The sequence below is a fragment of the Dipteris shenzhenensis genome, chromosome 27 (assembly GCF_047967505.1).
Source record: "Dipteris shenzhenensis isolate YYH24624 ecotype China chromosome 27, Dip_SZ_1.0, whole genome shotgun sequence".
Lineage (NCBI taxonomy): Eukaryota > Viridiplantae > Streptophyta > Polypodiopsida > Gleicheniales > Dipteridaceae > Dipteris > Dipteris shenzhenensis.
Window position 1 is genome coordinate 28665915 of NC_141622.1, and position 72089 is coordinate 28738003.

The following is a 72089-nucleotide window of genomic DNA, read 5'->3' on the forward strand; positions in this document are numbered from 1 at the left end:
AAGCATATCTAGAAATGAACTCAAGTGTCAACTCCCTATACTAGTCCAACTTGCCAAGATGCCTATTGTGACATGAAGTTGGGGGTAATAAACTTCACGCACCTCTTCACTTCCTACTGCTTTCAAACTGAGTGATAGAGATATTTATCACTGGGAAAGGGACATTAAAAAGAAGCTTTTATACCAAGAGACCACACCATACTTTCCTCCCTTAGATGAGAATGAATATGGTAACATCCCAAGTGATGTTGTACTCAAGCATAGGGAGAAGGAAAGGATCAGCGGAGGCCATAATCTCAGCAAGCTGGTCTACACCAAAGAGAAGAGCGATACGCTATTGAAAGAAGATCTTGCAGCTCAACATGACATGAACTGATATATATCGAAGAGTTTGAAGGGGCCGATTGGGTCGGATGGGTAGGTTTTGAGGAAACATTACACCTCCTTCATAGAAACCTTTACACTTAGCTCAAAACAATCTCCAAAAAAGGGAGCGGAAGCTCCAAGACTACTCATAGAGAGAGAATAAACTAGAGAGAGATGGACTCAAGAGTCTACATAAGATTATGTACAAGAGGGAGAGAAGGCTCATGGAAGAGGCTTAAGGAGACTAGAGCTACAACAACATGAGGCCTAATGGTGGAAGAGATGATGAACAAGGGAGAGGAGGCCTCCTTTTATAGAGAATTTGTCACCCTCCTTCACCCATTTACAATTGCTGCCTGTAGATTCTTTTCCCCATCAATCACATAAGCCTGTATGTCACCATCCATGTCCTTTTTGGCTACTCTTGCCATGTGTCCCATCAAAAGATGCTCAAGACTCTTAAAATATTGAGAAAGTCAAGAGTCTCCCCACATGGAGCCCATAGGGACCCTCTCTTTGCCATATGTCCACATCCTCCTTATTCCACATGGGAATTTTAGAAGGATTCCTCTTGACTCCACACTCCTCCACATGCCTTCCACATGCTTGGCATGTGGAATCTCTTATATTATTGGAACACATGGACATGAGCCCACCTCTTTATATGACTCACTCTTCCTATTTTCTAAAAACCCCATAATATCCCATACACAAATAACTCTCACCCCATACCAAGGTATTTATAATTCATACCTATGGTATTTACAATGATCCATTCCACTCATCCTCTCAATCCCATACAATATCTTAAAAAATAGAAATAAGTGAGAGCCGCTAGGCTATCACTTGATACTCAAACTTTTATCAAACATAGAAGAAAACAATACCAATGCCAACTAAAAAATATCAATTTTTGGCATCACACCTTTCCCCCCTTAGCAGATCTTCTCTAGTGACAGAGAGGGTCTACTAGCCCTCAAGGTGGTCGAGCATAGAAGAATTTAAGGCGATACTCATTGGTGCGTCCGAGTATCACCATGCCATCAACATCCTCAAGCTGATAGGTTCCATTGGTGACATTCATATACACCCTTATGGAGGCGTGGCCAAAAGTAACCAATCTCTCTACTTCTGTTGTGGAGTTAACACTCGAGGAAACATGCCTTCTTTCACATATTTCTAAACATCTTGTAGTTCTGGCCATCTAGTGTCTACCAAAGAAACTATCTCCTGGTCTTGTACTATAATGCCTTGAGTAGCCAACTCATCTACCCTTTGATTGTCTTTTTTGTTTATATGAACAAACTTGCAAAAATCAAATTGACTACATAGTGCCATAGCCTTTTGATTAAGCTCCTTCAAATGAGGACTTCTTGTCTTGTAATGCCCTTGCATTTGCTTTATAATAAGCTGAGAATCTCCTCTTATTTCCAATTCTTTAACTTGACTTTGAAGACAACCCTCCAAACCAAGAATCAAAGCATTATACTCAGCTGCATTGTTAGTTGTGATACCTGGAAGCTCTTCTCCTCTTGCCCACAACTTTTGACCTTCAGAATTCATCAAGACTATCCCCTCGCTCCTTGTTGGAATGAAGGACTAAAAGCCCCATCAAAATACAAGACAAAAGCTGTTGGTGTGTCTCCCTTTCATCATTAATGTCCTCCTTATATTTCTTTTCTTCTCTTAGATCCTGCCGTCCTGTGAGCAAATCTGCCATAGTGGACCTAGTGGTATTTTTAGTGACAAAAGAGAAAGAGAATTCTTGAAGCTCTGACAACCATTTTGCAAATCTCCCCTGAGGATTAGGCTTACGAACTAGATATGCTAATATAGACTGAGAGGTAAGGAAGAAAAATGACTGAGGTAATAAATAGGAGAGAAACTTTCTGACTGAAAACACTAAAGAGAGGGCTTGCTGCTCCATTTCTTCATACCTTGTTTCCACCTCTATAAGCTATCGACTGGCATAATAGATGGGTTGCATTCTTCTTGCCTCTCCTTTTTGTAGCAATACAGTACCAATTGAATGCAAAGATACACTTGGATTTACATAAAAGCCTTGAGACCAATCAGGGGGCTTCAATATTGGGCCCTTACTCATGGCCTCCTTAAGTTGCTAAAAAGACTCTTGTTGCTCCACACCCCATTGGAAAGAAACTCCTTTTCTTGTCAACAAGTTCATGGGATGCACTATCTCTTTGAAGTCATCACAAAAGCATTGATAATACTTGCTTTTTCCTAGAATTCTGTGAACACCAGTGACACTCGCAGGACTTGGCAATGGCATGATTGGTTAAACCTTGTCAGGATCCATTTGCAGGCCTTCTGCAGACACAATATGCCCCAACAAGACTACTTTTGTTTGAGCCAAATGACACTTGCTAGGATTTAGACACCCTCTTGCTTCATCAATGCTAGCTAAGGCCATATTTAACTTCTCCATGTGATCCATGCATCGAGAATAAATGCAAAAATCATCCAAAAACACCCTTATGAACTTTCCCAAGTAAGGCTTGAGCACTTGACTCATGAACCTTTGAAATGTAGCTGGTGCATTGGTCAACCCAAAACGCATCACTTTGTAAGCAAAAACTCCCCAAGGTGTGACAAATGATGTTTTCTTTTGATCTTCCTCCCGAATACGAATTTGAAAGTACCCAGAATACCCATCACATACAGAATACATCTCATGCCTTGCTACTTGGTCTAGTATTTCATCTTGGAATGGCAAAGGAAAATGATCCCTTTTAGTGCATGCATTCAAAGGATGAAAGTCCACACAAATCCGCCACTTATTTCCTTTCTTTGGTGATATCCATTCTGAATCATCAATAGGAAAGATGAATCCTGCCTCAAGTAGTTGCGTTACCTCTTTCTTTAGTGCTTCAGCTTGGATCACCCCCAATCACCTTAAGCGTTGCACAATTGGCTTGCTTTCTGGCTTCAACTCGACCTTGTGCTCCACAAGAGAGATTGGTCAAACCTGTGAATAGCTTGTTGCAAAGAGACATGGAAAATCAGCTAACATATCCAAGTACTGGAGCTTATCACTACCTTTGATAGAGAATCACCAAAGAAGCTCTTCATTGCATTGGCATCATTTAGTGTGCTCCACATCCTCCACATGAAGTGTCTCTACAGGATCTTCTTGTACCACCACCTTGTTCCCTCTTGACTCATCCTAATCAGCACCAAGACAAAGACCAAAGGCCACTCCTTCCACCTGACCCTCTGAGCTGGACTCCTTGGAGCTACACCCTATCTCTTCTTCTTCATCGGTTAAGTCAGAGCTCGAACTCTCTAATGTTGAAGACTCCTCCTTGACAACTTCCTTTTTGCGACTTTTGATGTTGTAGCGCACCTTCTTATCATTTCCCTACAAAATTAATTCTCCAATATCCCACTTTTGAACAACCTTCACCTTGCGTAGCTAGGGCCTTCCCAAAATCAATGGATAGGCATGTGCATCTAGCTTGGTAGGGATCACCTAAAAAGTAGTCGGCACAGAAATTCCACCTGCATCCACTTCTAGATTCTTCACAACTCCCAAGGTCTTTACCCTAGTATTGTCAGCCAATTTGATGCGATAAGGAGAGGTAGTACTAGAGTATTTTAAATCAGCATCTATCATGATCGTCTCACTCATGACGTTAATCGATGAACCTCCATCAATGTAAACATTAGAAATCACTTGACCATCAATGATCACATCAACCATAGGTACATCATCACCAACATCTATATCTACCTTTTTAACACAGGAATGGCACTTTTCTTCTTTTTCTTCTTTGACACTCCTTTGCTTGCTAGCTTTCCCCATTCTTTCTGTAGTTTTGGAGACAAAGCAAGTAATTGACCAAAGGTGATATGAGCTTCTTTTTCTCATAGCTTCCAATACCTTGTCCTAAAGGAAAGTTTGACTGGCTAATTCTCCTTCTAGATGCCTTCTTTTTCTTACTACGGTGTTTCTCTTCCTAATGTTCCTCATCTACTTCTTCCTTGCTTTCTTCTTCTTCTTTTGCTTTACCACGCCCCCGTTTAGCCATCATTACCTCTCTTTCCTCATCCCTTGAAGAAGCTTCTAACAAGGATACTTGTTTTTCTTCTTTCTTTCTCAATCTAGGACACTTGGGGCCATAGTGACCTTTTTCATTACATTCATAGCAAGTGACCCCACTCTTATCTTGAGGCCTATCTTCACTCTTTGGTGCTCTAGGTTATCATGCATTTACCAAATGCAATTTCAAATCAGCAAACTCTGCCATCAATTGGGAGATATTATGATCTAACTCAGAGGACTTTGGTACTTGAGGAGTGCCCATTACCTCCACCTTAGAAGTTAAAGCTATTGAAGACATAAAAGAGGATTCGATCTTTAGAGAAGCTTCTTTCTTGGTCGCAATGCGAAGTGCCTCCACGTATGTTGTTGGATCTTTACTCATTACTTTTGAGCGAAGACAAGGCTCCAAAGCCATAACAAATTTGCTCATCTTTAAGTGCTCCATCCCTATGAGACTTTGAGGGGCCGATGATGCAGATGCCATAGCTCACAAACCTGCCCTTTCATACTTTGTCCATATTGGATTGCCAATGCAGAGAGCATCTCACCCTCTTCTTGATAGAACCGGTCCAACTACAACATCAAAGCATTTGGCGACTCCACTGCCCCGAATCTCTGCTTCATTGCAGCCACGTGGTCCCAGTTCTCCTTGGTAGATTCCGGCAAGGCCTCATGCCAACTCAAGGCTACACCTTCAAGAAAATCATGCAAAATCTCCGCCCAATCCTTCATGGACCATCCAAAAAGCCGACATCCTCAAACAAAATCCCAAAGATAAGACTCTGGGTCTTTCCCTTGGGTCCCTTGATGAAACACAAAAGGGAAACACCAAGATCCAAATAATATCCCAAACAAGATCCCACAGAGCCTTAGTATACCAAGACCAACTTATTATGCATAACCATTTGTTGAAAACCCTCAATAATTTTATTTTAGATGCAAAGAACGTTTTTTTGAGTTTGTTTAATAACAAAAAAGTCATATATACGAGAAATTCACAATATAATGTGAAAATGGATAATTTAAAGACCTTTTTACCCTTTTCATATTCAGTCAAGTTATTTAGTTAAACAACAAAACACTCTTTGTCCTATTTTTCAAAAACAATTAAAGAATAGAAAATATAATAATTTGTTCTCAAAATGATGAGAAAGAATACTAAAAAATCATATGCTTTGTGTTTACAACTTAACACATTCAAAATGCATTGCATAAGTGAACTAGGATTCTTTTTACCCTTTTCATATTTATTCACATTCCTTATGTGAAAGAATAAATCCCAAATATATTTTTCACAAGGGGAGAATCATTTAGAAGAAATGAAAAAGAATAAAAAATAACAGTTCTCAAAATAATGAGAGTATTAAAAACAATGCCTTAATTCATGCATATTCATAATGAAAGAATGTTTCAACTCATTATTTCATCAATTTATGTGAAAAGTCATTTATATATGTTTCATCACAATTGTTCACTTCTCTCAAAGAAATAAACTTAAAACGGTTCATCCCATTTACAATGTAAAGAATTAAATCTAAAACCCCAATTTTTTACGTACTTTAACTTGTAGATTATTGTTTCATAATGTGAAAGAATATTTACATTCCTACTTTAATTTTTACATGCTTTACCTACTAATCTTAAGATCAGTACAAATTTGATATAAAAATCCAAAGGAGAATTAGACACGGAGTCCACAACATCCACACAAAAAAGAAGGATCACACAAAGATGGCTCTCTTTTTTCGAGCCTCACAAAAAAAAGAAAGGATCACGAAGCTGATCTTTTGAGGCTTAAAGAAAGAGAGCCATCTCTATGTGATCCTTCCTTTCTTGTCTTGTGTTCTTTCCAAGCCAAAGCCAAGCAACTTAAGAAGATGGTCACATACCCATCCTATGTAAAGAAAAGTTACTAATAATTAGAATAGTACAAATATACTTATTTCTAGGATTATATATTCGTACACTACATTTTATTTGTATGATTAGTTGTTTATGTGGCGATTTCTTTTAAAACATGACGTGGCAAGGGTCCACATGACTAGTTTTTAAGGCCTTCCATATCATTCGACCATTTTCCTAATTTTCTTCCTCTAGGTTAGGATTCATTAATGCAAAAAGAATTTCCCACATTAATGGGGAAGTGGAACTTGAAACCATCTCGAAGGGAGCCAATATTTCCTCATCCTCAAAAGGCTTAATCTTACTAGGTCAAAGTGATTTGAAGCCATGGAAAGCTTATGGAGAAACCTATGCCATATGCTACCCTAAACCTTGCTCAACCAAGGGTTTAATTATTCAAGTCCATGTGGAAAAGCCTTGAAGTCAATGGCAAGGATTCATTGAGAATTATTGATATGACTCTCTTCTTTCAATCGTGTGGCCCGATGGCAAGCTAAAAGATCATAAGCTTAAATTTGGCTTGAGACTAAATCAGACTATGGGAAGATCTTTCTAAGCACATGTCAAAGAGAAACTAGACATGTGGAGAGGCCATTTCTAGACAAATTGGGGGCAACGATCACTCTTTCATTAAAGAACTTTGGATAACTCAAGCAAAATTATTACCTATCCCTGAACCTAGGGCCAAATTCAAAATATAGCAACTATTCTTTACAAAAAAAGCAAGGTTAAGAAGTGATGCAATTTTGCATCCCCCGAGGATTGATTTGGCTTCCTAAGGATATCTTATCTCCTATGGCTCATAGTTCACAAATGGATGTGGACGAGAGATAAGAGTATGATAAACAGGGTGTATGTAAAAGATGCCTTTGAAAGGAACATGTGGATTATCTCTTTATGAATTGTCCAACCTCTAGAAGCCTTGGGATCTTGCCAAGCAACATATTGGGATGGTCCCTTTTAATTACATCAATATTTTACTAGGCAATAAAGCCAATAGATTTGGGGGAAATTGGGGTTTCTTTCAAGGCCATCTATTGTGGACCCTGCAGTTGGAAAGGAATGCTTGTGTCTACAATTCTGACAAGGTCAATGCACGGCAACAAACGATTTGTTGGTGGAATGCATCAAGTACGAAGACATAATCTAGCCAAGTCGAATGAGACCTTGCAGCAGTTCACTGTCTGTCAAGATAGACATTGAATCAGCAAATGAACACCCTAATGCAACAAAAAATTTGTGGTGCCTACTGTTTTACATTACAAGCAGCCAACATCAGATACAACCCCAATTGAGGTGGGTTGATGATAAGATCAGGACAGTAATTGGATAAGTTTCAGCGACCTTCCCTTGTGGCAGCCTCTTTTTATCTGGATCTCTTTGAATGTTAAATATTAAGGTCAAACTTCAAGATGTACCCTGGTAAGGGGCTGCATGTAATAACATGCTTTCTTTGTAAGTAATAAGACCCGTCTATTCCCCCAAACCGATATCCCCATCCCTTCCCCCCCCCCTTTCCTCTTCCCCGCCCTACTCCTGCCAAAAAAAAAAAAGGAAAAGGGAAAGGATCAACAAAAGCAACACATGGGCCAATCAAGGGAGTTGGGGAAGATGAAAGAAGCAGACTAGCAAGGTACCAAAAGCACAGCAAGAAAGAAGCAGACCAGCAAGGTGACCAAAAGCACAGCAAGGAACAGCGACATAGACAAAAAGGGAAGCGTTCCAAGAAAAGCGAGGAAGAGCAATAACACTAACTTCCCCAATCTCATGCTATAGTTGTCCCAACTTTGGAGAGCACAATTCGTGGAACTGCCAAACTTTTAAGAATGAATGGTGTCAAAATTGTGGTCCTCAAAGACTATACAAGTGAGTTTCCTTTTGGGGGTCTAGATATTTAATATTTATGACCTCCAGGTACTAAGTGACAACATGTACGCAGCAGGCGAGCTTGAGTGCTCTAAGAGATTCCAAATTTTACATCAGTTTTGTGTAGACAGTTGATGAAGCTGAATTTCATTTCCTGCACAAAACTAGAGGCGATGGTTTCAAGGATTTCATTCTTCAGTATATTGTTTCCTGCATTTTGCACTCACGATAGAATTCCTTCTGATAATGCGATTGTGCTAGAAATGTGATGCTAGGGCTTTTCTGTCACATCTGCAAAGAGAACGTTCTTTATCCCCATGTCTCATTGAGGGACCAATATATCCAAATAAGGCATATACCCTCCTCCTCTCATTCGTACACCTATGTTCTGGAGCTTTGCAAAGATGTCATCAATTTGAGGATGGTGTTTGCCTCGCACAATGAAATAATGAACCTTATTGCCAATTTCAATAAAAGCCTTCCCTGGCTTCCGCCATGCATTTGCCATGTTCCTAACTTCTTCTACTTTCCCTGCATATTCTCTCATGCCACCATCAGCATAGATATTTGACATATGCACAAATCCAGCAGCAATTTTGTTATCAGTCGCAATAACAAAATCAAAGCATCGTCTTCCTAGGTCTGCATCACCATGTGTTCTGCAGTGGCTAAGCAAAGAAATCCAGCCCAGAATATTAGGTGGAAAGGGCATGGTGTTGAGTAAGTCTTCAGCCTCAACTAAGGATCCTACACGGCCAAGGTGATCGACCATGCAGCTATAATGCTCAAATGTTGGTGCAATTCCATGCTTTTCTCTCATCGACTTGAAGAGATGAAGGCCGTCATGGACTAGCCCCAAATGACTGCACAATGACAGAAGACAAACAAATGTCACATCATTTGGCTGTACACCTCTATGTAGCATGTCTTCAAAACACTGCAGGGATAGTTTATAATTACAATGCTGTGCACAACCTGCAATTATTGCATTCCATGTCGCAACACCTGGCTTTGGCAATTGGTCTAAAACTCTGCATGCATCATAAAAACTCCCACAATTTGCATACATGTTAATCAACGAGTTGCAAATCAGTACCTCCAACTCAAAACCACTTTCAATGACATAAGCATGAAGCAATCTACCCTGATCTAGGGCCGCTATTTCAGAACATACATTCAGTATGCCAACAAATGTCACTTGGTTTGGCTCCATGCCCTCTTTTTCCATGCAATTCAGAAGTTTGAGAGCCTCCATATTCTGCCCATACTGGGCATGCCCTGTAATCATTGAGCTCCATGCCACCACATTTTCTTCTGGCAATCTGTTAAAAACTGTGCAGGCATCCTCAATACTGCCACATTTACTGTACATGTCAACAAGGGTGCTTGCTAGAAATACATCGGACTCAAAACCACTTTCAATTATTTGAATATGTATTAGTTTGCCCAAATCTATTGCAGCTATGCTGGAACATGCTTTCAAAGTGCTAACAAGTGTGAGCTGGTTAGGTTCCAGGCCCTCCTCTTGCATTTGCTGAAACAGTTGCACAGCATCCTGTCCATGTGCATTTTGGGCATAGCCTGCAATCATTGCACTCCATGTTACTAGGTTTTGCTTTGGCAATCTATCAAACACAATGCGACCATCTTCCACACTTCCACTGTTTGTGTACATCTTGATGAGGGTGCTAGCAACAAATACGTCAGATTCAAAACCACTTTTAATGATGAGGTCATGAATCAGCTTGCCCTGGTCTAGATCTGACATGCTGGAACAAGCCTTCACTACGTTAGCAAGTGTGACCTCATTTGCCTCCATGCCCTCCTGTCGCATATGCTGGAAAACTTGAAGAGCCTCGTCATTCTGTCCCTGTTGCACATAGCCTGCGATCATTGCATTCCATGTCACCCCATTCGGTCTCATCAGAGTGTTGAACACCCTACGTGCATCCTTGAGACTAGCACATTTTGCATACATGTCAATAAGGGTGTTGCTGACAATTATATTAGGCTCGCAACCGCTTTTAATTATGCGGGTATGAAGTAGTTTGCCCTGAGTTATGGCAGCAACGCTGGAGCATACTTTTAGGATGCTCACAAACGTCACTTCGTTTGGCTGCATTCCTTTAATCTGCATTTCCTTAAAGAGTTCGAAAGCATTATCATTCAGACCATGCTGGGTATATCCTGTAATCAATGAATTCCATGCAACAATATTCTTGTTTGGCGAGTTGTTAAAAACTTTGCAGGCATCCTCAAAGTTCCCACATTTGGTGTACATGTCTATCAGAGCACAACTAACATGTATATCCAAGTCAAAACCATTTTCAAAAAGGTAGGAGTGAATTAAATTGCCCTGTGCCAGAGCTAAAATGCTTGTACATGCTTTCAGCACTGCAACAAAAATGTGTGCATCAGGCTTCAAACCTGAAGCTACCATCTGGTGATACAGTTCAATAGCCTGTTCACCATGTCCAAACTTTGTATGTGCGGAAATGATCGCATTCCATGTGAATATGTTTGGTTTAGGCACATTGTAGAAAACCTGCTCTGCTTCCACCAGACTCCCACACAAAGCAAACAGGCGAATCAAATGGCTCCCCAAAAAGCCATTTGACCCGAATCCACTTCTCACAATAAGACTATGTATTTTCCTACCTATAGCCATGTCTTCCTTGTCAATGCAACCCTGCAGAAGACTATAGAAGGCACTGGTGGAAACATGCACTCCTTGCTGCACCATTAAGTCCACAGTCTGAACAGCCTCATCAAGGCCCACCTTCCCAAACATTTTTGGAAAATCTCCAACCTCTTCAAAATATCTTTTGTTCCCTGCCACCCTGAAAATTTAAGCAAATGTTAACTCGTCTGCAAACCCATATTGCAAAGGAAAAACACTATCAGGAAGCTTGAGCATTACGAAGCGAACTGGGCCATTTCAAACAGACTGAACAGTCTACTGGACTGAATCAATGAATCCCTATTCTAAATACACCTTAGCCCCCATGTTATCTGATGCGAACACAGCTGGCACACCAGTTCCTTGCACTTTCTATGAAAAAGAGTGGTTCAGCTATTAACATGAGGATGTAACAAACCCTCAATTTAGATGGCTTATGCACAGCGTTTTGCATAAACTGTTTACCTTAAAACAAACAAATATACAACTCATACAAGCAATTCTGGTGGATTAGACTCTCGATCGTGTAAAGACCACTGCAAACATGATCATGGGAGCCGATCAGCCAAGAAAGAGGCCCAAAACAAGATGGCTTCACATTTGGCTGAATACACAGCAGCAAGGGAGGACATATGAGGGAGACGTTTGCCTCACCATTGGACACACCCTACACAGCAGCAGGAGGTGAAGGATCCAGGAGCAAACTCTGCCTTACGTTGGTCTCCATATTGGAGCAGCAGGGAGGCTGGGTACCATTACGAAGCCCACAGAAGCTCTAGGATAGCAATGCAGTTTTTGATGGTGCCAAGAGGAGGTAGGAGAACAGTTGTGAGTGTCACAGGGATCCACTCCTTAGTCCTGATAGAGGGTGGCACACCGTGCACATTTTTTGGTATATGATTTGGTCCATCTTGGGACAAATACTCTCACTCTCCATGATCTCATCATCTACAATGGCCTTCAGAGATGGCCATCATCTAGAGAGTTCACTTGTTTCCCACGTAGCAGTGGGAAAAGCACAGTGGACTACCTGCTGGGCCCCCTAGCTTTTGCTTCGCGGATACATGACTTTTTTTTTTTTGGCAAAGAAAAAGAACCTTCTATTAATGCTTGAAAGACTTCATACAAAACAGCAGCCCCGAAGGTGCTAAGTATGGAAAAAACCGGGAAAGGCTGAAAGAAAAATCGGCCTGTTCCAAAGAAACCCAACTCATTGCCTAGGGGATCTCTGGTACTGCGGCTAACAGCCAGGTGGGGGGACTTTACAACCAGCTAATCCCTCGTGTAGTGAAGATGTAAAAAACTCATGCGGGCCAAGCCTTGCAGAATCGAGCACGCCTCGTGACAATCGCCCTAGAGCCTGGGGTCCCACGCTCCCAGGTGGAGCGGAGGGTCTAGATGATACCTTGCCAAATGGCGACCAAGGTAGCTGAGGGTGGAACCGGATGCTCACCCATCACCAGACTGCAACGAGCAACCCAAGTGTTCCACGCAATAATACTGGCTACTACCTCCCATACGTTGTCCTCTAGAGGAGGAGGAGGAGGAGCGAGGCTATCAGGAGGGACCGCCTCAGGGAGCTCTATCCTCTGAATGCTCTGACCTTGTATCCGGTAAGCTAGGGAGATCTCATCAATCTGGAATGCCTGTCCTCCCTTAAGTCAACCAGGTCACCATGCCCCAAGTGTAGTCCCTCTAAAGGCTCTGCATACGGGTCATAATCCTAAGGGCTCCCATCCAAATCCTCGCTGCGCTACAACAGCTCCAAAGGTAGTGAGGGATTGTCTCCAAAAAACCAGCAAAGCAACAATGACACTGGCCCTCCACCCGCCACGAGTCGATGGGCAAACCTCATTGGGCGGCCAGCCAGAAGTAGGAGATCTTCCTCGACCGCTAATTGGACCATAGCCGCGTCCAAAACCTGGACCAAACATGCTGAGGCACTGTCTGGGCCACCCAATGCCTCTCCCTTTGTAATGAAGGCCAAGATCAAGCCAAGTTAGTAAGGGTAAGGCCTAATTTGGCTAGGGGATTTTTAGGCCTAGAGGGGGCAAAAAGGACATCTAGTAGAGGGAGACTATGTAAGTCCACCTTCACACTTTTGTACTCACCTTTTGATGTGACATCAAATCCTATCTACTCTCCCTCCTCCTTCCTGCTGCCTACGCTCACACTCTCTCTCTCCTCCCTCTCTCTATCTCTCTATCCCCTTATCCTTCTCTCTCTTCCTCTCTCTTTCCCCTTCCCCTCTCTTCTCCTCCCTTGCTTCTGCTATTCTATCCCCATCTCCAAATCTGCCCCTTACCCCTTCACTACAATCTGGAGCTTAGTATCCCCGTCACTCCTACCATAGGGAAACTACAGATTCACATTCAAGGATATGTGGACTATGAGGATTTCTATGCGATGCCTTTACTTGAGTGTGATGTTTTGCTAGGGATGCCTTGGATGTACCGTATGCATGCTATCATTGATACACATGATAAAACGCTTACCTTGACTTATAGGGGTAAAAACCCAAGTCATAGATGTAAACTCGAAAAGGGAATCAGTCCCAGTTGTATCCGCTTCGGCGATTTCTTCTATAATGAAAAAACATCTTTCAGCGTATTTGATTTTTGTCAAAGAAAAAGAACCAGTAGAGGATGAATCTAATTTCTCCAAGCTGGAAAAACAACAAACTGAGTTTTTATTTCAGTTTCAAGATTGCTTTTCAAATGAACTCCCAGAGGAGTTACCTCCTAAGAGGCCAGAAGATCATACCATTGATATCCTTCCTGGTAGTTCTCCACCTAATCGACCACCATACAGGGTGAGTGCGGCACAGCAGGAGATCATGTGTCAGGTGAATGAATTGTTACACAAGGGGCTGATTCAGCCAAGCTCTTCTCCATATTGTTCCCCTGTCGTCCTTGTGCAGAAGAAGGATGGATCTCGGAGAATGTGTATTGATTACAAGGCTTTGAATAAGATCTCTATCAAAATTCGATTTCCTATTCCACGCATTGATGACATCTTGGATCGATTAGAGGGATCAGCCATCTTCAGTCGCATTGACTTGAAGAGTGGCTACCATCAGATACGAATCAGGCCTGAAGATGTACATAAGACTGCCTTCAGGACCACTTTTGGGCTTTATGAGTTTCTTGTCATGCCATTTGGTTTGAGTAACGCTCCTGCTACCTTCAATCGCATGATGGATTGCATTTTCAAAGAGCACAGGAAGTTTGTGGATACATTCTTTGATGACATTATTGTGCACTCGAAAGATGAAGAGAAGCATAGGCAACACTTGGCAGTTGTATTTGCAAAACTCAGGAAACACAACTTGCTGGTCAACACAAAGAAGAGTGAGTTCTTCATGCCAAAGATACATTTCCTAGGACACATCATCTCACGAGGAGGAGTGAGGATAGACCCTGCCAAGATAGAGGCAATCAAGAATTGGCCTCCATTAAAGAACCTACATTAAGTCCGTAGTTTTCTTAGCTTGTGGTCATACTACAGGCCCTTCATTCGCTATTTTGCTGAGATAGCTTCACCCTTACATGCTTTGCAAAAGAAGGCAGTGCCTTTCCGTTGGGGGAAGAAAGAAATTGCAGCATTCAATGAGCTGAATTGTAGCATTCAATGAGCTGGTCAACACAAAGAAGAGTGAGTTCTTCATGCCAAAGATACATTTCCTAGGACACATCATCTCACGAGAAGAAGTGAGGATAGACCCTGCCAAGATAGAGGCAATCAAGAATTGGCCTCCATTAAAGAACCTACATGAAGTCCGTAGTTTTCTTAGCTTGTGGTCATACTAAAGGCGCTTCATTCGCTATTTTGCTGAGATAACTTCACCCTTACATGCTTTGTAGAAGAAGGCAGTGCCTTTCCGTTGGGGGAAGAAAGAAATTGCATCATTCAATGAGCTGAAAGAAAAGCTATGCTCTGATCCTATTATTATTTTGCCAGACTTGCGAAAGCCTTTTGTTCTTCAATGTGATGCAAGCAGCAATAGTGTTGGTGGAGTGCTTATGCAGAAACGTAGAGTGGTTGCATATGAGAGCAGGTTACTCTAAGATGCTAAACACAACATGAATGTGTATGAGCAAGAATTGGTAGCTGTAATTCATGCTCTTACTGTGAGGAAGCACTAGCTTTTAGGTGCTGATTTTTATGTGTTTACTGATCATCAATCGCTGCGATACTTTCTCACTCAGAGAAAGTTGTCAGAGAAGCACATGAGATGGGAAAACTTCCTCTCCAGTTTTCATTTTCAGATTGTACATGTGGCTGGAAAGAAAAATGTAGTTTCGTTGATGCACTTTCCGGAAGGCCACGTATGGAAGCTATGTCCAAGAAACCACAGGTATCTGGAGTTACTATTGCTTATCACAATGAGCTTGATGCCATGAAGGAGCACTATGCTACAAATGATGCTTTTGCACGTATTTATGATCAGCTTATGGAGGGAAATCGGCATGATCATTATACACTTAAGCAGGGATTTATGATGATGCATGGAAAGCTGTGTGTGACGCAACCATTGAGGCATAAGGTGCTCACTGAAAGTCATGCCCCACCGTATGCAAGGCATAGGGGTATTGAGCACTACTTTTATTGGCCTTCTCTATGGAAGGATGTTGAGGCTTATGTCAGGACATGCATCACTTGTCAAAAGGTGAAGTATGACAGACAGAAACAGCCTGGTTTACTTCAGCCTTTGCCTATACCAGATAGACCATGGCAGAGCATCGCTATGGATTTTGTTTTTGATCTCCCTCGCACTCCTTCTGGTCATGATGGCATATGGACCATAATTTGCAGATTTAGCAAGATGGCTCACTTCATTCCAGTAAGGAAGAAGATTACAGCCGAGCAGATGGCAAAGGAATTCTTGAGCCTAAGTCTATCGTGACCGATAGAGATCCATGGATGACCAGCATGTTCTGGAGAGGTTTGTTTGATAACATGGGTACCTCATTGCTATTTTCATCTTCTTATCATCCACAGTCTGATGGTCAATCAGAAGAAGCAAATTCTACAGCTTTGGATTTGCTGTGTTGTTATGTGTATGAGCACAAAGCAACGTGGGAACAGTATTTGCTGCTGATTGAGTATGCATACAACAATACAGTGCACTCTTCCACGGGTAAGGCACCGTTTGAAATAGTGTGTCATGTGCACGGATTGGTATCTAACGTGTACTGGGTACACAAGACTAGCTCAGGTAGCCTGGGGAGGCTTAGAGCTAGGTAGGCTTGATTCTTGGGTTGAGTGGCAAGGGTACGAACCAGTTAGAGGTCTTCGCTATTTTTGGCGCTTGGGGCCCGAGTCTATAAAAGGAGCCCAGGGGTTCAGTTCTCAGGGAGCCGATGGGAGCAAGTTTCGTTCCGAGTGCTAGGTCTGATCCTGGATTGAGTCGCGGACGCGCGCCTGCATCATAGCATAGCCCAAGGCCCAGTAGCAGATCCCAGGCTTCACAGCGCCACCTGGTGGTATGGGACACCAGGCTGGTTTGGATCTGGTTGGGAGTTCGTGCCAGTAGCTCAGCTCGTGGCTCGGAGGGGACATCTCCTGATTCGGGATCACATCCCGTAGATGTCATGGTTGGGTGGTGAGCAACCTGCTCAGTTTCTCTCGTTGTGTGTGTTCTTGTGTTTGCTTGCAGATCAGAGGTTTCAGGAGTGCTGGGACGTGTCAGTTGGTATCAGAGCCAACTCCTGAGGTAGGAACTTCTGTTCCAAGAATTCTGGACGATATGTTCCTCCAAGTATGCCCTAATTTCGAAATTTGTGTTGCAAGATCTTGTTTTGGTTCATCAGTTATGGGAAGTGGTCAGACTTTAGGGAAAAGGTAGGAAGAAGAGAGTGAGGATGAATTCGAGATTGCTGAAGGGTTTAGGTAAGAGAGGGTGTGAGGTATAGCTAGGAGAGAGTGGAGAGGATTGGAGGAGAGGCGTGAGAGGGGCTGTTGGGTAGACAAAGGGTTGACAGGAACCCTAGGGGATCCCATGTCTTGGTTAGGGCTGCGCAGAGGATAGGTGACGCAAATAGGGCTGCGCAGAGGATAGGTGACGCAAATAGGTGAGGCTGAGGGTGCGCCTAGGGCTGGAGTGTGATTCGACCAGGCAGGGGGGGTGCGCCATAGGCTGGAGCAGGGTGCGGCCAGGCTGTTCGGGGAGGTTGATGTGCGAAAAAGCACCACCCTCCAAGTTGGGAGGGTGGGGCGAGAAAAAGCATCAACCCTCCAAGGTTAGGAGGGTGCGCATGCTAAAAAAAGCATCAACCCTCCAAATTTGGGAGGGTGGGCTTTTTCTAGAAAGCATAGCTTCCTAGAATAGCTACACCGTCTCCTATATAGCCTGATGAAATCCCAAGCTCAGCCACAGCTTATGCAAGTGTGCGCAAGAAGACCTCTCCACACCTCTACCAAATTTTCGTCACCTAGGTACGGTTCGCAGCAGATTTCCGTACAGTACAGCCTGCAGCCGAACCAGCAGGGGGAGTCTCCGGATTCACCTACTCGAGCTAATCGACAGCTTAGTACCCCTTTTTCTCGGCCAGCTTCTCTTCTTTCGTCACCTCCTCTTGGGACGGTTTTTTTCTCTGCTCCACTCTCCTTCCAGCTTCGATTCCCCCAATCACGTCTCTCAGTTCGCTACTCTTTTCAGATCAGATTTCAGACATGGCTGATTCTGTAAATCCTGAGTTTGCCATGGGAGATTAGGATTTGGACTACCCTGCCAAGGAAGACCAGGGTCTTTACGACGATCTAATTACGAAGAAAGCCTTCAGTGAATTCACCACTGCTCTTGATGGAAAGTTTGAGCAAGTTAATGCGAATCAAACGGGGTTGACGAAGCAACTCCAAGGGATTCAGACTACTCTCACACTTCTGACTAGCACTGTTCAGGCACTCACGCATGTGGATGCCATGGCTTCAGTGTTAGGTCCGAACATAACTCCAGATCCTTTTCCCGGAGATCAGAAGTCTCGAACCAAGGAGGTTGTTGACACTTGGTTGCACAAGTGGCAAGTACACTTCCAGTTCCACCCGTACCCAGATGACAAGAAAATACAGCTTGCAGCCAGCTTCATGTCAGGAAAGGCTTTGTTATGGTGGAAGGAACTCCAACCCAAGCCTGTAACATGGATAGATTTCGAAGGGGTCTTCAGGAAGGAGTTTTTGAAGAACGAGGACGACTATGATATCGTAGGCAAGCTTAAAGCCCTCGATATGTCTAAGCTGAACTTGACTTTTGAAGTTTATCTTCAAAGGTTTCGGGATCTGCAGACCAGAGCCACAAAGATGGATCCAGTGACCTTGTTAGGTTTCTTTGTGGATGGTTTGCCAGATTCGTACAAGTTGTAGATCAAGAACAACAAATGTACCACGTTGCAAGAGGCCATGAATTACGCACGTATTTATGATGATACCATGGTCAGTGCAAAGGCAACCACAGTTTCCGACACGAGCGGGAAGAACAAACGGAAGTTCTTCCAGTCTACCACTGGTACCGGGGAGATGAAGTCTATAGACAACGCCTCCAAGAAACACTTGACTCAGGCGAAGAATGGTCGTGCCCGTTTCCTTCGTACCTTGAAGCTAAAGAAGGAAGGACGTTGCTTCTTCTGCGAGGAACGGGGCCACACTAAGAATGATTGTCCAAAGCGCAAGAATCAAAAGCAAGCGCTGGGACCGAAGCTCCAGGCGGGTCCGGGTACCAAAGCCAAGGGAGCGAACCAAGTTTCGATGACAGGTATTTCTGTAAATGTCATTACCTGCCCACTTTCTTGTAATTGCACTTTTAATACTTCGTTATTTGGTTCCCATGATCTTTTCCGAGTTTATGGAGAAGTTAGGGACCAAAGAGTTCACATTCTCTTTGACCCGGGCAGCTCTCACAACTTTGTTAATTACAAATTTGTGCAGAAGATGGGGCTGTCCACGATACCTAGCGATCACACCTATGAGGTGCAGCTTCCAGCTGGGAAGTAGGTTTGGGATCGCAAGATTGAAGCGCTTCCTATCCGGATTCAAGAATACACAGGGGCTCTTACGTGCTATGTTATGCACTTGGAGCATGTGGACTTGTTAATCGGAATAGAGTGGTTTAAAACCCACGATATTCGGATTGGATGGAAGGAACATACCCTTTCTTTTTTGGATAAGGACACCCAATTTTGTATTCAGTGTGATAATATTCCCTCTTCTCAGGGACCTATTGTATCTGCGATGCACCTTCGGAATATATTAAACACTTCTCATTATGATGTCTATCAGTGTGTTTTGATTCCACTTTCTTCATTTGTTGTCTCTGTAAATAACAAGAATGATTTAAGTGTGTTTGAACACCATGAATTGAGAATGTTGTTAGGTGATTTCAAGGATGTATTCCTTGCTCAATTGCCGGAAGGTTTACCTCCAGAACGGGCAGTAGATCATCGCATAGACTTAGTACTTGGGGCTCAACCTATTAGTGTACCACCTTATAGGATGAGCCAGCTTGAGGAGGATGAGCTAGCTTCACAGCTACAGGATTACCTAAATATGGGCTATATTCACCCAAGTAAATCACCTTGGGGAGCACCTGTCCTCTTAAGGAAGAAGAAAGATTCTACATGGAGAATGTGTATAGATTATAAACGATTGAATAAAGTGACAATTAAGAATCGATACCCTCTACCTCGTTCCGATAATCTGATAGACCGTTTGGCCGGAGCGAAGTATTTCACTAAGATTGATTTGCGTATGAGTTATCACCAAATCCGTATCTATGCTAAACACATAGATAGAACTGCATTCCGAACTAGGTATGGCCACTACGAGTTTCTTGTATTACCTTTTGGCTTGACCAATGCTCCTGCCACCTTCCAGCAAATGATGAACGATTTGTTCCGAGATTTTCTGGGCAAATTCGTGGAAGTGTTCTTACATGACATCTTGGTATATAGCCGAACGCTTGAGGATCACATAGGACACCTCCGGATTGTCTTAGTTATTCTAAGACAACATAATCTCTATGCCAAGATGAGTAAATGTGACTTCTTTATGAAGGAGATCATTTACTTAGGACACAAGATTTCTTCTGAAGGTATTAGCATTGATCTAGATCGTATCCAGAAGGTTTTAGAATGGCCTATCCCTTAGACTGTGAAACAACTTCGTTCTTTCCTAGGATTTATGGTATTTCTACAGAAGTCTGTGCGTGATTATTCACATATCATGGCACCCCTGACAAACATGTTGAAAGGTCGTGGACGCAGGTCTACCCAGCCGATCTTTTGGAATGATGCATTGAACGAGGCTTTTGAAACCTTAAAGTTTTCTATCAAGGAAGCACCCGTTCTTGCATTACCCGATCCTACCCGGCCTTATGTTTTAGAGGCTGATGCGAGTGATTTTGCAATTGGGGCAGCTCTATTCCAAGAGGGCAGACCTGTAGCTTTCGAGAGTACGAAGCTAGACGACACCCAATATCATTGGCCCACACTAGAAAAGGAACTCTATCTGTAGTGTATGCCCTTAAGGTTTGGAGACACTACTTGTATGGTTCGAAGTTTCTTGTATTGACTGATCATCAGTCAATTAAGTATGTGTGTGATGGATCTGAATTGAGGGAACGGAAAGCTAGATGGGCAGAATTAATTTTGATTTTGAAATACGTTATCGAAAGGGTTCGTTGAATAGTGTGGCGGATGCCTTAAGTCGAGTCAAGTTTGTAAATGCTATGTCATTTACGGAAATATCCTCAGACCTATTTCAATCCTTGAGAGGGCTTTACGCAACTGATAGTCATTTCAGTTCTTATTGGCAGAGAGTCCAGGATGGGAGCTCCATGGTTGACCAGGACTCAGGGATTGTGCCACCTACGGTATAGGCGGCGGGAGGTCAATGGATGATTAATTAGGAACGGCTTGCTGTTCCGAAATGGAAAGATTTGTGTGCCAAATGTTCTGGAACTTAGATCCAAGATTCTCTGGGAGTGTCATGATGCTCCTAGTGCTGGACATCCGGGTATACATCGGACTCTTTCTCTTGTGAAGCATACCTTTTATTGGCCTAAGATGCGTGCATTTATTGAGAACTATGTAGTAGGTTGCCGGGTTTGTCAGGTTACTAAGGCAGAACGCCTTAGAAGCGCGGGGTTATTACAGCCATTACAGATTCTAGGTAATAAATGGGAAAGTATTTCCATGGATTTTATTACTGGTTTGCCTCGAACGAGCAAGGGTCATGACTGCATTTGGGTCATAGTTGACCGCTTGACAAAAATGGCTAGATTCTTACCTACTAGAACAACTATTTCAGCTATTCAGCTAGCTCACGAGTTTGTGGACCACTTGTTTAAGCTGTATGGTTTGCCATCTGACATAGTCAGTGATAGGGACTCAAAGTTTACAAGTAACTTTTGGACACTTGTTTTTGAGAAGTTAGAAACTACTCTAAGTATGAGTTCCTCACATCATGCACAATCCGATGGCAATACAAAGAAGGTTAACCAATTGGTTGAAGATATGCTTCGGGCATATGTATCTAAGAGACAGTCTTCATGGGAAGATTATCTACCTATGATAGAATTTGCTTATAACAGTGCAAAGCATTCCAGTACTGGTTACAGTCCTTTTATGCTTATGTACGGGTTTCAACCTAAGTCACCAGTTATGGTTAGGTTAAAAGGGATTCAAAATGATGCTGCAAAGAACTTCTTGCAAGACATGCAGTAAATGTTGCAGTTTGTCAAGGATTCTATTAGAAGTGCCCAAGATCGGGACAAATTTTATGCTAATAGACATCGTTCACCTAGAGAGTTCTATGAAGGAACGATGGTATATTTACGAATTCCTAAGGAATCCAAGAGCCTAAGTATTGGTTTGGTTCCGAAATTATCCCCCAGATACTGTGGTCCGTTCAAGGTCATTAAAAGAATTGGACCAGTTGCATATCGACTAGAATTGCCTCCTGATGTTAAAGTACATCCAGTCTTTCATGTGAGTAGACTGAAAGAAGTCTTGGGTGCGGATGATCAACTTGTTACAGATTTGACTTTTATTCCACACGAACCTGAGTGTATTCTTGAATTTCGTGACAGACAGATTCATAATCGAACTATCACGAAATACAAGATCAAGTGGAAGGATCGTGTTGAGGAGGATGCAACATGGGAGACATTACAAAACCTCCAGAGAACATTTCCGGGTTTTTTAGCAAACTCAGGAGTGAGTTCTTAGAGGAGGGGAAGTATGTCATGTGCACGGATTGGTATCTAGCGTGTACTGGGTACACAAGACTAGCTCAGGTAGCCTGGGGAGGCTTAGAGCTAGGCAGGCTTGATTCTCGGGTTGAGTGGCAAGGGTACGAACCAGTTAGAGGTCTTCGCTATTTTTGGCGCTTGGGGCCCGAGTCTATAAAAAGGGCCCAGGGGTTCAGTTCTCAGGGAGCCGATGGGAGCAAGTTTCGTTCCCGGGTGCTAGGTCTGATCCTGGATTGAGTCGCGGACGCGCACTTGCATCATAGCGTAGCCCAAGGTCCAGTAGCAGATCCCAGGCTTCACAACGCCACCTGGTGGTATGGGACACCAGGCTGGTTTGGATCTGGTTGGGAGTTCGTGCCAGTAGCTCAGCTCGTGGCTCGGAGGGGACATCTCCTGATTCAGGATCACATCCCGTAGATGTCATGGTTGGGTGGTGAGCAGCCTACTCAGTTTCTCTCGTTGTGTGTGTTCTTGTGTTTGCTTGCAGATCAGAGGTTTCAGGAGTGCTGGGACGTGTCATAGTGGAAGGAGCGAGAAAGGTTCCTCGGATTTTGCATACAATAGAGGAGACAAGCCAAAAAGAGCTACAGATAAGCATCGCAGGAACCTGGTCTTCACAGAAGGTGATTGGGTGTTGCTGCGATCAATGAGGTAGCTTATAGGCTGAAGTTACCTAAGCGGTGGACCATGCACAATACTTTCCGTGTTAGCTTGTTGAAGCCTTTTCATGGAGAAGTGCCACAGGATATGCCAGTTGAAGAGCAACCTGAAGTTGATGAGCAAGATGAGGTCTTGATTCCTGGGCAGATTGTGGCACATAAGGATCGGAAGGTTAATGGCAGAGTTGCCAGACGCTATCAAGTGAAGTGCAAGAATTATCTTGCGAACGATGCGATCTGGATGGAAGAGAGTGAATTGGCAGATTCACCACAGGTTTTACAGCTCTACCTTGAGGCATTTGGTCTCGAGCCTACTGCGGTAGCGGCTCATGCCGGTTCAGCAGAGCACAAATCTGGAGCATTACCGGATGTTCATTGGGGGGGGGGGAGGGAGCACCTCTGCACCCACAATGCAGACAGGCTCATAGGATATCTAGAGGTCGCTTGGTGACACTGTGGTTTCACCCGAGGCACTGATGCTGACAGTGTTTCTGCCGTGAGACTTCTATGATGAGTGATCATGATACTCTAGTTGGTAGATACACTGCCATACGGATGGATCTGCAATCCTACTGTATGTACATTGAATTTTTGGTACTTCATGTGATATTGTACTATTGATTATGGGCTGTTTATGCCTATTGGGACACCCTTTTCTATTTGCTGTAATTTTAGGACAGCAAACAAGATAGTTTGTTGTTTCAAGAGGGGGGTACGTCACGGGGACGTGGTGGTGATGGTGAAGTGTCCAAACTAAGTATCAGTGAATTTATATACCTAGATGAATCCAAGAACATTCCCAAACTCATCCTCTAAAAACACAACATAGTGCAGTTTCAATCTCATGATAGTCACTCACAAGGTTGAAAACCATAAACTCCATCATGCAAGCAGGGACTAGCTACTATGACATCCCCACTGACGTCATCAGCGCCCAACAGTGGGTGTAGACCATAGTATAAAAATATGCTCTCACACATACAAATCCACACACCCACACATACTTGAGCATCCATTTATACAAAGTCTTCGTACTGAGTTTCTGTCGACACTCCGGAGGTGAAGGGCAGACTAAGCCATGATGAAGGCTAGCACTAAAGGAGAAGGCTAATCAAAAGGTAGTCCAAAATCTCTTCATTCAAGCTACAACTGCTTGTGAAGTCTAAACATTTTCATTTTAGTCTTTCCCCAACGAGCATCTAAATCTAAATCTAGCTGATAGGGCAACGCACCATTTAAGATAGAAAGAATTATCACAATACCAGCAGGCCGCAACTTCGACGAAAACTTCAGAAGGTGAAATTTGCATGTCCGCTAATACGGCAGAAGCATATACCTAGATGAATCCAGGAACATTCCTAAACTCATCCTCTAAAAACACAACATAGTGCAGTTTCAATCTCATGATAGTCACTCACAAGGTTGAAAACCATAAACTCCATCATGCATAGCAGGGACTAGCTACTATGACATCCCCACTGACGTCAGCAGCGCCCAACAGTGGGTGTAGACCATAGTATAAAAATATGCTCTCACACATACAAATCCACACACCCACACATACTTGAGCATCCATTTATACAAAGTCTTCGTACTGAGTTTCTGTCGACACTCCGGAGGTGAAGGGCAGACTCAGCCATGATGAAGGCTAGCACTAAAGGAGAAGGCTAATCAAAAGGTAGTCCAAAATCTCTTCATTCAAGCTACAACTGCTTGTGAAGTCTAAACATTTTCATTTTAGTCTCTCCCCAACGAGCATCTAAATCTAAATCTAGCTGATAGGGCAACGCACCATTTAAGATAGAAAGAATTATCACAATACCAGCAGGCCGCAACTTGGACGAAAACTTGACAAGGTGAAATTTGCATGTCCGCTAATACGACAGAAGCATATACCTAGATGAATCCAAGAACATTCCCAAAACTCATCCTCTGAAAACACAACATAGTGCAGTTTCAATCTCATGATAGTCACTCACAAGGTTGAAAACCATAAACTCCATCATGCATAGCAGGGACTAGCTACTATGACATCCCCACTGACGTCATACAAAGTCTTCGTCATTGAATTAGCCTAGGGTACCAAGCTAGGGGCCTTAGTTAATGCCCAAAAGGTACCTATCATTTCATGTGCAATAAGTGCAAGTGGTTTCTCTAAGGTCATTGGTTTGGTTCAGTGAGGTCATCCTTTAAAAATAGACCCCCTAGAGATCCTACAAACTAGGGTCATTGGTTCCCAAGCATTAGGGTCATGGTGTGCTATCTAGAACGCGTAGAGCTAAGCACTTCTTTTGCTGGTCGAATTTGCAAAAGTGGCTTTTTCTGAACCTTTTTGCTTCTATAGCTTCCTGGGCCTCTCCTCTTGCAAAGCTACAGTTTTCTGTTGAATTTCGAGTGGTCCCACGCGCTGGTTGACTGGTTTTTCTCAGTTTTAGAGGACTTTCCGACGATGAAACTTCTCCAAAATCTTCTCAATGCATTCCTCTCTGAAGCACGCTTCTTTTGAGCCCAAGAACTCCCACTTCTTCGCGATAGAAGTGCTTCTTTTCGCATTTTTCAGTGGAATTCTTAATGGTCGGCTCTTGTAAATGCTCTTTCTTCATGCCTTTGCACTCCTCTTTGGCTGAGAATGCAATTGGGCATTGGCTACTATGTCCTCTTGGCGATTGAGGACTTGGTTCAAGTTTTCAGGGCTTGGTGAGTTGTGATTTTGCTGCTGCAATTTCTTTTTGCCATAAGCTATTGGTTGGCCTCGTGTGCCGCCTCTTTTCTTGGTTCACAGGTGCCCAGGTAGTGCTACATGAGTCATTCTTTGGTTGGGTACTTTGCTGATTTTATTTTGGAGCTTTGAAAAGCTTCGTGAATGCCATCTCGAGACCACTCAAAGAGAGTACAGCTAGGGTGTAATGTGATTGCATCTGCACAGCCAATGGAATTGCACTCGGAAAAGAGAATGCCTTTGGATTGAGCCTATGGATTAAGTGCACTTATGTGATGGTGTTCTATGCTTGAAAGCCTTGCAAAGGCTTAGTGAATTGGGGCTGCGTGCTCAGCTGCAGGGAAGGTCTCCCAGATGCAATTTGTAATCATTTCACTCTGAAATATAAAGAAATACCAAAAGGAGTGCCACGGTGTTTGGGGCCAATCAGGTCCACTTGTCTATGTTTGTTGAGCAGGGGCGTTCTAGCCTCCATCCCTTTTTCAGTGGTTTTGTTTGTGAACAAATGGGTAAATGCCAAATGGTGATCATGCAATGGTTAATGGTTGTGATATATGCTTTGTGAGCTGTAAATAAGTGCTAAAGAGATTAAAGATTTAGTTCCACTGCCCTTTGAGTGATTAGACACCGGTTTCACCTACCTACCTACTACCTCATATAAACATAGAGACATTTGCACCTATGTACTTGCGTACATGTAAAGATTCAAAGACTTTAAGCATAGGAAAGCCAATGTTGTTATATTCCCAAACAAATCCCTCCAATAAGCTTAAAATTTTTTGATATCAAATTTGCACCTCATTCCAGGAATACTATATCTTGCGAGAATCAGATGGTTGAAATCCATTCTCAGGTCCAGCCACTGACTCCATCTCCATGTTCTTCAAAGGAGAATTAAACCGTTGAGCTGCCCCCTGCAAGCACCACTCTCATTATCAGGTTTCCAAGTCTCCCCAACACCTCTTGACATCTTTTTACTAGGTACCATATTCATACTTGAACTCGATATTGTTATACCTTCATGCTAAACAATTAAGACCTCAAGGCACCGCAAACGAGAAAATGTGTAGTTACAGAAAAAGATGTGCTCGTAAAGAGCATTGCTGCTCAACAAAATCTGTGCATAACTATTCAAAATGTCACTTTCCCAAATTCGAAACCTTCTTCATTTGCCGTTTCAATGCAAGCTAATGGGGACAAAAACCATTATCGCCCCCTAAAAATTACTGTGCCAGCTTTATTAAATATTTTATACAGCACATGAGAGAATGAAAGCTCTTAAGTCAACTCTTCTGCATCAACTCCATTAAATATATACTTCACTAGATCTTCTGAGAAATACCATAGAAGGAAATCTTTGCTAACTCCACCTCCCAAACAAAACGTTACATTACAAGAACTTTCTGTATTATTAAAAGAATCTACAATGGCAAGTTTTTTCGATTACCATGAGCATCTTGATGTAAAGTCTGCACACACAACAAGAGATCGATAGATTGGGCCTTGGTACCATAGATTTTTCTTGGGAATCTTCCAACACAATGTGCATAACATATAGAGGTAGTGGTTTGCATCTTCTTGCCTTTTCACATGCTTTAGCAAATTGACATCACTCTCGACCCATGATCATGCAATATAGTTTTAACGACTGCTTAAATTACCCATTACTTCTATAAATCACCATCATTATTGCCCCTAATGATAAATATGTCAGCCTTCATCACACTCAAAGTTTCAATCAATACCTTTTCACATGCTTTAGCAAATTGACTTCGCTTTCAAACCCATGATCATGCAATATAGTTTTAACGACTGCTTCAATTACCCATTACTTCTATAAATCACCATCATGATTGCCCCTAATGATGGCTATCTAACAGCTGTGCATTCCCCCCTTCACATAACTCATAAGCATTTTCATCCCCAAGGGTTGCTGCTAGCTCTTCCTCAGTCAGCCTTCATCACACTCAGTTTCAATCAATAGCCTATGATGTTGGTATTCCTAGTAAATTTGAAGCTCCTGTGGGGCTATTAAGAAAAGAATACTCCTATTAAGCTACAATCGCTTGGCAAAGAACGCTTTTGAGACAAAGCAATGGGCAGAACTCAATAAGATATTGCAAATTTTCCAGTTTTGCAATCTCCTCTGCAAACGTTCTTGAGATCTGCTTCAAAATCTTTATATTCCAACATTAGCATCATTGATGTGACAGAACTTCCACACCCCCCCAAAAAAAAAAGAGAAAAGAGCCGTATATTAGAAAACTCTGGAAAAACTGATGGACACTTGACCAATCAGACAAGACAGCTGGCTGCTATGCAGCCTGCTTTGCAGGCTCCCAGCTCATTGCCTAGAGTATCCCAGATGTAAAAATTGCCTGCAGATCATCCCTTGCAGAAACACTCCTGCCTTTCAGTTCTTTTTCTAGACCCCTCCGTACCCTGCTCTTAAGGGGCTCGCACGGCATAGGTGATATCATGCCATATGTTGATGAGGGTGGCTGCAGACCAACTCTGCTGCCACCCCATCAATAAAGTGCAGCACACTACCCAGATATCCCAAGCAATGACGCTGGTAGCCGTCTCCCAAACTCTACCCTCTAGAGAGAACTCAGGTCTTTGTCGAGAGGCAGGGACAGAGTCTTGAATCTCCAAGCTGCGACACTGATACCATATACCCGTAGACCGGAGAGATCATCTCGATGGAGAAAGCATGCCGTGCCTCTGTCAACCAAGCTGCCATGCCTTTGTGAAGCCACAATTTTAGAGAGCATTGCCAAATCCTCTAAGCCACAAAACAGCTCCACAAGCAGTGAGCTATGGTCCTACGGGCTACCAACCAGAATAAATAAAGATATCCCTCTCGGATGGAGGCTGGTCCAAAGAGGGATCAAACCCTAGTAAGAATACATATCTGAGTTCTCTATCTCTCTATACTTCATATGATATCTATTATCTATTCTTTAAGTGAGGTCCTCATCTGTGAGTTGCATCGTTTGTGGATACAGCTGAAGGCCATGCCGTGGATAATGAGGTTCAAGTGAGTCCTACTTCCCATTTCCAACAAGCGCCAAACTAGTACGAATGTGTAGGATCAATCTCGATGGCACCTTTGGTTATGGGAAAGTAGACCATTCTGTGAGGTGCAATGGGATCCATGCGAGTGGTTTTGATAATCTAGGGTGGGGCACCCATAGCAAATGGTAGAGGTTCCTTTCTTCTCCAGAACCGACTGGTCCACTGACCTGCCCTGGTCCAAAACCCACCTACAAAGCCTAGATTTTACCCAGGGGTTAAGTCGCATTTGCAGGCACCTTCTAGGCCTTGTTCCAGGCCCTGGCAGCCCATCAAACTGGCTGCTTGAGCAGCCCTTTGTCCCATGATCTTGTTCCTGCTGGTCGCCATAGATCTGGTGGTCAATTCCATGCGGCCATTGCCCTGGCTGCTTGCGCAATTGACCCCGTACTTCTCCTCATATGGAGGCTCACAATTGGGGCCATTGATTCTAACACCACTCTGAGAAAGCTTTCGATGGAATCTCTGTCACTCAAGCATTAATTTTATCACCTCCACTATAGTATATTGCCCATTGCTGGCCTATCAAGCCACTAGGCATTTCTCAGCTATCTCCCCAAATTTCTTGAGCGATACTTTTGAGAATCCCTTTCTTTGTGAATTTATTTCCCACTCTGGCATGTTCAACTGCTCTCTAGGGACTATCAGTTAGAATGCAAGCCTTGCACACAACACTTTTGGAAGCACTAAAAAGAGATGGAGAACTAGAAACTATGTGTGAGTATTTTGCATCTAATATCGCTAATCCAAGATGCATAATATTGGAAGGAACATTCTCGTATGTGAACTTGATGTACCTTTGTAAGACTAGAATATATCCAATCATACAAATTTAGACTTTTTTGTTATTCTAAAGTCCAAAAATCTACACAAAATAAAAGAGAAAATGAAAGAGAAGAAAAAAGAGGTAACAAAAACTTTTTTGAAAAACAAAAGGAAGACATACTTAGCAAGCAAAGCAACACATCATCAGTGCCCAAGCATAAGCAGCTATACTGGGTTTCTAAAAACCCGCGGAGTCTCTTGGGCAAACCCAATGCTTACTAAAATACGTCAAATAAACAAGAGGAAGAAACAAGATAGAAAGAAGAAAGGAAGAAGGTGACTAAGCAAAATTAAACAAGCAAATCAAGAAACAAAATCTTCCAAAAAACAGGAATAAAATCTCTCTCTCTCTCTCTCTCTCTCTCTCTCTCTCTCTCTCTCTCTCTTACAAGCAATTACAAGAGGGTGCCCAGCAACTAGAACAGTTGCAAAATCTGATGCAAAACAAGGGAAAGACTAAGGAGAAAGCCAAAGTGGAAGAGCCCAAGCAATGGGTAGAGATTGCCTCCAAGTTCCCCCCTACAGAACCTGCAAGTGAGCCTAAAGCCCAACCTCAAACACGTAGTAACACCCCATCAAAGGAGGACATGCCGGAGCAAAAGGAAAGAGAAAAGCGCGCCCAAAATCTAGAGATTCGTGGACTCCCAGAAGTGGAAAAGGAAAGCCCCCTCACCTTGGCAAAGGAGGTGGCAGGTTTCTTTGCTCAACACTTCGCGATCCCAGATGTGGCAGTCTATGGAGCCCATCAGGTTGGGAGGATGCAAGAGGGCATGCCCAACAAGAGAGACATTGTATGCACTGTGATGGATGCAAGAAAGAGGGCTATCATTCTTGAAAGTAGCAGGATTTACCTCAAAGGTTCCCCCTATTATGTCAGCGAAGATTGCACCCCGAAACAGCAAGAAGCCAGAAGGAAGCAATATGCAGAAAGACAAATGAGACAAGGCAAGATGTCCCCTACTCAAGAAAGAAACCAGGATGCCAAATAGGGGTACGAGACCCATGGGACATACACATCGTTACAAGTGATGTTTTGGAATTGTAGAGGTTTCCCTTGGAATAAGGGAGTCAGTATTAATGCATTCATACAGGAAGTAGATATAGTTTTCCTGGGGGAAACTTGGGAAAGCGAGCTTTGCAGAATCCTAGAAATACCGGGATATGTAGTACATACAGTCTGCCAAAAACAAATTGGAAAGAGAGGCCAAGGAGGAGTGGCATGCATGATCCGGGAACACTTAGCAGACAAAATCAGCATGTATAGAGCTGATAAGCACAAGAGGTTTATATGAGGTTTATATGGCTGAAACTGAAATTTGGTGACTACCCTCACTTCTTGGCAGGATATTATATACCTCACCATGAGTCCCCTTTCTATGCTTGGAATGGAATAGATTCAAGTGGTGCATTTGAATCGCTATGCCTAGACATTGCAGAACTGAAAGACATTGGCAAGGTAATAGTCATGGGAGACCTCAATGCCAGAATTGGACAGTCGCAATTCCAACCTATTATGCACAATGAATTGGACAAAGAAGCTGCAATTGAAATAGATGCCTTGTGGCACAGGACATCAGATTAATGATACTGTAAATGCGCAAGGAAGAGCACTCAAGTGTATGATGAATGGGCTGCATATGCCAATTTTGAATGGGATGGAACGCTTTCCAAGGACCAAGAAGATAACATGCTCCTCTACCAGCGGGGGACATAGTGTCCTTGATTATGTCCTGGCCCATATCAATGCTCTACATGATATAGAAACTTTCAGGATAGGAGAGAAGTACCCTGAGTCAGACCATCTCCCACTATGGGTATTCAGAGAAGTGCAGAAATTTGCAGCCACTTCAAGAGGCTTCCGTATAGATCAAGACAAGCAGAAAGACTATGCCATCACACTAGATGCAAAACTGAATGCAATGGCAATAACACCCACATGGGAAGCCCTCAAAAAAGCTGTCCTTGACACTGCAATGCAAGCAACTACGCAGTGAGCTGAAACATATTTCTAATATTAACCTCTACAGACAGAAGGAAAAGCAATACAATACCCTCACGAGGAAGAAGAAAAGAAATTACATTTTAGAAAAGGAAAAATCTGATTTGCTTACATTCATCAAGAATCCCAGAAAGGGGTGGAAACAGGTTAAGGGCCAAAAGAAAATGGTCATGGGCAATATCTCTGATGAGGAAATGCTGGAGTATGTCACCAAGCTCTACAATCATGCCAATGCCACAGAAATGGGAAATGAAACAATGTCATATGCTTCAGCCATCCCTTTCACTTTTGAGGATGTTGAAGCAGGGTTGAAAAAGATGGCAAGTGGCAAGGCCTCTGACCACATGCACATGTGTGCTGAACTCTTCAAATGGACAGAAGACAGGGCACGACAATGGCTATCCCACATACTGACAAACGCTTTACATCATGGCTTCCCTCCAAATTGGCAAGAGAATTGGGTTCAGTCTCTATTCAAAGGAGGAGACAAAAATTTAGTCACCAATTACAGGACTATAATGGTCAGTTCCACACTAGCTAAACTTTTTAGCAACGTGCTTGAGGAAAAAATTAGCAATTGGGCTGAAGAGGCCAAGAAGAGGGCCATTGGCCAAGCAGGCTTCCGTAAAGAACATAGAACTGTAGATCACCTGGTCACATTAAGAGTACTCATGGATGAGAGCAGGCTCAAAGGAGAAACTCTTCTATGTTGCTTTGTAGATTTCAAGAAGGCATTTGATACAGTCCCGAGAGGTGGCCTATGAAAAAGAATGCAAGACCTCGGAGTCCCTTTGGCACGAAGGGTAGGCATCTCTCGCATATACGAGAAGGTATCATGCAAACTCAGGCAAGAACATGGACTGTCAACCGCCTTCCAAAGTAATATAGGGGTGAAACAAGGTTGCCCTCTTTCACCCACACTATTTGGAATATGCATTGAGAAGCTAGAAGAACTGATTAATGAATTTGCAGCAGAAGAAGGGATACAAGAGCCCAAGCTTGGCCTATGGACAATACTATTGCTCCTATATGCAGATGACGTGGTTCTTTTCGCTAATGACCCTGACTCCATGCATCAACTGTTACAGGTACTACAAGTCTTTTGCACGGGAAGTGGGCTGCAAGTTAACACTGCCAAAACCAAAATGATGGCAGTATGCACCACCCGACCTGAATATCCCCCGGTTATCAGCTTTGATGGGCAGCCCATTGAATATGTCGATACCTTTAAATATTTGGGAATTGACATACCAACCGATCACAGATGGTGGCAATGTGCACAAAGAAGGCTGGATATAGGTTGGGGGAAGTACTATCAATTTGAAAACGACTGTAGGCACACTGACACCTGGAACTGGAAGATTCGGAATATGTTGTTTGATGCATGTGGTTCAAACAGTATTATATGGAGTAGAAGTATGGGGGGGCAGCATCTCTCTCTCCACATGGAATGAGATGGAAAAATGCAGAAAGCTTTCCTACGAAGACATCTAGGAGTCAAGGCAACTACCCCTTATTGGAAACGGGCAGGCGGCCAATTGAATTCCATGCACTGATCAGAGTGAAGCAAAAGATTGCCACATAGAGCATGGACTGCTAGTATGAAACTTCAGAAGAATCATAAAAGCAAGATCATCTACACAGGATGGGGGACAGATATAAGGAAATGGTTCAGCCAATGGAAAGTGGAATCATACCTGACTATGCCCCTTAAAAAGGTCAAGATGCAAGAATTCCAGTTGTCCCTGCTATGCACTCTACAAACCCAATAATTGACAGTAGAAAAGAGGACCAAGCTAGAATACTATCAAGATCAAACAAATCCTTTATGCTGGTCATCTTTCATGACACCAGATGCCCCTGCTCAGCCATACATCAGTACTCCCATACCTCTCCTCTATCGCAGGAATATTGCCAAATTCCGCACACGGTCACATACCTTGGCAATAGAGATAGGAGCTTGGCTAAATCTGCCGCGACATGTCAGAGTTTGCAGATTCTGTGATTCGCAGACAGTAGAGACAGAGGCACATATAGCCCTACCCTGCCCCCGATATGCACACATCAGAGACGACTATCAGCAGATACTGGCAGACACCACTCAGATCTCGTCAGTTCTCTCCACTACCTCTCTAGCAGCGTTGGAATCTTTTGTCACTCGTCTTTTTTTGTACCGTCGAGAAATTCTTGACCCCTCCACAACGGAGGAGATTTTTGTACTAAGGATTAGGTCCCATGGGTCATTTTTGGCCCCCTGAGGACGATAATAAAATTCTACTTTTTACACTTATGTACCACTTGCTAGATTCTGGTATGTGAACTTGATGCTAAATTGAAGACTATATGGCATAGTCTAATTGTAGAAAGTGTTTTGAGTCTATGGAACCTTCCTTCAAGCTTTTCGGAGAAGAATTGGATCACTCTAACAAAACCTAGTCTTTCACATATGGGAGTTTATAGGAATGGAACAAAAGCACAAAGATGATGCTCTCCAACAAGCAGCACAATCAAGATTATTATCTCAATGATTGTTGTACTGAGTACATATACAAACATCGTGCCCTACATTTTCATGTTGTTGCTGCTACAAACGTTTACAAAAGCAGTATCACGTGTATCAGAGACAATAGGTGATAATATACAAATTCCAATGAGACCTGAGAAACGTGGTTCTCCTCCAAGACGCAGTGGGGTCAAAGATTTTTGCTTAATTTGCAAAGATTTGTACAAGGTTTGCATCTCATTTTGTAGGGTTAAAAATTCCAAGAAATTCTTAAAAGATGGGAAAAGAATAGATTTTCCTTCTTTTGAAATTTAAAGGATTCAACTATACTTCTTTGAAGGACCAAAACGAGAACTGCTTTTCTTCTACATGGACGTATTTCAATCACCCACTTGTATATAAATTCAATGTGTCTGAGTGTACTAACCTCTCTGTTGCCCTTTTCCACTCTCACACTTCACGCTTATTTCTATTGCTGTAATACTTGAGGACTCCCAGGGACTAAGATTCAGCAACACCCATGAATCGTAATAATAATAAAGCTGTCCCCCTCAACCTTCATGTTTTCCCATGATGCAACACGCAGGCCAGGCCCTATTCCCATTTTTAATCTCCTACAACTGCATTCAGAATCAAAAGGAGCTCCTTGATTACAGTTTTCTCCCACATGTACTTTTGTACTCGACCACATAAGCGCACAAACCCTAGCACTCCCAAGCACATTTTTTAGCATCAATAGGAATCACAACTGATGCAAGAATTTCTATGATCGTTCCCACAAAATGGAAGAGCGGAGTAATCACAACTATATTGTGGCTTGTAAGGACTACTTAATTACAATAGGTTCCATGGCTTCTTCCTCTTCCTACCACTCCACATTACAAATATTGCAGCTGAGAAATGGCCATGCCCACTCACCCAGTCTGAATTATCTAGTACTGAGTTTGCCTAGCCCATGTGGTCATGCCTAGTGAAGATGTTGCTCATCTACCAACAGAGAGACCATATGCTAAAACTTCACCAGTCCTCTCCCGATGATATCACAATCCAAAAAACCACAATTCGGAGCTGTTTCCCTTGATCATCAACTGATTTGGTCCCTTCCCTTGCTTACGACTAACCTCATCGTATCCTGTGAGAGTTAAGTGAGGTGCCATATTTTCAATACAAAGGGCCTAACTACAAGCAAGCATACATGGTATTGGCTCTTACCTCCAAGCTCAGCCATATTTTCAATACAAAGGGCATAACTATGAGCAAGCATACATGGTATTGGCTCTTACCTCCAAGCTCCAAGAACTCCTCACGTGAAACTTTGTAGCTGGACCCAAAAAGTTCAATTGCATTGTTGATAGTTACTATGGCAGGAGGCAAGGCGTGCTATGCAAGAGAAGAAGTGCCGTCTCTCTTTCCAAGACGTGCTATGCAATGAAAGAGGGCATGCTACTCTAGCGTTTTTGGCTTGTGCCACTTGTGGAATATACGGTTTTAAAATAACGTTAAATAGTGGAGGTCTATAATAAGTTCACCATACTTTTGAAACGTTGGAAAATTCTTAGTGTGAAAACCTTTCAATTTCATTTGAATATTTAAGAAAATTCTCTCCTTCATAAGTTGAACGCTCATTCCAAAAATCAGATTTCTATTTTACTGCTTCACGATATATTCTCAAGGTAATTAGCTAGTCTTCATCATTGTTATTTATAAATTGAACAACTCCATTCTTTACAAAGTGAAATATTCAAACAAGGGGGCACAATTTGTGTGCCCGATAGCACTGCCCCATTGTCTATGATCTATAATGAATGGTGGAAGCTTGGAAGGAGTAGGAAATTATTTGTGTTTGAAAAATCATGTAGAAGATGGACGTGCAGCTGCAAGATTCCTTAAAAGCTTCGAGTTCATGAATACGCAACCTGTTTCAATTTTCTCTCGTAAAATACCTGGCCTTTTAGGATCTTTATGAGCTCAATGGTCGAAGTCGAATGCCAATCTATCCGTAATCTCTGAGAATCACCAGGGCATCAAATGGAAAAGAGAACCAGCAAATCAAATCTTAGTAGTTTTGACCTTTTGTTGTTCCAAATGCTGCTTCAAGTGGAATAGAACATCCCTGGATTTTTGCATGCTTCTGCACCAGCAACTCGATGCATCGTAAGTAATGCGTCCCAGCTGCATTCATTCACAGGCGAGGCCAACCCTAGTTCCCCTTCCAACAAGGCCTTGGCACAGCTTACTTAATCCAATTGGCAAGCCAGATGGAGTAGTTTGCAAGGGAACGAGTAGCTAAGAATTGGCTCAAAGCTGTTTGCGATGGAGACTTTGTCTTCATCTGCAATCTCGTCAATTTTCAGCCTTGCGCTATCTTTTGGAGCGAGTAAATCAGACTAATTTGGGTGCCACCGTTGCAGACAAAGGCGACAAGATTGTTTTCCAATTCCAATCTCTACACTTCAGCCTGACGAGGAAATTTTTTAAAAAGAACAAAGCTTCGGTGTGAAAGAAAGGCCCATAGTCATGAGTAGCAAGGCTTTGATTCCAGTAGGGCATCTCTCCAAAAGCGGACCAGACCATGCAATGCGAGTAATTATCATGTGAATCAGCAGCATATGCACACACAGATCAGATCCATCCTCCCTGTAAACAGGTCGTCTTCTACACAGCCCTTGAGCAAAGTTGTCGATCAGCTATGGTATTGGATTGTTTGCACCTCCACCTTCTGAAATAAGAGAAAAGGCCTATGACCTCAACCCTGATGCCCTTGCCAGCTGCAAGTCAAAATGGAGATGGACAATCAAGGCAGAGTTTCATGATTATTGGTGTACAAGGATCGTTCATCTGCAGAAGGAGACATGGAGGCCTGATCCATTTCGCAGTTTTAGAAGTATCGTGGAAGTTGGGATATTTGAAACGAGGCCTATGGGGGGTCGAGGATTCACCGCAGCACCTAATACTCTTGCTGCGGTTGGTGTGTTTCTGTTGCTGCTGTTGCAGCAAGAGGGGATCATAAAGGTGGAACATCCTTTCCTCTTGGATATCCGCTCCTGTAGCTTGGCACATTTCAGACCCTAATGATTCCGAAGGAGGCTAATGCAGTCCGCTCCTGTGATTCTACCTCTTCGCGGTTAATCAAAAGTAATCACGCATTTTTGGTTATTGCTCGCTCAAGGAAACATAAGGTGAGCCAATCGTGTTTTGGAAGCTTTGTTCATCTCAATTGCAGGAGACATATATAGGTACTAAGAAAAAGTCTGCATCCAGTGTCTCAAACGTCCTGACAGGGCTGCAAAGCAACCGCTGATCAATGGCTACTTCTGCAGCAAAGAGATGATTGCAGCATCATCGAGCATCTTTCAATCATTGCAGCAGCATCGAGCATCTTTCAATCAGTCTTCATTGAAGTGAGGAGGCAAATTGTACACGAATATCTTCAATTCAGTCAACAATTCCAAAACCGTCTCAAAATTGAAGCGCAACACAATTCAGTCATCAAAGCAACAATTTCATAGCAACCGGGGCAGACCTTCAGTGACAATGATATTCACAAGCTCCAAAAGGGGTGAGAAGCCTGCGAGGTGGTCATACCTCGATCGTTCTATGTGAAACTCAGTCCTCGATCGAATGAAGTATATCAACAAGTATGTGGAGATTTGTGAGCAGTGCCCTGAAAGGGGCAGAGTCTATAGGATCCATCCTGAAAGGGGCAGGCTAGAGCATCGATTTAGATGCTCCTTTGAATTCGGTTTTGCTCACACTGCACTAGTTGTCCCTCGAGTGATCTCAACGTACTTGGCAACCATCATGCGGTTGTCAAACCGATAGACGTGCGTTTGCTTGGCTTCCCATCTCTTGCCATCTACAGTCATGCTCGCTTACTGCTAGCGCTGAAGCTCCAAAGCTACAAGGCTTCGTCAAGATGAGGGGTACAAGGATGCGAGGCCAAGGAGCATAGCTAAGACCACAAGGTGCTAAACAAATTCCATCACACCGAATCAACCCTCTACAAGGGGAAGACATTACTATTGGTCTTTTGTATGTAGATGATCTGATTGTAGAGTGAAATCTTTCGAAACAAACAGGAAGAAGGATAGAATTATAAGATCAATAAAATACAATAAACATCTTGACCTTGAAAATTATTATAGAGAGATGCTCCTACTACACATACCTTTTCGGGAAAAAGAAGAAAACTTAAAAACTTCATGCGAAATATGGGACGAGTCATACAATCTCCACATTGATGATATAATTTAGTCCTTGCCTCGCATCTCTCTGTCCTCTCCTACATTATCCCTCTCCACCTACAAGACTTGCAAGATCTCCCTCTCCACCTTAAGGTAAGAATTTCTCTCATCTACCTCTATTTCAAGTTTTTTTGGTTTCTTTGTCTTTCTTTTTTCCCTCTAGTTTCCCTCCCTTTCTCTTGAGTTTCTCTCCTCCTTTCCTTTTCTTTCTCTCAAGTAAAAACCAATACATGAAACAAAACCTAGGAAAGATCTAACTCTTGTTTTCATGCTTTGTCCTTGTTTGTAGACTTCTCTTTGTCTCCTCTCCATTCCTTTGTTACGTTGCTTCTCCAAACTCCTCCTTTCACTAACTACTTTCCATCAAAAGGGTATGTTTCCTCTCTTTTATAAGGCAAAAAACATGAAACTTTGAGCAGCATCATCCGTGGTCACGCCTAAGACACGTACTTTCTAGGTAAGAACGTGCTCTCTCTCTCTCTCTCCTCCCCTCATTTTTCTTTTCGTGCATACATTAGCCTATAGCTATAGCACCGTAAGCGCTAGCTGCAGTGATGGGAGTAGGAACTCTCCACTCTTTTCCTCTCTTCTCTCCTCTTCTTATTCTCTTCTCTTCATCTTTTCTCCTTCTTTCCTCCTTCATCCTTTTATTTCTTTCTCCTTTCTTCTTCTACTTATTCTCTATTTCTCTCCTTCTCTCATTCTTTCTCTCCTACTCTTCTTTCTCTCCTCTCTTCCTACTCTTATTCTCTTCTTATTCTCTCCTCTCTTTCTCGTCTTCCCACTCTTTCTCTTCTTCCCACGGGACAATGGACCACCGGTCGGGCTCCTTTGGCAGATGGAGCAAATTACCCATGGAGGTAGAGGCGAGGTGACAACAACAATTTTGAAAGACTTCATGGAGGAAAATGCTTTACCTTAACCCCATTTATCTACTAAAGTTCCTGACGGTAAAGAGGTGATTGCTATACCTTTGCAATGGGCTTGAGGAAAGAGGAAGTATTTACTCTTTTGGAGATGAGATAAGTAAAGAGAGCATCAAGTTGCTTATTTTTATAATTTGTTACAAGAATATGATTTCTCTAATGTGCATACTCATGCACATGATTGTTAACTATCTGCCCCAATAAAAGAGCATAGAGAGCCTAGACTTGTTCATCGATAACCTCTTGGATGCCAACTTGTTTATGGTTGAGGTAACTGTGCAAGCCAACATTATAATGTTCATGCCTAATTAGTATGATGACATGTACCAATCTATCAACACCAACATACCTAAGGTGCACTTGTCCTGAGACAGGCGCAAGCAACTTACTGTCCACAATCAGAATTTTTGCATTGGCATAGGACTTCGTATCACTTCAGCCTGGATGTAGTGCATTGCTGATGCATATCACCACACAAGCAAGCTACGATTCTATGCAAGTACACCCAAGGACTGTGTGGTGAGAATTTTGTAAGTGAAATGACCATCCAAAAGGTGATCCAGGCTAGACTCTAGTGGCTAACACTAGCCAGAGATGCTTGCCTCTTTGACAAGCAATGCAATGTATGCCAAAGGCTGGTCTAGCCAACCATTCATCATCGAATTCCACACAATCCAAGGCTATAGGTATCTGCTAATGTGACTCCTCTGAGACTAGCTAACCATCTAATTCATATTCAAAGACCAAATGAAATGCAAAAATCATATGGATTTAGGAATGCATAAGACCCTATTGTTAGTATCCAGTGTTCACTATTATAAAAATGAATGTTCAATTCATTCTTTGAGTAAATGAAATGGTGTAGTAAGACATCAGTTATGTGGTACTATACACTCTTTATGAGGGAGGTTGTTGATAGAATATCCAAGAAGGTCTTAAATAAATGATAAAATCATGTATGTGAATGAGACTTTAGCGAACCATTTTGACTCTGATTCAAAGACCAAATAAAATTAGAGAACCAGACGCATTTAGCAATGCATGAGTTTATTATTAATATTCATTACTGTATAAATGGAGGTTCAATTCATTATTTGATTAAATGAAGTGTAGCAGTAACCAATCACTTTATATGGGGTAATAAAAACTCTTTATGAGGGAGGTTGTTGATAGAATAGCTAACAAGGTATCAAATATATGATAAAATTATCTATACGGGAAGAAGGGAAAGAAACACTTTTTTTAGTTTTAATTTGGTGGTTTTGGAGAGAGATTAGGCAAGAATGAGAATCCCATTGTTTCGTTCTTAGAGAGGCAAATTCGACCCATCCAAAGATCCAGATTTGGAGACTAGATCTCAAGGAGAAGTATAGAGGCTCACAGAAGAGGAGGGCAAGGGATCAAGCCTATGCAAAGAGGCCAAGGACGAGGAGGACAAGGAGGACAAGGAGAGTTCGGAGGAGGAGGAGCAATAGTAGGATAGGACAATTAAAAGTTTTTGTATTTTGGCACTTTTCAATTTTGTATTACTTTGGCAGATTTGCCATTCTCAACTTTGGCACTACTTTTTCCATTTTGTATTACTTCGGCAGATTTGCCATTCTCAACTTCGGCGCGACTTTTGCCATTTTGTAGACCTTTATTGTAACATGATTTTGTAGAACATCTTTTGTAATGTTTAATCATGATTCTAATGAAAAAAAAAATTATGGGGTAGGATGGGACAGAAACAAGCCCCTTCTGCCCCACATTTTTTTAAAATTATGTTGAAACATCAATATATATTGACGCCTATACCAATAGTGCAGTGTCGGTGTATGCCAATGCCCACACTGAGAGCTTGCACTTACTAACACCCATACTAACACTGACATTGACGCTTTCTTTACGACGTATACACCAACGGACATTTCGACACTTTTCACTTTTTTAAAAAAAATCTTTGTTTTTTGCGTTGGTGTCAGTGTCGAAAAGCGGCCCATGTCTTGTAGTGTCTACTTGGATGGAACACATCCCATGCTCAACTAAGGTAAAAAGACAACATACAACCTGAGGAGTTTAATCATCTTACCTCGGAGGGCACGATGCAAATGCACCCACAAGAAGAAGAAGCAGAAGACCTTAGACATAATGGATTCCAACCAAGCCAAAATGAATCATGCCCATATCTTCATTACTCTATATAGATGTACAATCCTCATCCTATCTATAGGGGTGCAGCACATGGCATACTTTCCATGTCTCCACAACTTTTAACTAATTAGGGTTCACTCATGAATAATCAAACACACCACCCTTGTAATCTTAGTCTATACATGGCATATGTCCATGGCTTCTACTACTTAGGGCTCACTTAGGAATAATCAAACACACCACCCTTGTAACCTTTACCTATACATGGCATATTTTTATCAAATAGCAAGTGGGTTACCCATAGATATACATGTCTATGTTCTGGTTGCTAGGATGTGTACATTGGAGCTTCAAGAATTCACTCTCACCATAAGGACAAAATTTGTCTATGCTTACCTATATGATAAATAATCATACATCGATGTAGCATGTCATGTTACTATGTCCTAATGCATGTTTTGCTACATGCTCAATGAGCCCAATGACCTACTATTGTGCAAGGCACTCCCATTACAAGCTATATTTAGATTACTTTCATCCCATGAAGTATATCAACAAGTATGTAAAGATTTGTTAGCATTGCCCCTAAAAGGGGCAGGCTATAGCATCAAATCAGATGTCCGTTTAATTTGGATTAGCAGCCACCTAGCATCCAGGCAACAGGTTTGCATGGTTGCCAAAAGGCCAAGTGGCAGCCATGCCATCCTTTTGCATGGGCATCGTGTTCTCTGTGGTTCTTAGTGCAGCCGGTGATGCGGGAGGATATCAGAAGGGGGTGTTGTTTTCTAAAATCTAGTAACTTGTTTTCTTGATTCTCGTCATAGAAACAAAATGCAGAGGATTCGCCGCCAAAATACATTCTGCAATCTCCCCCCTCTATGAATCTGTGATGCGAGAGCAGGGGAACACTGTGGAGTGTTGAATTGGAAGAGAGGAACAAGGGAATACACCCTTCGCAATAGGTATGTCCATAGTCTCCCCACCCCCCTTCCCTCGATTGCTTGGCTCTCTCTCAGCGATCTTTGTCCCTATCTCTACTCCCTGCAAGAGAGACCCGATCTAGACCAATCTCACGATGGCGATACCAACATTCCTGTTTTGTTTGAAAGAGCGTATCGGCAGCTTTGAAAAGTTTGAGAATACACAGAAAGTATGGGGCGAGGCTTCTAGTGAGGTTATGCAAATAGGACCGTCCTACTCTCTAGACGTTCTTGACCCTTTCTTCACCAGTTTTGCAAGCGACATCCATAATATGGGATTTTTTATCAGGACAATCTCTCGCGCGCAATGCAACTATGCCAACTTCGCGTTGCAAGTAGTCGTTGAGCAGATTGCCAAGAAGATGGCAATCATCATCAAAAGATTGGAAAGAAATTTCCTCCACAATATCGTCCGTTGTGTCCATCATCTTCCTTTTGCATGTCCCTTTCTACTCAACAAGCTAACCACCTTGCGAAACTTTAGAAGGGTTTCACCGGCTGTTGAACTGCAATTGTTTGACATGTGTTGTCGCTACTGCTACTGTGAGAGCATACACATGAGGTGATGCGCATTCTCCAGACCTTCCTTTGTGGCTTCTTGCACCTGATGATCCCTATTAGTATTTCGGAGAAGGCGCAAATATAGTGTCTCTGCAGGCATATAGTAAGGCGAGGTCGCAGCAAGTCCAAGGACGCCCCAGGTTTATGGATACCTCTCCTCATCTTCTAGACTCTTGTAGCACGCATGATTCTATTACTCGTCACTCGCATTCTGTTGATAATGGGGTTACACATACTATAGGACAATGTTTAGCATGCCAAAGTTCTCCTCTGCAGATGGGAAATATTGTGCAAACTTTTCTACGCCAAAGTTCTCCAACGGCGATGAGCAATGGACCTTTTGGAAGGCTCATCCAAAACCAAAATGCATTTCTTTGGAAGAATATTCACCAAGATCTTTATAGTTTTCCTCCGTTGCATTTAAGAATCAGCAGCCTTCTAGCCAAACTCTATCCAGTATTCCATCGTCTCAGCCATCTGGCACTCTCGACAATATCTTGATTCTTCCTCTGCTCTCTTTATTAGCCTGCAACTTTCTCAGCTGTGCTAGCGCTTTATGACTCATCAGCCACCCATCTTGGCAAACAATAAGAAAATTAACGAGCTACATTTTCTAGATATCAACTCATTGAAACCTACCTTCAGAATAGCAAGCCAGAATTTTATGGCTGAAGCTTCAAACTTGTGCCAACTTGAACGTGTACAGACATTGCTCAGCCATAGTTCTGGTTAACCTCTTTCTACGCCCATTACCTCTACACCAGTTAATTCTTTTACCAATTTGACTCTTGAAAAGCCCTATATCCGAGCTTGTAGTCCCGTACCCACTAGAATAGATTGAAAAGACCCAAGCATTCTCTTGCGCCAGAGGTGACATGAACGAATTAGAAGCTTCTTTTGACTTATCGATTTTGGAGAAAGTATTTTAACATTATGCCATGGAGAGAGAGAGAGAGAGAGAGAGAGAGAGAGAGAGAGGGAGAGAATTATGTCTATGTGCAAACTATGTATTTTAAAAGATATTCTATTTACTCCAACTCTTTTTAGTTCCACGATTATTCTAATGATGTAGCTACATGGACATGTTTGAAATAAGGTGTGATCTGAGCTCTAGTGCTTTCTTCAAGAGTGTTTTTTGGCTTTAAGTTCGCTTCTCTTACTAGGTATGTAAACAATTGCTCTACTCCATTTATTTTGCATTTGCTAAAGTTTACATTTATGTAGCACGTTTTGCTATATTTTAATTAAAAACTATCTAAACTCTACTTATAATTGTGCCCTTACCTAAGAAAAAGCCCCCATTATTATACTTGTTCCTTGAGATACATTTTATTATTGATTCCTTTTGCATGAAATGATCTTTGAATGTAATTATCTAGGAGGCCCTCAACAGAGGCATTCCAGGGATGAATACCAAAAGTTGATAATCCATGCTTTTATCTACATAAGATGAGTTAACAATTAAATAATTGTTTGTGCTTAAATAACTTTTGTTTAAAGAAGCATTAGGTTAAGGGTTTCCAAGATTTCTTACGAGGTCAGATACAAAATTAAACTACTATAGAGAAAACTAAGATTAAATTAAATTAAAGCTAATGGGTTATGAGGTAGGGGGGTAGAAGGAAAAAGGAATATGGGTATTCTAAAGTTCAGTATGCATTCCAAGAACTGATATGCTATATCTTTCACTCTTTCAAAATTACGAGTGGCTTCATTTTGCATGGCGTGATTTTAAAACTAGATTTTCTTGTGATGTTTAGTGTGCATGCGAAGAGCTGAAATATTTAGTATGTCTGTTTCATCCTACGATATTAAGATTCCTTGGTATGTACATTCTTTTCCGCAATGGAATAGTGTGTACATTCTAAGGCTTAGATATACCTTAGTGTGTACATTTTATTCCGCAATAGAATAGTGTGAGCATTCTAAGGATTAGTATACTTAATCCACTGAAATCCTTGCTTGGTGGTCTCAAATTATGTTCTGTGGGATCAGCCGAACCACAAACATTGTCTAAATGTGTAGCTTTTAATGGTTTCATTTTGGGTAGCAAACTTTGCTTATGCTTTAATTTTTATCTAAGAAAGAGCCCATGGCTAGCATGCTTTCCTATTTCTTTTTTAAAAGTGTTTAAAATTTGCTTATGCTTTAATTTTTACCTGAGAAAGAGACCATGATTTTATTTTTCCTTTGAGCTTTTATTTTGCATAGTATTTTTCCTATTTCTTCTTGAAAAGCATCTAACTATTATTCAACTTTTCTCTTGTGATTTAGAATGCAATACCTAGTTTACTCTTTCAAAATCACAAAATAGAGAAAGTACTTTAACTTTATGCCGTTTTGCATGGCATGATCTTTTCCTTTGAGCTTTCATTTTATTCTTGAAAAGCATCTAACTTTATTTATCTCTTTGAACTGACTTAAGATAGAACCCCATTATTAAACTTTTCTTCTGAGATTTAGAATGCAATACCTAGTTCACTCTTACAAAAACATTAGTGGAGAAAGTACTGTAATTTTATACTATTTTGCATGGCGTGATCTTTAAAATAACTGTCACGCAATGTTTAGTGTGCATTCAAAGTAGTATTTATGTTTCGTTCTGTGATATTAAGATACTCTAGTGTGTACATTCTATTCTGCAATGGAGTAGTGTGGACATTCTAGGGCTTAGATATACCTTAGTGTGTACATCCTATTCCGCAATGGAGTAGTGTGAACATCCTAAGGCGTACTGTACTTAATGTGTACACTTTATTTCGTAATGAAATAGTATGTACATTCATTATGAGAATTAATCAGCTAAATATATACATTTTCCTTCATAGCGTGAGCATATGAGCTAAGTATGTACACTTTCATTCACAGCGTAAACAACCTAAGGTGTAGGGTGCAAACTAAGAGTTTATATATCCAGTATGTATGTTTTGTACTGTGATATTAAAATTCCTTAGTGTGGACATTAATTTCGCAATGAAGTAGTGTGAGCATTCTAAGGCTTAAATATACCTTAGTGTGAACATTCTATTCCGCAATGGAGTAGTGTAAACATTCTAAGGCTTCGATATACCTTAGTGTATACATCCTATTCCGTAATGGAGTAGTGTGAACATTTGATGTGATGTATTTAATGTGTATATTTTTGTTTCATAATGAAATAGTATATACATTTTTAACACCTCGTATATTGCATATCTACATTATATCTCATTCCAAGTCAACATGGACTTTTTGTTTTAGTGTTCCTTTAACATGTACAGTTTGGATATACTTTGGCATGCACATTCCATACTGGAAGTTTCAAATTGATATATATTTTTTGTTTTAGTGTTCCTTTAATTTATACATTTTGAATATACCTCGGCATACACATTCTATTGTAGAATAGAATGGTATAAGAGGGAATATGTTAAGCATATACATTTTTACTCATAATGAAAGAAAATAAACATTATATACTTAATAGTATGTACATTCATTCTAAGAATTAATAAGCTAAATACATACATTTTCCTTCATAGCATGAGCATATGAGCTATGTATGTACACTTTCATTCATAGCGTAAACATCGTAAGGTGTAGGATGCATACTAAGAGTTTATATATCTAGTACGTATGTTTTGTACTGCGATATTAAAATACCTTAGTGTGGACATTCTATTTCGCAATGGAGTAGTGTAAACATTTTTACCAAACAAATCTCTTAACAAATGGATATTTGAGAGACGAGTGTTCTAGAATAATTGGCCAAATTGATGTCTCTGCACAGACACTAGACCACCAAGTTACCAATAACCCCAACTTTCAGAGCAAAATAGCTTTGATCCAGCAATTGTATAAAGACTACAAGGCAAGGGTCATTGCTTAAGAGAAAAAGAAGCTGTACAACATGTTCACAATACAATGCCTCTACCAATATGTCATGCAACTCCATCTCTCAAACTCTTGCATCATCGAAGACAGGTTGTCTTATTACCAACAGCTCAGATCAGTGCCAGCATGTTCACACAAATGAGCAAGGTCAAGATTTCTAAAGAGAGTTTTAGAGATCAAAATTTTGCTACAAAGTGTTTTATGAAAAGCAATGGTCAAACTAGTAAAGAAATGCTTGCATTGACAACAACAACATGCTTGAATATCTCCCATCCTGGCATCATTGCTCCATTGGGATTGGTTCGAGATGAAAATGAACCAATGGTCATTTATAAGTATTGGAATGGTAGCCACTTGGAAAGATGGCTATATTTGATAAGAGAACCTACTTCTAGATCTATGCCCAGAGATTTTGTAGACATCCCAGAAGAAGTGGGTACTTTGGAATGCTTCAAACATCATATATTTAACATTATCAATGGCCTCGTTGAGACTGTCTGCTATATATATACTAAAGGCACAATTTGGGTGCCTGAAAGCACTGCCCCATTGAATATGTTCTATAATGTGTTGTGGAAGCTTGGGAGGAAATCTATTAGAATTTGTCGACAAAGGAGGTCTAAACTTAATAAATCTTGAGTTAAATTGTATGTTATCAAATAAATTTTGCATTTGAAGAAGTATTTTTTCCAAATTTTGTTAAATAAATGCCATTGATAAAACACTCACATTGATGCTTTTATCTATAAGGTTTACTCATTTAGAGTTTCTTGTAACATACTTTGTATTTGATTCTAATGAACATAAAGTTGACTAGCTTGAGAAAAATATTTTGGCATGCTGCTCTCGAAATGATGGAGTAGCTGTAGCATGGTTCACTCATTCAGAGTTTCTCGTAAGATACTTTGTATTTGTTTCCAATGAACATAAAGTTGACTAGCTTGACAAGAAGCTTTTGGCATGCTATGCTCAAAATGATGGAGTAGTAGTAGTAGATATTGATGCGAGGTGAAGTTGGCTTTTACTGATGTGAAGCCACCTTATGAAGCTGAATTGACTTTTGATGATTATCGGGTCAGTAGTTCATATTCTGCCTATCGGCTTCAAAAGTTGTCTTCAGTATCACCTAGCAAGAACTTGCATGGACATTGATTAGTTGAATCAATAAGCTTGGATCATGATTCGTGAATCTCTTTCATGAAAGAAATAACTTTGTGTGTAACTTACTTTTAGGCACCGAAGCAGTGATGTTCAGTTCTGTATCTCCAGCAAGTGAGATACAAAAAAGATGGTCTATAAATATTGTAATCTAGAAATCTAGTTATGTCAACTTCAAGCTTGTAGCTTTTAAATGCAAAGTTTCCTGGCAGTAAGTTTTTTTGGTATTTTTTTTCAAAGCATGTGTGATGGCATTTTGTAACATAGTATAACTGCATCTTGATCTGACCAATAGATTGGTATATTGTTGATCTAACAGCGTGCATTTGTCCATATGTGATCTAAAAGTGATTTGTGAGGTGTTGTTGGTAAGTTGTTTGCTAGCACTGGGTTATTTGAAGACATTAATGAGTGTAACATTCTTCGCTCTTTATTTCTTGCAAACATATTGATATTGAAGTCACCAAGGATAAATGTTGGGAAAGCACTGGGAATTGTTTTTATTTTGTTGCTGAGTGTTGTCAAGAACGAGTTTGTATTACTAGATGTCGAATGATAAATTGCTATGATATAAAGGGACGTGCCTCTGTTAGTGTCTTTTACTTTTATTATGTCATAATCAATTGTTGTTTGTGTGCTTGCTTGTGACGAATTGTATTTTTTATCATATAGAAGTGTTGTTGCATATCTATTAGGAGCTGTGATTGATTTATCTTTCTCGCTTGAAAGATATGTGGTTAGTTGTTGCTTTGTGTTCATCTCTGTCAAACAAATAATGTGGTTGTATTTTATTAAGTAGTGCGCTTTTAGGTCATCTGCATGTGTTGGTAAGGAATGAGTGTTTAATGTCATTATAGTATGGTGGGTTATAGTAATTATTGTATTCATAAGATCGAAAATTGCCATGGGGATTCTTTTAATAGTCGTGCAGATTCTTGTTCAACGATGCTATCTATGTGGAAGTTTGAAGTTGATGGATTCTATTTTTGGAGGCACCACAGGAGATGGGACGAGATGTCTAAGCATGAGACTATGATGCGAGTGCATGCCTATTGATATCTTTATGCTTTATTGTGGTGTGATCTATGCATGTCTAATGACCTATTTGTGCATGCATATATGTAGGACCTTGTGTACCATGCTTATCCTATTTGTGATACTAGTTTGAATGCACGACACTCCAAAAATATGAGGAAGACGGTTTATGAAGATCATGCTCAATACCTTCCGCTTGATCATCATGCACCTGAAGGTCAACTTAATCCACCACCGATTTGTAGGAAGGCAAGTGACTAGATTTAGGATTGAAGAGCTAATAGTGAGGAGCCTCCTCCTGGTATGGAACGCTTGTCGATCTTTCACAAGCTTCCATATTGGGGCGAGTTACAAATCAATCATCTCTTGGATCCCATGCATATCTTCAACAATGTGGGGGCTTATATTTGGGCACACTTGGTTCGTGGCAAAGACACAAGGGGAGTGTGATAAGACTTGCATGAGATGGGTATGATGCCTCACTTGTGGCCCCAAGAACGTGTTCATAGAACCCAAGAGCACGGTTCTACAACTCAAGAGGGTAATTCAAGAACCCAAGAGCATTCTCCTAGAATTGTTCTCTTGAAGGCACCATGGATCCTTTCGAACGTAGAGGAAGCAAGGGTCAAGGCGGACATTGCATCTTTTCGAACACCCATAAGACACATGCATTGCAGCCTTAGGGGAGCATTTACAAAGGAAAAATAAGCTTAGTGGCCTCAAGTACCATGATTGGCACAAGGTTTTACAAGTATTCTACATGTTAGCTTGAGTGCTTAGTAGAACTAAGATTGTGATGCTTTCGTGTAACTTATATGATTGCGATACATTGTTACCTTTTTTGCTTGGGTAGTTTATCCTCCCAATTACAGTGAGAAGATGCTTATCGGATGATGTTAGAAAAGCTATATACAAGATCAGTGGCATTGTCAAGTATGCTTACTATCATATCACCTTTATTATATTTCATACAATTTTAAATGATCGGTAGAAAATATTAAATCTTATGGGTGCATGTGGAATAGGTGGATCTCACAAAAAGAGATATATGTATCGAGCATTGAGAGGGCTATTGAAGCTGTGTGCTTACTTGAGGAGCACTTTCCCTCAAGCATTATGACGACTCAGGTGCACTTGCTTGTACACGTAGTTGATGAAGTCACCATTGCAAGAACCGTACATAGTCGTTGGATATTTTTCCTTGAATGGTTTATGAAAACTTTGAAGGGATTTGTAAGGTAAAGAGCTAGACCCAAAGCAAGCGGGATGGCTTGTGCACGAGTCATTAGTATACATCATAGAGTTTCTTATATCCATGGATCCCAATATGCCACATGCTTGGAACATCACATTAGGAAAGAAGGGAACTCATTTTGGGGCCCTCTAAGAAATTCACAATTTACCTATTTTTGTTGAAAATGAGCTCCCTTTTTTTCTAATGAGGACAATGATTGTGTCATTGTGGTTCCCCAATGTAAAGGGGTTGAAAGAAAGATGAGGAAGAGCAAAGAGAGAAATTCAATAAGTTTTGTGTCCTCAATAGTCCCGAGATGCAAAGATGGTTGGAGAGATATGAAGAGGCCAAAGAAAAAAGAAAAAATGAGAGGACGAGATTTAGTCATGCATAGGTAAAAGGTGCTGTATCCACCGGACCTTGCTCTTCTCCCCAGACATATGTCATGTGATTGGCTACAGGAAGCTCTTTGTGAATTCGAAGATGATGGAGAGGACGTAACCCCGGAGGTTGTAGTTGGATGTATGTCACATGTAAGTTTCTTACTTCTCTACTTAATTTGGGTTTTTATGATCACAATTGCTACAAAATGCATCCTCATTGTTTTCATCATGTTCTTTTATAGTACAAAAAGTATAGTGCATTATGGTCACATGGACAACATTTTCATGTGAAATGCATCGATTCAAGGAGAGTCACCTCGAGCAAGTGCTTCTAACACCAATCTTCTCTCCTCGCAGTTAGATTATTGTGGGACCATAAGTGACATCTATGAAGTTTATTTTAAACAATTTAGTATTTTCATTCTTGATGTCAAATGGTTTAGAACTATCTACAATGGTCCCAATGCTACAGTCAGGAGAGACAGTAGTGGTTTCTTTGCCATTGAATCCACTAGGACCTAGACCGATGAAAGCGATACTTATGTTCATCTAGAGCATTGTGAATAGGTACATACTAATGAATTGATTAAAAGCTAACTATTGGAAAATGTGCATGCATGCAATGATACAAAGAGATAGACACAGAAAAGGTGGCAATCCTTTATTGCAATATCTCATATACAAACACACTTCACACACTAATAAATGCTCATCCCTACGGGGCTTGTTGCATCTGTGTACAACTGAATCACTATCACAAGAAGAATGAGAGCTTCTATCACTATGAGCTCTCCTACACTCACACTAAGCATCAGCTCCAAAAAGAACGATATGTAGTCATGAAGAGTAGTAGACTCATGCCAGCATAGCCAGCCAGTAGCTAGAAGAGGTGCGTCCTGTTGGTCGCCCTTGGAGATCCGTTGAGGTCAACTCCCATGAGAGCTGAAGGGCTCACAACCCTTCCATGCGTGCAAACTCCTCAAAGAAGGTGACTGCCACCTTATGTAGAACCACGTAGAAGCTCCTCTTATACTGCACCACATGGCATGCTACCTCCATCCCCTTCACAACCTTAGCAAGGTCCTCTACTCCTTAGAGGTTTACTATTCAAAAGCAAACATACCCCCTATAAACCAAGACGGGGTGAAACACATAGAAAAAGCTTGGCCTATTACACACATAATTGCTGCCTAGAGCTAGAGTACTGCTCTCAATCAAAAAGTGAAACAATTGTCTTGCTCCAAATCAATCACATTGGTGTTGCAGACGTATTCCCTCTAGTTTCTTCTACCAGACATGTTTGCTTGTTCCTTTCTTCTGATTGAATGCTTTCTTATAACAATTCTTCTCTGTGTGTCCTTCCCGTCCGCAATAATTGGATGTAAAGTCTTTTCTCTTAACTTTGGCTTGATCTTTTACAGAGAAGGTTTGATGACCCATAGCTTGTTGAATTGTTTCTGCCCACCTTTCCTTGCTTAATAGCATAGCAATGATATCATGAAAGGTAAGTGAATCAGAATTGAGCCTCAGGAATGTAACAACCTTTGTATATCGAGATGAAAGACTTTTGAGTAAGTTTGCCTTAGCATCATCATCTTCATTGTGTACATTGAGTGCCTGCAGTTGCTTCATAATAGATTGCATTCTATTCAAATGAGTAGTCAGGGAATCATCATCACCCATTTGTAATGCAAATAATTCTTGCTTCAACATTATCTTTGAATTGTGCACTCTGGCTCTGAACAATGTTTCAACCATGCTCCAATTTTGAGCAGTAGTCTTAGTAATATCAACATGATGAAAAAAGTCCATCCCAAGTGCTCAACCCAGCACACCTAAAGCTCTGTCATTCTTCAGATCCTAGGCTTGCATTTTTTCAAGCCCTTGATTGTTTGCAGGCTTTTTCTCTATCCCAAACACGACCCCCCATAGGCCTTTCTCCATGAATATCAAGGGAACAAATAGCTGCCAAGAAGGGAAATTTTTGCCATCAAATTTTACCACTGAAGTATTAGGAAGACTAGACTTGCAGGGCTTCAACCACGCATCCATCACTGTAATAGTAGTTATCCACACAAATTAGAATTTAGCAAGTAAGTTGATTGTAGGTAGCTTTCTTCTCCGATTGCTTCGATGTCTTTTGAGGTGTCTAGGAACTCTAGTGATCTCAAAATGTGGTGACCTTTCGATTTCTCAACTGCATAAGGCCTTCACTCGACTATAGAGAATTCTCTCCACTCTCCCTAGAAGTAGTTCCACTCTGATATCATATGTTGGAAAAGATGCATGCATGCAATGATAAGAAGAGACACAGAAAAGGTGGCAATCCTTTATTGCAGGACCAAGAAAAGTGAAAATGGATGTTGCAAAAGGGGTAATGGAAAACAAAGTCATGAGTTCAAATTGTAATGGAAGACAAAGTAATGGAAGGTAATAGATGTTTACTAGGAAGGACTTTGAAGTCTGAAAAGGCAAAGGCATCAGAACTTGCAAAAGTAGTTCAAATTGTATCAAAGAATAGAAGGCATAGTGCTTGGAAAGCATCCATAGGGAGTCAAGGAGTCGCATGTTGGTTGTAAGCTAGAGTGAGAGAAGGGAGTAGATGGGTCCAACCACCAATAGAAGCTATGGTGTAATTGTATACAAATATGAAATAAATATATTGCTTATTTTGACCACAATTTGTGTACTCACTCTTTAATATCTTGCTTATTTTGACCACAATTTTTGTACTAACACGACGTTAAGAAAGTGGGGACATGGTGAAGGAGGGGGGAGAGAAGGGAGGGGCACAGGGCGAGGGAAGTTTGGAGTGGTAGCGAGGGTGGGGGGATGGGGGAGGGCGACGGGTGTGGACGGGGCAAGTAGGGGGAGGGCAATGGGGGGAGGGTGACAAGGGTGGGGGGGGTCGCAGGGGTTAGGGCGGGGGCACGATGAAACCCTAAACACAGTTAAAAGGGGTGTCAAAACATGATGGACCTATATAAAACGTTCAAAAAAAACCCTAACTCTTATTATTCAATGGCAAGAGTGAAGAACACTACTAGACCCACAGGACGCCGCCTCCACCCTTCCTCCTCTAGCTCCTCCACCTCCATGGCATCCATGCACATGAACCTATTTGGGTCTGGTGGTGCATCCCATGACTCTCGTGAGCCCTCCTCCAACTCTCGTGAGGTCTCCTAGGACTCTCGTGAGACCTCCCTTAACTCTCGTGAGCCCTTCCCCAAGTCTTGTGAGCCCAATCCCCAGTCTCGTAAGTACAAAGAGCATGAGCCTTCCCCTTTGCCTTCTCCTCCCAAGCCCCAAGAGCATGAGCCTTCCCCTTTGCCTTCCCCTCAACCTTCCCCTCAGTAGATACAAACACACTTCACACACTAACGGATGCTCATCCCTATGAGGCTTGTTGCATCTGTGTACAATTGAATCACTATGACAACAAGAAACTAGAGCTTCTATCACTATGAGCTCTACACTCACACCGAGCATTAGCACGATATATAAAAGTATACTACTCTGCATGCAGTCATGAAGAGTTGTAGACTCATGCCAGATAGCCAGCCAGTAGGTAGAAGAGGTGCAGCTTGTTGGTTGCCCTTGGAGATCCATGGAGGTTGACTCCCATGAGTGTTGAAGCCCTTCCATGCATGCAAACTCGTTAGAGAAGCTGACCGCCACCTTATCTAGAACCACGTAGAAGCTCCTCTTATACTGCACCACATGGCATGCTACCTCAATCCCCTTCACAACCTTAGCAAGGTCCTCTACTTCTTAGAGGTTTACTATTCAAAGCCAACACTAATATCTTTGTTTTCAAACAATTATTGATAGATGTTCATATATATATATATATATATATATACTTAAGCATAAATTTATATAATTATTGGCATCTAATTTGTATCTTCAACGTAGGTGGTCTTTCATCCGAATTGTTCAGATCCAAGATGGTGGTACGTGGTCCAAGTTGCTTCTCAAAGCAAACATATTTTTGAAGATAGGAATATGGATACGGAGATGCCGGCAAAAGATCCAAATAATGATGTCGATGGATCTAGAGAAGAGGATGAAGATGACAATATGGGCGAGGAAGAAGGTGACAATAATGACACTATAATGAAGGAAGAAGATGAAAATATGGGTGAGGAAGAAGGTGACAATAATGACACTATAATGGAGGAAGGTGGAGATCATGACTTTGGGGAAGAAGAGGAAGAACTAGAGGGTGAACTAGAGGATCAAGTCTTAGGTAGACAAACAATAGGGGATGATGATATAGGTGATCAATTGTATGTAAACCTTGAGATAGACTTATTTGGCATGCAAGACTTGGCTCAAGATGAAACCGTTGATGTAAATGCTACTGATTGATTGTTTTGACATCAACAAGACTTCATGTCTCTGACCCTTGCATATTTATAGTGACATTTTGTACATTTGTTAAGTTCACCATCAATATATGAGTGTTTTGATCTCAATTTTGGTGTACATACTCTTATATTTTTTATCTTTCAAATGACCAAACTTGTGGTAAAAAATTATTTTGGGTCCCTTGGAAACAATGTTCTATAAAAATGTCGATATGAAAAATTTAACCCAGAGTTGATATCAACGATGGTTGAAGCATTGTCAATTTCTAGTATGTGCATTGGCATAGGTGTCAATATATATCGATGCACATACTGACACTCATACCAACTATAATTTTGTCGTCCACACCGACACCTTCTCCACCTACTAACCATATCAACAATTTTCATGCCCGCGACAAAGTGTCAGTAGATAGCATCGGAAAGAGACCTATGTCTTGTAGTGAGAGTTTAGTGAGCTTGGCTTAGAGGTAGGATTGGGTTTGAGATCATGATTTCTTTACAAGGGAGTGTTCTATTTCTTGGGGGTTAAGTCATTGCTCTTGATTCATGCTTATGCCTAGAGGAGTCAGATCCCCATGAAGATGTGACATTGCTTGCTAGGGAGTGGGGTTTGAGAGGAACTGTTCCCTTCATTTAGTGAGATTGGTATGCATCTTAGTAGGGTTGATGGATTACTTCTTGGTATTGATGAGTGACATGGAGTGAGTTCACTCAGTCAGGTGCGTGTTGAAGATTATCGGGTGCTTGAGAGTAAGTTCGAATTCATGTACATTTCCCATGTATTTCCCCTTTTCTTTAACATCTAGTCAATGAGAGTGGCTAGCCTTCACAAGCAATTGTAGCTTGAATGAAGAGAATATTGTGGACTACTTTTTTATTATCCTTCACTTTTAGTAGTAGCCTTTGTCATAGTTGAGCCTTCCCTTCACATCCAGAGTGCTAACAAAAACTCGGTTTGAAGAACTTTGTATAAAGGGATGCTCAAGTATGTGTCAGTATGTATTTTGAGAGCATATGTTTATACTATGGTCTGCACCAATGTCCATGGGGATATCATAGTAGCTAGTTTTTGTTGTGCATGATGGAGATTATGGTTTTCAACCTTGTGAGTGATTTTTATGAGATTGAAATTGCAATATGCTTTGTGTCTTTAGAGAATGAGTTTGGTCATGTTCTTGGATTCATATAAATATACATTCTCATGATATTAGCAAACATGCAAAGTTCACCTTATGAAGGTTTTTAGCATGTTGCGGCATGCTGATATTGCGATAAATTCTTTCTATGTCAAATGGTGCATTGCCCTATCATCTAGATTGTCTAAGTACTTTTTGCTTAGAAATGCTCACTTGGGAGAAACTAAACTAAATATTGGATAGTATTCACATGACGTTGTAGTTGAGAGCCTTCTCCTTTAGTGCTAGCCTTTGTCATGGCTAAGGTTTCCCTTCACCTTCGGTGTGCTATTAGAAACTCAATCCAAAGATTTTTGTTGAAATGGATGCCCAACTATGTGTGGTTGTGTGGGTATGTATGTGTGAAAGCATATGTTTATACTATGTCTACACCCATTGTTGGGCATTGATGATGTATTAGGCAACCTATAAGTTGTTTGTATAAGGTGCCATCTACTTGAGGACTACCTCAATCTTTCAATAATTTCTTACAGTGTATTCACTGGTGTATTTATTGACATGCAATCCTCCATTCTAAACTGCTTGAGGATTTCATTCAGATACTTGATTTAGGATATGAATGTCTTGTCTTGGTCTCATTAGACCTCAATTCATTAAACAAAGGACTTTAAAAAAAAAAAAGAGTAGTGCATAAACAAAGGACTTTTTAAAAAAAGGCTTTGTGCAAGTCCTCTTTGGTCAGCTTCATTTGTTTCTCATTATTCTTGCCTTTGATCTCAAATCCACATGGTTGGTCCATACATACCTCTTTGAGATTACCATTTAGAAAAGCCATTTTAACATCCATTTAATAAAGAGGCTTGCCACAATATGATAGTGTCCTCTTTGGCAACAAGCACAACGGTCTCTACATAGGCAATGCTTTGTTTGTGGGCATAAGCTTTTGCAACCAACTTGTCTTTATACTTTCCTCAATTCATCACTCTTCGTTTTAATCTAGTACATCCATTTCTTACGAATGGAATTGTCTCCTAGTATAAATTTACTCAAACCCAAGTCTATTTTATATGATATTGTCAACTATAGAAAAGGGGATGGGGCAAATTTAGAGAAAGGGATAGAACTAGAAAACGGGAGATAGAGGAAGGTGGAATGGGAAGGGGAGGTGGACGAATGAGATGGGATTGAGAGAAGAAGAGTTTGTGTGTGTGTGTGTTGGGGGGGGGCAGAGAGAGAGAGAGAGAGAGAGAGAGAGAGAGAGAGAGAGAGAGAGAGAGAGAGAGAGAGAGAGAGAGAGAGAGAGAGAGAGTTGTATTTCTTCAGAAGGCCTCACGGGCGTATGAGACCAAGTACAAACAGAAAAGAGTGCCAATACATCTCTAAGTGTCAAAGAGGGATGAGGAGTGCACCTTGAAATTATTGTAGCATACTACTACATTCCAGTCTTATAATCATAAAATGTCCTTCATTGCATCATTTTATTGAGAGTTTTTGGATCTAGATTTGAAGTCTTTGACTAGACCTATTCCATCTCAATAAATAGCCCATTTTCCTTCCTTCCAAGCGTCTTTCACTTTGGCTAATTCTATGTTCCTTACTTTGAGTTGAGTCACATAACCTCCTCTAAAATGTATGTCTTGGTTTTGCTCAGCTTGTTGGTTTGTTTGAGAACTTTGCTCCTCACTAGGTTGTCCCTAAAGATTACCCTTGCTTGTGTCCCTTTTTGGAGGAAATAATCTATTTCTTCTAAGTCCCACTCAATTTGGGGATTGTCTTCTTGGGATTGTTAGGCTTTATTTCTATGTTGCCCTCTCCCACACTCCAACCATCTAATAGCCCTCCTATGTGTGGAATTTGATCATTAACATCCTTAGTTTCTTGCTCTTTTAGTGCCTTGTAAACATCACATTAATCAATCTTGGAGTTCACAGTGGTTGTCAATTCCTGCTTCATAGACTTGAGTTGAGTGGGTATTTCATGTACCTTAGTCACAAGTTGTGGTATAGGTGTAGTTGTAGTGCATTGCTGGAAAACCTCTTTGATTACTTCCTACTTCATAGACTTGATTTGAATGGTTACTATTTCTTGTACCTTAGTCAGAAGTTGTGGTGTAGTTGTATTACATTGCAACTAAAAATCTTTGATTAGTTCTTGCTTTCCTTTGTTCTTCATGTCAAATATTTGCTTCTCTAAAGAAGTAATTCAAAGCTCTCTAAGTTCTAAAGCTCCATCTCTAAGTTCTCGCTATTGCAAGAAATAAATCTACTCATGTGGGTCTAGCTTGCTCTGATATATGTGGAAAGCCAAGGCGTGGGGGGGAGGGTATTGGGATTGAAGCAATGGCAACATAAGAGGGTCTGTAGGAGTCGAGGGAGTCAAGGTGATAGATAATTGCTCCATATTAGCTTTGGCTATAGCATGGCTTCCCCCTTGCTATATCTTAATCCTTGGAGCAATGCTAGGGAATTAGACTAGCTCAGGGTTAAATATGACACAAACTACCCCCCATAACCTGCTATCTATTGCCTAAATTATGACCCACTTTGAAGCTAGTGCAAACTTGAAAAGGAGTTGTGAACTGAGGTGATCTGAGGAGCAAATGCAATGAGGCAACTTGAAGGTAATGAGGGTAGTGCTGCTGATTGGTGGTGGCAAGTTGCTACCACTGGTGGTTGGGTGGCTCAGTACACCTCTTCTAGAGTAGAGTAGGCTAATGTTGATCATCCTACTCTAGTGATATACTAAGAGACGATTGTGGAGGGGACTCTATAAATCCAAATCCACCACTCTTGTAGAGACTTTTGAGGTGAGCTTGAATCTATCCCCATTTTCATCTCTCTCTCTCTCTCTCTCTCTCTCTCTCTCTCTCTCTCTCTCTTGCTATATATATATGTATGTATATATATATTTGTGTGTGTGTGTGTTTAGATTATAAAGTCTTATCAATAATTGAGCCATACAATTAATTCCATCAATTGGATAAAAAGTAAAAAAGGCAAAGATATAAGGAAAATATGTTTGAGACATCTAAGTTGAAAAATGCAACAACAAGAGTTTGCAAATATTTCTATCAAAATTAAGTATTTTTAATAATATTGAGTTTGATAAACATAATATTGAAAAAAAGATGTCGAATCCTCAAGCAGTCTAGGTTCCAAGGTTGGGGTCCACTTACCTGCCACCATCCAAACAAACTAGGTATTAGAATATCATAGTTACATTTGTGTAGATAGGGATAAATGAAAGAATAATTCATAGTTGGGGAAGTATACATGTGTGTGTGTGTGTGTGTGTGTGTGTGTAGAGAAATAAGTGTTTATGTGTGTGAGATACACTTATTAATCAAATTTACATTTACTTATCAAATTTGTGTGTGAGATACATTTACTAATCAAAAAAAAAAAAAAAAAATAAAATAAAAAATATATATATATATATATTTTGTGTGTGTGTGTGTGTGTGTGTAGAGAGAGAAATACATGTTTGTGTGTGTGAGATACATTTACTAATCAAATTTGTGCGTGTGTGTGGAAGACAAGACAACAACCCCTTTTGCATGGTGAAAAGACAAAAGAGTTAGGGTAGAGGATAGAAAGAGAAAATTATAGAATTAAGGAAGAGTTTGAGTATGTAGGTAAAGCACCTACGAAATTGCATAAAAACTATATAAGAGCTTTGATAAGAAATGACAATTATCTTTTTTGCAAAAAAAATTGGAGCTTGGTGAAGTCCTAATAAGCATCTCTTTTATTGAAGAGGAGAGTTTGCATACCTACCACCATCCAACAAGAAAACATGGTAAGAACCAACTTAAATTTAATTGGGAAGACAGGTGTCATAAACACCCCTCCCTTGTTATCAGGGTCACAATAAAATAGTGGCTTAAACATAGACTTAAACAACTCGATGTAGATTTTAAAGGTGTAAAAAAAGGGGCCTAGAGAGAATTTTAAAAAAAGGAAAAGAATTTAAAAGTTAATTTAAAAAAATTACTTTTTTTTTGCGGGGGGAAATCAAGTGAAATTAGGGGAAATTATGGAGAAAGAAGAGGAAAAATTAGGGAAGAAAATTGGAGAAAATTGGTTAAATATGCGGGGGGGGGAGAGAGAGAGAGAGAGAGAGCTTTAAGAAAGATTGTTGTATTAGTGTCTTGTCAACCTTGCCATGCACTCAATATCTTTTGAGAAGCGCAAAAAGATCTCAATTAATTAGTTAGTGTATGCTCCTTATTTTAACCAATTAACCTAAGTTAGGTTGGATTCACACGAGCCGACAGCCATCCTCCAAAATGTGGTCTGAAGGGCTATCGTCCTAGTTGGGCCAATAGAAGGGATGGGCCCTGACACTAGCACAAAATATTTGTATCGCACATGAAGGTCTCCCACACTCCATGGCCAACTCCTCCAACCGCTACATGATTGGCCCATTTCATCTCCTCAAATTGCTACACCAATCACAAATTGATGACATAAATTAGTAGCTTGATGACCATAAGCTCGTGTGAGCCATGACACCCAGCTGCCGCCATCCTCCAATTCTATTTCCTCCTCCATGGGCAAGCGTGTGTTCTAAACCCACCCTTAGTCCTTTCCTCTTCATGCCTCCACCTCAATGCCACTCAGCCTCAACCCCCTCCTGTTTGCCTTGCCATCTTGCAACCTCCTCCCCTCCATGTGTCACTCTTGCTGCTCAACCCCCTACCCTCTCTTGCTCCCTCTCCCTCACTCTTTCTTCCTCCACTCATCCCTCTCGTGTCCTCCCTCTCCTCTCCCCTATCTCCTTGCGACCATCACCTCTCCCCCGGTGTCACCTTCCCCCACCTCCTACCTCTGCTCCCACACCCCTCTCTCCTCTATGAATGGGCAAAGGACAACTTTAAGCTAAAGAGCATTCAACCACAGTGCTCGCCTCTAATATCACATACTTACACCTCTCATGGACTATCAACTATGAGTTGCTCTGGAGTCTATGTCCCACATCTCAAATCTCTCTCTCTCACCCTTTTATCTCATGTGTGGTTTCAGAGTTCAAACTTAAATCAAACGTACCCAAATCACATAGCTCCCTCCTTGTACTTAGTTAATTTTGAACTGAGCAATCTCATTCTCAAGGAACATGCCTCCATGCTTAGCATCAAGTCCCAAAATTCCAGCATTGATCCATCAAATAGGGCTTTGAGAGAACATATAGATTTTTCTATAGCAAGAACCAATGGTGTTGTTCTAGTAAGGATCCTACAAAGTAAGAGAAGAAAGGGGGGAGCGCTTGTTTGCTTGCTGATCACGAAGGAAAATAAAGGGGGCAGTAGGGAGTGAGCCAGAAGGAGTGGGGGAGTGTTCACACAAGGATACAAAAGGAGCGATCACACAAGGATCCAAAAGAAGCAACAGATTTTTCGGTTGGGATCCAAAAGGAGCAACATCATTTCCACAAAAGGAGGTTGATTTTTGGCATTAACTAAGCTTAATTTGAGATGCTCCTCATAATTTAGCTTAATGTGTAAGGGGGCAAGGGAGCTAATTAATTAAAATTCTTCCAAAACTTCTATAGGGAGAAATATTCTTGAAGCTGCATGAAGTTAATTAATTTTAAGAGGAAAATTGCTTAAATTGTGCCCAAGTTAGCAACATCAACAACAATGCAATCGATAGTTCAAACAACAATATTATCATTTTGATCTTTGTCCATGCATTCTTTGTCGAGGTGTTATTTTCACTATGAGCATAGCATTTCGGGTAGGAAATTGCCATAAAATTGGTGAGCAACCAATAGTTGCAAGCCAAAATTTTTTGAGCATTTCTAGCTTGAAGTGCATGACCAGGGCTCATTTACCCACATAGCAAGCCCTAAGAGAGTTGCAATGTGTTCAAAATCATGATGTCAATGGTGACAAACTGCATGATTTGACCAAGATGGCTAGTAGGGCATATTTTATCTCTCTGTAATTGCACAAGTTAGATGGCTGAGATTTGATCTTAGTTGATCGAGGACCTTTACATCTAAGTGAATACTTTAGTTTATGGAGTCTTGTTGAGAAACATTCATTGGTTTTCTTTAAAGCAATAGTATAGCTATTGCATATTAAGCCCATCAATGTAGAACATACAATTTTGCATGACCTATGGAGTATCCCACAAGGAACACAACCACTGCTCATAAACCAACAAAGTCTTAAAGAAGGGCCTCCAGTAAGATGACATATAGTCAAGCGAGTGGAGTCTCAAGATTTAACAAAAACAATGACTCATCACAACTCAACTTTGGGCACCGAATAGCAGTTGGTTGGAAGCCATCTTGATGAATGGCTAATAAAACCCAGAGAAGGTAAGGTAGTGAAAGCCATGCATTAGTAGGCTTTCTACTTGGTGTAAGACCACCTCTCATTTTTATTAAGTCCTAGGCCAGGATGAATTGGATTAGAAAAGGGATAAATGTTCTAAATGTAAGATTTCTTTTAAAAAAATTTTTTGTCTTTCTTTTTGAGAAACTAGAAATGGCTTTGAGAGCCATGCAAAACAGCCTTTGGACTATTAGAAACCAACCATTGTATCTTGAGTGGTGGTCCAAAGACTTTTCTCCTGACTCTCCTAGGTCTACTAAGATTCCTGTATGGGTAGAGCTTCTAGACTTACCTTTGTACTTATGCAACTAGCTCCCCTCACTTTATAGTGGGCTAGGTGAAGTTCTTGGAGTAGAATAGGATAATTTTATTAACCCCAGGGGGAATCGTCATATTTGCATAAAAATGGACATAGTAGAAGAGATGCTAGCTACACTTACCATTCTTAACAGAAATGGTAGTATATTCAGGGAACAACCCCTTGCTTATAAAAACCTCCCTCACTCTTGCTTTTTGTGTGGTCTATCCACCATGTGGTCAAGCAGTGTCTTTTAAAGAGACCTAAAGCCAAGGAGCCAGAAACTAATGCTTCAAAATAGCATTCCCTTGCTGAAAAGTGGGTTCGTAAAACACAGAACCCTCCTCCTAAGAGTCAGCCTACTGGATAGGTTTCTAATAAGAGGAATGAAAAGGCGAACAAACAGACAGACACAGCCAGCAAGAACTTCTTTGATCCACTTAAGGAGCAAGAAGAATCTATGGGTAAGGAAATCACTGACAATCAAGAGGACAATATGGTCATAGAGGCTGGCTGGTCAAAGGAATTTGAAGAGGATGTTAACAGAGAAGATGCCATGGAAGATGCAGAAGCTAGTGAAGAAGATTCAGAGGATGTTCCAGGGAAGTCCACACAGGATACTTTACCTTCTCAGGATATCAGTAGTCAAGACAAAGCCTTCATAGTAGTTCAACACAAGAGAAGACAGCCTAAGGTGACTTTAGTGCCAGTGAACAGCCCCAACCCCAAGGCTAAAAAGGGGCAGAAAAAGAATGTCAGATAAATCATTAACCTTCTTGACTCTCAATGTCAGAGGCTTTATAGATTCAGAGAGAGGTGGAGGGTTGGACATAGGGTGGAAAGAGAAGGATTTTGAAAGAGAGAGGTGGGGGGTTGGGCATAGGGTGGAAAGGGAAGGGTTTTGTAAGAGAGAGGTGGAGGTGGACATAGGGTGGAAAGAGAAGGGGTTTGTAAGACAGAGGTAGGGGGTTGGACATAGGGTGGAAAGAGAAGGGGTTTGTAAGAGAGAGGTAGGGGATGGACATAGGGTGGAAAGGGAAGGAGTCTGTAAGAGAGAGGTAGGGGTTGGACATAGGGTGGAAAGAGAAGGCTCCAGCCAAGTTTGGCATGTCTTCGGTAGGAGTGAGGAATTAGCTTTTTGGTTAAAAGCTAATTCACTCTCACCTCTTTTTTTAGCATTACAAGAGGTCAACGCATGTAGTGCTACTCTTAAAAACAAGCTTCAAGTCATAGACAGAAGAAGGACTTGGTTTTCCACTACTCATGAGGATGGTAAAGGAGGTACAACTATAGGTATTTTGTCTCATTACAAGGATCGTATTTCTCAAGTCATAACAAATGTACACAATAGATGGGTAATGCTACAATGTTGTCTCAAAGAAATTGAATTTTTTGTCATTTCTATCTACGCTTCCAATTCAACACCAGAGAGGAGGGAGCTATGGGATTCTCTACAATAGCCACATGGCAATGGCATAATAATGGAAGATTTCAATATGGTAGAGAGCAAAGCAAACAGATGGAAGGGTATGGGCACATGCATTAGAGGAGCTGAATTACTTGCTTGGGAAGACTGTAAAGAGCATTGGCAAATGGTGGATGTCAGTAGTAACAGAGAGTTTACTTGGTGCAATAGTCAGATAGGGGATTGTAGAAGGGAGGCTAGACTTGACAAATTTTATATGTCCTAGAATCTCTTGAACAGACAGCTTTCTCTAAGAGTTTTAACATATTCCTATCTTAACTTGTCTGACCACAAACTTGTCTCATTGAGCTGTAATTTTGGAAATGGAGAGAGGAGCTCATCCTGGTCCAAAGCTGACCCTAAACTTTTTCAGCTTAAGAGTATATAGAAATTAATTAAGGTTGTTTAGCATAGGGCTTTCTCTCAAAACACATCAGCATCTCAAGCTTGGGAATTGGTAGTCAAGGAATCTCATATTGTTTTAACATCAGCCAAGAAAAAAAGGGCACAAATAAGGGCTCAAAGAATGGATTACATTCAAAATAACATCAGTATGTTGGAGTAAAAAGCCAAAGAAGGTAAAGGTGAAGCTCATGAAGAACTGATTAAGGCCAAAAGAGAATTCAAAAAATAGGAAGAAATTAGACTTAATGAGTCCAAAGTGTACTACAAAGACTGGTGGAAGGAAACTTTTAGAGTCATTAGAAGGAAAAGGTGTCAAGAGGAGATTCCTCTGCTTAAAGGACCAAAAATGGCTCTCATCTGACCAACCCTGAGGAAAGTATTGAGTACATTCAGAATCACTTTAAGGATTTACTTTCTAATACCTCCCCTCCTAATGAGGATACCTAGAGAGCAAGACAACTCTGCCAAATACTAAGGGATAAAGCTATCAAATCCTTGACCTCCCTTATTTAGAAAGACCCTTCAGTCTTGAAGAGCTGAAAGAAGTTGTAAATGTCATGGCTGATGGGAAGACTCTAGGGGCAGATGGTCTTCCCATTGAATTTTGCAAATCCTTTTGGGATTTAATTGGGCCTTACCTTCTCCTCCCATGGCAGGAAAGTGTCAGGTAAGGTTGTCTTCCTCTTCACATAAATGGAGGTATTATAAAGCTAATTCCTAAGGAAGGCCCTAAGGATGAATTGAAAAATTAGAGACCCCTCACAATGTTAAACTGCAATTACAATATTTTTGCCAAAGTTTTAGCTTCAAAGATTCAAAACAAAATGAAAGATCGGATACTACCAAAGCAAAAAGGGTTCATCAAAGGACGTCACCTTTTGGAAGCTATCATAAACATTTGGGAAGGGTGTGAGTATGCTAAAGAGATCAAGCAAGATATATGTTTCCTTAAGGTGGATTTTGATAAAGCTTATGATAGATTGGAATGATAGTTTATCATACAATCTCTACAGGATATGGGTATGGGCCCCTCATTTGTTTCTAATGTTAAGCTGTTACTCACCAATGCTACTACTAGGGTCACTGTTAATGGCATTATGAGTTACCCCTTTTTTCTCAAAAGATCAATCAGACAGGGTTGTCCTCTAGCTCCTCTTTTATTTGCAATTGCTGCAGACTCGCTAGGATGGCTCCTGAGAAGTCAGATACAGGAGGGAGCTCTTAAAGGGCTTGAACTTAGTAATGGTAAACAACTATTAGGCCAGCAGTTTGCTGATGATACTACCTTGACTCCCAGAAACACTAATCAAGATATTATTTGTGTAATGGACTGCCTAGAGATGTTTTGTCAAGCCTCAAGCTCATCTATTTTAATCACTCTAAGACAGGGTATGCTACACTCATGGGGAAGACCAAGGGATTTTACAACAGTTGAGATGCCAGAAGCTACAAAAAGGTATAGTAATCAGACTCTTGGGGATACCAATGGGATTTGATGTCACAATGAAGTAGAGGTGGGACTGGGTGCTAGATAGATTTCAGAAGAAACTAGATAAATGGAGAAGCTTCCAAGCAAATCTAGCAGGAAGAAAAATGGTTCTTAATTATTGTCTTTATCCTATTATCATTTTCTATTGATCCTACCAAGACTACCTTGGACAGATTTATTAGATTATGCAGATCTTTCTTATGGGGGGGGTCCAATAAGATTTCTAAGGTTAGATGGGACTATTGTATTAAACCCAAAGAAGAGGGGGGGCTGGGGTGATTGACATCTCCTCTGCTACAAAAAAAATGTCTGCCACGTAGATCATTAAGGCTGCTCTGTATCCTGAGGAAGATTGGGCACAACTCTCTTGAGAAACATGAATTACATCAAACCTTATAGAGCACCCAATTGGAAAAAGTATCCCTTTGTCTCTGCCCTCTTTAACCTTGAACCGTAAACCCAAGGGGAGTCCCCTATGGAAATCCATTTGGGGAGCTTTTGAAGTGATAAAAGCTTACATCCTCTTCACTGGCAAATGCAACTTCATGTTGCTTGACTCTATTTGGGTGTCTACCATCTTCAGATCTGCTACTTTGACAGATGAACAATTCATAGTTGTAGCTAAATTGTTCAAGAAAGGACTCCAAACTTGGGGCCAGCTATGGAGTAGAAAACATTTCAAATGGAAAACCTGGGTTGAAATCAAAAGAGAATTTACAACAACAATGATTGATTATGACAAGATTGGAGCTCTGGCAAGGTGAGGTGTCTTGGAAGGGAGGTTCAGTACTTGCAATTATCCCCCGACATTTTGTGATTTTTGTCATGTTTTCAGGAGGCCACTCCCCAAACCAGAATTTGTCCATGGTGTGTATAAATTTTTCCTCTAAACCCCTCCAAAATTTTCAAAGAAATATGGCATATTTGCTAGAGGATGCCAAAGGCTAGACCCCTTAAAGATAGGTCAAATAAGCACTTTCACTAAGCCTTTTAAAACACTTAGTGGGAATGCCTGTTTGACCTAATTTTAGGGGGTTTGTCCAGGGCATCCATCCTGCAAATGCACCATACCTTTTTGGAAATTTTGGCATCCATTTAGGTTTTTAGTCACCAAACTGAAAAATGTACCATTGGCTTTCTATATTTGTGTAAGCATATGTCCCCTTTTTTTCCTGATGATTGGATATTACACACACACACACACTTACTTTATCATATTTATTAATTTATCATTTAATTTATTTTTATGTTTATTTTAGTATCTGTATTTATATGGAGACGTCTTCATATTTATTTTTTAGATTTATATGTATTTAAACATATATTCATATGGATATATAGTAATTTTTTATTTTGATATATATTTATATTCGCTTTTATGTGAATAGTATAAAGAGTATACAATTACTATATCTTTGTGAGTATAAATAAGAGGATCTTTATGAGTCCATTTATAAGAGAAAACATTTATAGAAGATATATGCATCTTAAGAGCATACTTGCAGACATGACTCTTATGCATGAAGAGTATACATAATAGTGTCTTCATGAGTGTACATAAGAGGAGCATTTATAAGAGTATACAATTACATGAGTAGACTATTATAATATATGTACTCACAAAGATACTCTTGTTTATAAGACTGCATACATAAGAACATATGTATTAGTAGACTCTTTTGTACATAAGAATACACATAAGACTCTTTACATATGTAGTCTTCCAAAGAGCAATATATGTTCCTTTAGAGTGTACATTAGATAGGTAACTTATGTTTAAGTCTCTTATGAGTCTTCATGTATGAGTATACAAATGAGTTGCATTTGTTTACATATAAGACTCAAATGAGGAGTGTATAGTTATGGGTCTTTGTACGAGTCTCTTATGTATATTAAATACAAGACTCAAAAGTAAATATATGAGTTTACAAATATATAGTGAAGAGTCTCTTTAAAAATTTTATATGCATATAAGACACTCTTCAAGACTGTTGCATATTTAAAAAAATCTCTACACCAATATACTATTTGTAAAAGAAGAACCTATCAAGATACATTCTCACATTTTTTAGATTTCATAAAGAGCTCCTATTTGCAAAAGAATTCAAGAATCATATAAAGAAATTGAAATTCCCAAATATTCTTGCTATTGTGAATAATCAAAAAATACAAACTGATAGTTTGAAGAAAGAGGGGTTTTGTATTGCCTGTTGCGGAGACTGAGCTTAATAGTCATTGTCCGGAGTACATATTAGTCACGATGAATAGAGTGTTTGGTCAAAAAAGAAAGTTTGATATTGGGACACATTCAAGTCAACCAATAGCAAAAAATTGTAAAGAGGAGGATGTGCATGACGCCATCTGAAGAATTGAACCACATAGTACCGTCACATGCTTTAGGTACCTGGCCAATGCATGTGGGAGATGTGGGGCATTGATTAACCATTCGGTAGAGGGGATGTGCAGTGCCTATGCTTCAACGCTAGACGGCAACACATCCAAAAGGGATCATGGAGCAGTTCATCTGGTTTTGCAATACCATAGCTACCCACAGATGGAATGTGGATCATTCAATTCAAGGTGTACCTAGAATTCTCTGAGGGTGTGAAAGATTACTCGGGGCCCCTCTCTAATTACAAAAGAGAGATTAATTGATTAAATTGGGGTTTACCCTTGATGATGTTTTCCAAGGTACTGAAGTGCGACAAGGCAGTACAATAAGTCATGCACGACCTACTCGCCATGATGGAAAGACAGTGAGATGGAGATCAAAATTGAGTAAGGACTCAAAGACAAGATAGAGAAGGAAAAGATAGAAAATGGGGAGGTTATGAAAGAGGATACTATAATTCCTAATGAGGTGCATGTGTTTCATATATGGATTGTAGGTTCAATTGCTAAAGGGCTTAACTACTTCGTCACATTGGCGCAGTTTTCACTCTGCATGTCTTGACCTTGTGCAATGTGATGCAAAGAAGAATGCATACATGCCCTAAAGCACATATACTTCGTATTTATTTATGTGCTTGGGTTAAGTGCAACCGTCCATCAATTCATGCATCAAGCTGCTCTCACAAAAGTGGACCTGTTTCAAGCCTTGGGTGGTGGAAGAAACCTCACCAAGTAGATGAAAAGGACATCCTGAAGTAGATGAATATGTTCTAGTTGATTTCAAAGAACATCACAATTTTGGTTTGTCAGAAAGTATGCAGGCGGTGGTCCTTTTTGTCCCTACATGGGAAGTTTAAGGTTCACCTCTCCACAATGAAGAGCATATGTTTTGGATTCTTTTTTGCTCTTCTATTGGAGGGTGAATAGCTTCATTTTGCCAATTATGGATTGGATATGTATTGACTATTTCAACCAGGTGGTGCTGAGGTTTGGTAAAACTACATATCTTTGTTAACATTAAGCCTTTGTTCAATGGGTCTCCAACTCTCCACCACGATAATGCATCTATTTTGGATCTTATTTTAATTACATAGTAGACTATTGAAGGGCGATCGGCTTCAATTTAGCCGAGTGTGGATTGGATATGTATTCACTACTTTAATAGGTTGGTGTCGTGATTTCAATAAACTAAATGGATATGTTGACATTAAGCACTTGTTGGATGGGTCTCGCTCGCTTTTTGCCGCTTGCTTTTTTAGGTATGCTCGCTTTTTGGTAATCCTCGATTTCAACCTAAGTCACCAATAACGGTAGGATTCAAGGGAATTAAAAATGATGCAACCTCGCTTTTTAGCTGCACTTGGCTTGGGCCTATATGAGGAGCTCAAGGATTTAATTTTTAGGGCCCAAGTCAGAGCAAGCTTAGCTGTTTGTGGGGCTCAGGTTGAGTTGCAAGGGCACATATGGATTAGGGTTTCTACTTTTTTTAGCTGCATTGGGCTCGAGCCAATATAAGGAGCTCAAGGGTTCAATTTTCAGGGCGCAAGTCAGAGCAAGCTTAGCTATTTGTTCTCTAGGAAAAGGGAGTTCAAGACGGCTGAGGGTTTGAGGGTGCTGCCATGTGAGCACCTCTCACCAAACCAAAAGGTCACTTGGATCACAAACCTCCTTCTGAAAACACACAAGACTACCGTCTACCCAGCTACGAGGCAACGGGAAGAGGAAATTTTTCAAATCCCATCAATGCACTCGAGGCAGCCTGCGAGTTCAACAGGTCCCAGCAAGGGGACCCAAACAATTGGAAAAAACCCTCCGGAAGGCCTAGGCCTTAGCTCTAGCCTAAAGGAGGGCTACAACCAACCCACACCATGGTGGCGAGGTCAAATGGGAGGCAGGGAGCCAGCCCCCTACAATGGCTGGCCGCAGCTCCAGGGCCCTTGACAAGAGGGGAAGAGCAACACAGGCTGCTGGAGGAGCTGGGTTGGCATCAGCTTCTACTACACTGCACTGGGAGCAGAGGTGGGGGAGCAGCAGCAGAAGGAAGAGGCGACACACCTTGGGTGGAAGTGCGAGCTAGAAGGTGGAGCAAAGAGAGGTATACTGTGAAGATGTTATCCAGGGTTGGACAACTTGCCTCCATGTTGGTGAATGATGTTTGATAGGTGTGGACGCAACGCCACCATGCCTATCCAGACAACGCTGAGACCAAGGAAGATCCAGTCACTCAAACGGCCAACGCACAACGTGTTCAACCTTCTGTAGAGGCTTCAATGTGCACACGCTTCAGCAGATGCTATGAGTGTAGCAAAGCCTCCTTCAGCGAGACTAGCACCTCCCAAAGCCTTCTACGAGGCCCTTCTTTGCTAGCCCGCAGCTCCAAATGGTTCATAACCTTCTGCAACCTCTTGCAACCTTGTTGCTGCTGTCTTCACAAACAAAAGCCTCCAAGGCCATCCGAACTCAAAGCTCACACAAGCAACTCAACTCCTATGACAAGAGCTTCGCCTTCATAGACTATGCCTCTTGCATCGATCCACAAATCTGCAAGCTCGTGGATGACCAACCATCTCCAAGAAAAGCTTTCATGAAGCTCCCACGGGACACGCAAGGCAATCCTGCTCAATGAGCAACTTTGCGACGACAAAGATGGCATAGAAATTGAAACTGTATACTCGTCCACAGTTCTCATTTTTTGACACGTGGCAGACTTAAACTAACCATCATTGAGTACTTAAAACCAAGGTGGTTAAGCTAGTGGAGTTAGGTTCACTTTCTTGGTTTATTTGAACCATAGTTAAGGGGTAGGATTAGTTAAGTGCCACCCAAGCACAGTCCCTTTGTAAGCACAGTTTGAATTCAGCATGTGAATCCCTGTGCCACATCATCAAAGGCCCTCTTCTTCACAGAAACTTCAATAAGCCATAACTTGCAATCCAAGAGGAATTTGCACATGCTCCAAAAAGAAAAAATGATCGTCTTTTTGAGCTCTACATGCGTGTCAAGTTAGAATCATTGTATGCAATTAGACATATGGTAGGCCTGCAAATAAAGCGAGCAATTGCACCATGGTGCTGCAGAGAGCAGAGACGGGACGCATCTGGGGGGCAGGAGGGGAGCACTATTTGGTTCAGTTCTTGTCAGCATGACACAGCTAGCTGACGGGCGGGGCGGCTGAAGGGGGCTTGAAAATCCTGTTAATATGGCCGCAGCAGCCCGCAAGCTCAACAGGGTCCCATCCAGGGGCCCCGAAATGTTGAAAAAGGCCATTAGCCAGGCTTAGGCCTTTGCTGCAGGCCTGAAGGACAGCTACAACCAGCCCACACCATGGTGGCGAGGCCAAATGGCAAGACAGGGGGCCAGCCCCCTGCAGTGGCTGGCAGCAGCTCCAGGCAGGCTGCAGCAGGGCCCTTGACAAGAGGGGAAGAGCAACAGAGGACCCCAGGGTAGGTCGGTTGGCATCAGCCTCTGCCACCCTGTGTAGGGAGCAGAGGCGGGGGAGCAGCAGCAGGGCAGGGCGACAGGGCTGGGGCAACAGGCAAGTGTATATCTTCGGCATATCTAATAAGCTCAGAGTGGATGATCAAGGAAGACAACACAAGAGGAGGATAATTCTGTGCAGTAATGCGAGCATAGACAAGATCTAAAGGGCATGATTTTCCTCAAGGTAAGATGCACATGTATTCCCAAAATAGTCTTTTAGCGAGTGTATATCTCCGGCATATCTATCCCAAGTGACAAGTTTCCATACCAAAATGATAGCAAA

General features: G+C 41.3%; 1 protein-coding gene across 4 annotated transcripts; it reads right to left on the reverse strand.

The window, feature by feature from the left end:
- Positions 1-8172: 8172 nt before the first annotated feature.
- LOC147884126 (pentatricopeptide repeat-containing protein At5g27110-like) lies at positions 8173-37875 on the reverse strand. 4 transcript variants are annotated; one of them, XM_087398851.1, is made up of 4 exons: positions 37488-37875; positions 35846-37293; positions 26298-26414; positions 8173-11037 (listed from the first exon to the last, which is right to left on the reverse strand). In XM_087398851.1, exons 3-4 carry the CDS (start codon positions 26345-26347, stop codon positions 8520-8522), a joined length of 2568 nt encoding a protein of 855 aa, XP_087254977.1. In that variant the 5' UTR covers positions 26348-26414; positions 35846-37293; positions 37488-37875; the 3' UTR covers positions 8173-8519. The 4 variants fall into 4 exon arrangements, with proteins under 4 accessions (XP_087254977.1, XP_087254978.1, XP_087254976.1 ...); XM_087398853.1 differs by lacking the exon at positions 37488-37875 and having other exon boundaries at positions 8917-9060; positions 9173-11037; positions 35846-37467; XM_087398852.1 differs by lacking the exon at positions 35846-37293.
- Positions 37876-72089: the final 34214 nt, after the last annotated feature.

Coding starts and splice junctions, on each gene's coding strand:
- LOC147884126 (XM_087398852.1), bottom strand. CDS start 26,347: ATGGATTTCAACCATCTGATTCTCGCAAGATATAGTATTCCTGGAATG. Junction 11,038..26,297: donor TATAGTATTCCTGGAATGAG/GTGCAAATTTGA, acceptor TTAAATTTTCAG/GGTGGCAGGGAACAAAAGAT.